General features: G+C 34.5%; 1 long non-coding RNA gene across 1 annotated transcript; it reads left to right on the top strand.

Annotated features, from left to right (window-relative positions):
* The first annotated feature begins 19,575 nt into the window (after positions 1-19,575).
* LOC149792185 (uncharacterized) lies at positions 19,576-24,751 on the top strand. The gene is made up of 4 exons (XR_016423277.1): positions 19,576-19,883; positions 20,413-20,548; positions 20,960-20,989; positions 24,150-24,751. It is a non-coding gene; the product is annotated as an uncharacterized LOC149792185 (long non-coding RNA).
* Positions 24,752-72,089: the final 47,338 nt, after the last annotated feature.

Genomic DNA, 72,089 nt, shown 5'->3' with positions numbered 1-72,089 from the left:
AAAATAATGACCGGACGAATAATCAAGAACATTCACATACGATATTTGACAATCTTGGAGTTAATGAAGTTTTCTTACGGATAAATGGACATCAAGAACCAGCCGAGGATATATTGTTAAATTTTGATCAAAATCATGTAGCGCGCATATCATCGTTTAATGTCATTCATGGGACGTGATCAAAATATAGATACTGGTTTGCAAATATCACAATTAGATTTTACAGGTCTATATCCGATTTATTATTTTTCATTGGAACATCTTGATTTATCCAAACAATCTGTCGTTGATATACACTTTCGAGCTCGTGTTACTAACCCACCAGCACCTGGTGCCTTCTACAGAGCAATCGCGGTCGTACTTAGCGATAAAGCCATGTTACTTGAAGGTGGTAGTGGTCGAATGAAGGTCGTTGATGCACCGGTGGAAAATCTTTAATCGTGTTATGTAGAAAAATATATTTTATATAAAAATGTCGTATGGTCATGTTAATGTTACTCTGACTCCTGGTCAGGTAAAAAAGCTTCAATCAAAAACCGCCAACAAATGCGGAACTAAAATATCACTAAAACGAGATCAAATTGGTGGTGGTCCAAACAAATTATCGTTGACAAACAATCAGATTAAACATTTCAATAAAGCCCTAGAATCAAAAACTGGAGTTCAATTTCATCTTTCCCCGAGCGCCATCAAAGACATGGTTAAAACGGGTGGTATATTTCCACTTCTTGCGGCTATTCCAGCATTAATAGCTGCTGCTGCTCCAGCAGTAGCAAAAGCAGTTGCGTTAGGTGCTGCTGGAGAGGCGGGTAAAAAAGTTTTTGATAAAATTATTGGTGGACGATAAAACAAAAAAAAAGGACGCAGTCTGAGATTACCCGGATCTCGTTTGGGAAGAGGTCTGAGGCTTCCACGTCAGATACTCCAGCATCAAATTTTGATTTACTTGATGCCGCTAAAAAATTAAAAATAAAAGCCTTTAGGGGTGTTTTATGCGAGATCAATTACCAAAACAACCGAATAAACTCGAAACAGGTATTATTAATCTCGATGAACGTTCTGGACCCGGTACTCATTAGGTATCATACGCGGTTGATCCACGTGGAATTGTTTATTTTGATTCGTACGGGTTAGCTCCACCCGTTGAATTTATCAAGTATGTCGCACCACTCCACTCGAAAGTTTGGTATTCAACGCTACCCACACAAACAATGACAGATCCGCCAATATGCGGCCGTGAAGTAATTAATGTACTCGACGCTATATCAAAATCATCCAAACCACCACATAAAGTCGTGCATGATTATACAAGTAACAGATTCGTTTCGCGTAAGGCGTTTTAAACAACATATCTTATTATAATGGTTGATATTTACGGAAGAAGATTCTCGCGTGTTAGGAGAACATCCGGCGATGTTGATCTGTCGAAGTATGCGACTAAAGATGACCTCGCTGATATTATGAACCTGGCTGGAGTTGACCCAGATGAAGTTGTTATTTTTCAAGATCGATATGGTAAACTAAAAACGAGCAATATTAAATGGAATGATATAGTTCGACGAGTACTCGGTGCAGTTACAGATAATATTCCTGTGTTTACTGACGGCGGCAGAATCAGAGATTCGAGTGTATCATTTACAACCATCAGAAATGAAATTGGAAGAAGCGTTGCTAATCGCGTGAAAAACACCGGCGACACAATGACGGGTGAACTCAGCATGAACGGAAACAAAATAGTAGTTTTAAGAGATCCAACATCCGACGAAGACGCAGCAACGAAAAAGTATGTTGACATTAGCTATGGTACCGCAGATAATAAATTATCCACGTTACGGGCTGAGTATGGTGTTCACGTGGGCGCTTTTGCATTATTTCGCAGAAACCATCAAAGAACCACCGAAGAATTCTTCGGAACTCCGTTTGTCGTTGACATAAAACTCGTTGATATCAAAACCAACATTGACACGATCAAACAAACACAGCAAGATATCAAGACCAACATTGACACGATCAAACAAACACAGCAAAACATCGTAGCGGGTATTTCTGAGATCGTTAACAAAACCGGTCTGATTAAAATTCCAACCGGAATAACTCCCGGACATATCACAAACATCGTATACACGGTATCATCGGGATTTGCAACATGGTCGCAGCAAAATAATACAATCAAATATACCGCAACAGTCACTGGCGTGTACAGGTTGTTCGTGTTCAGTGCTGCGCGATTTGAGATCTTTACAACGTTTCCATGGCGTCATTCCACCGACAGGTTTTCCGGGTTGTATCTGTTATATTAAATAACGGAACTGAAGAAATATTTATTCTGGAAGCAGCTGATAAGAAATTAACCGCAACATCTTACTGGTGGTGTTTGGAATTTGTAGCTGAAACACCTCAATTGTTTACTGCATAAAAATATATGGACGGTGCACAATACAGGTACAATCAAGCGCGTGAATGGCAGGCGGCGCTAAAAGATCAAGTCGAACAATATACAGTAAAAGTACAAAAATATCGACGACGATTAGTTATCGTCGACGTGATTGTTTATTCAGTATCCGCTGTTGTTGCTGGAACGGGTGTTATATTATCAGCGGTGACAATGATGGCACCAGTAGCCGTGACTATTTGTATTTCAGCGGCAACAACGATTGCAGGTGTACTTAATATCATCGCAAAAAAAATATGCACTTGTACGAACGAAAAATTATCCGATTGCATGATACAATTACACACAACGACGGTAGCATACTCGAAATTATCCTCGTTGTTATCAGCGAGTCTCAGTGATGGAATTATATCCGATTTCGAGTTTTCAATGATGACTAAAATATACGACGAAGGTATCCGTATTAAAGATACAAATATAATAATGACAGAATTACTCCAGCAGATCGTGACTAACACAACTCCGCCAAAGATAACGATGATCTCGGTAAGTTCATCTAATCCTGAATTTAGTATTAATTTTCCTACTGCAATTCCGGTAAAAGAAATAGCGTTAGCTCAGTTACGGGTATATTACAGCTGGCCAAATATCAGATCAAAATCATTTCATGGTACATCAGCAAATAATTCGCTCGTATTTGGTAACAAGAACAAGCCAGATGGTACTCCTGACTGGATAGATGTTGGAATACCCACTGGTAGTTATGAGATTGAAGATATCAATGAGGAATTTCAGCGTAGAATAAAATCAATAACCGGAAAAGAGGCAAAAATATCAATTAATGTTCACGAACCGACGCTATCTTCGACGGTTGAGATACATTCTCCCGCTTACGTCGTTGATATTTATCAATCCACGATAAGATCCATACTAGGTTGGCCTGAAATTCCCCCGGTGTATGAAGGACCACCAGAACCAAAAAAATCTGATTATGTCACAGATGGACAATCATATCACGAAATTGATATAGTGTATAAAAAAACGTTAATTGATGTAAAAATATAAGGGCTGGTGATGATGCGGTTTTTTATTTGCCTGATAGAGATATATTTTCTTGGACATTTTACTCTGAAAAATCACAATCCAGAATAGTTGCCTCAATATGTCTATCTTGCAGATTTTTACTTTTATACGCAACATCATGAGCGTGACAAGCTCGATCAATAGCGTTTATTGGTTCCTCGCCTGGTTTTGGTTGATCTTGATTATCGAGCCTGATATCAAGTCTGGTACCAGGACCGCAATAATTATATCCTGGTAGATGTTTTTCTCCGCTGTATTTAGCCCATGGAGCACCTGGAAACTTTGACATCAAATTAGCAACATCACCACCGCGCTTATTAGGTAAAAACGAAAATTTCTTCCTACCGCACACAGAACATTTTCCACCATACGCTATTTTTTTATTTTTTGTTGTAACCGTAGCTAAATCAACAGTTGGAGTTTTAAATCTACAGCGTAAACAATATACATTCATGATATAATATATATGGATATAATTGATTTCTCAGCAACAAGAAAACGAGAACCTGTTAAGCATCATCCTGCGCTACCGAACTCCATCAGAATGATTATCATAGGGCCATCTGGATCGGGTAAGACGCGGTTATCACTTAATTTGATAATGAGATGGTTGAAATGGGATAAATTATATTTAGTAGCACCATCCGCTGATGATCAACGATGTTATGATGTACTTAAAGATTTCAGTGACAACGCGCGATTACTGGATGAAAGTAATGATGTTATAGAGTTTATAACCGATATTGATGAAGCACCGTCCGTAGATGTTTTAGACGGATTTATTAATAATTTAGTTGTATACGACGATGTGATGCTAGATAAACAATCAAATCCAGCCAGAATATTTTCCCGAGGTAGACATAAAAATACAGATGTGATCTATGTTACTCAACGATATACACAAATTCCGAAGGTGATTAGAGACAATTTCAACATTTTAGTTGTGTTTAATGGTGTAGACACACACACGCTGCGAAATATTCATCAAACTTGGTGTGGTGGTGACATGGATATAATTAAATTCAGAAATTTCTTCTCACGAGCGCAAGCTACTCCGCATGGATTTATAACAATAAATTTACATGATCCAAGAACAAGATATCGTGTGGGTCTTGATAAAATCTTTTAATTAATAGCAGCAGAGAGGGCGCCTACCAATGTTGGTCGTCCAGTAATTAAACAAAAAAATAAATAAACACGTAGAGTACTTTATTTTTCAGCTACCTTTTCGAACTAAGTTTTATTGATGGGGTTGGTTTCAACAAAAATAAAATCATCTCAAGGAAACGTTTATTTGTGAAAATCTGGACCTTTCTACGTGTTTATTTTTTTTTTTGTTCGTTTTATTTGTTTTATCGGAATTCTATGGTCTGTTCTCCCTCTCTGCTGCTTGGATTAATAGGGTAATGTTACTACATGGGTTTGGGGGATAGCAGGAGAGCTATCGAGTATTGTTACTACATCAGTTGTAGTATTGTTACTACATCATTTGTAGTATTGGTACTACATCAGGCTTTGAAGATCACAACTCAGTACCTGGAGATAGTGTAAGTTTACTATATGTGTTGGAATAAACCATGCAGCATTCTAAGTAGTAAAATTCCCTTAACAAGTACAAGCAAGCAATTCTATTTTCTTCTCGACACAATAATAGCAATAAATCTTTTGGTGAAGGTCCCGTGTTGATATAGCCAACCATTTCGGAATAGTAGAGATTACAACGTTTACAAGATAACCATCATTTCTGCCATAGTAAAGGTCAATTTCTATCATTGTCATTTAGGACCAACTAGACGCCAAAATAACTCTTCTGATAAAATCCTCATGTCAACTGACTTTCACTTTAATATAATATACATCACGATTTTCGGGTGGCCAACACTGGTGGCAATATTAGATGACAGATCAACGCCATTTTTGAATAAAGGACCAATAAGACAGTATCAGAAATCATCCAGTAAAAGGAGAGGTAGTGATAGACATAAAATAATCGTACAGTGAAAAGACCATGCTAACACTATCATTCAATCAGGAGATTGAAATTAGTAATAAGAATTTAAAGACTGGCCATTGTGATGGCCGTAATGGACGTCCAAATGACACCAGTTTCATTCAGGATCAGCTAGACAGTAAAGGAAGTATATTAGTAAACATCCTGTGTTAATATGAACATCCTGTCATGAATGAAAATTTGCAAGTGGATATGCGAGCAGTACCATTTTTGTTAGGACAAAGATAAGTCTCCTGGAGATAAACAAATAAATAAATATTACTTCTGTCCACAAGGTGTAGTGATAACAATATTGTTAAGATGGACGTTGTAGCTGCAATGCTGGATATCAGATCAGCATATATTAAGAAGTCGTTCAGCAAAAACCCATGCATATATCACATTCGTAGTCTGGGACAGAGACCAATGAGAGGGAGATTAACTACAAAAAAAAAATACTTATTTTGGACAACAATGTCTTATAAATGATTTTGCAGTTTTTGAAACAGAACATTATTAGAAACAATTGCAATAAACTGATTTAACAAAGTAAATTATGAAATGCAGAAGGATAGGGACACTTCCTAAAATTTAGGACAGACTAATACTGATAACACTGTGTGCCTTGGATCATTAAGGTACAAGCATGATGTACCTAGTTTACGCATAAAGAAACATGATTTTGCATACTGTGCCAAGTTTACCCATCAAGCCACATGATTATGCATGCTGTACCGAATTTATCTATCAAACTAAATGACTATGCATACTGTACCAAGTCTACCCGTCAGGTCACATGAAATTATGCATGCTGTATCAAGTTTGCGCATCAAGTTACACGAGTATGCTTTATGTACCTAGTTAACCCATTAAGTTGCATGACTATGCATGATGTACCTTGTCTACTCAGACTATACGAGCTGTGCCTAGTTTACCCATTATGCTACATGGCTATGCATGTTGAACATTGTCTACACATTAAGTTACATGACTATGCTTGATGTTCCTAGCTTACTGCATATTTCCTCGTTTTGAAGCCCCATTCTACTGAGAGTTAGATCAGGACACCTTTAAATGAGTCAGACATGACAAAATATGTATGTAATTTAAATTCTGAAGAAAAGGAAATATACTTGAAAGATGGAAGCAAGGAGCGATGCAGGAAATGGAAGATAAGGAATAAGACATACAACTGCAGGAAATGAACTACATTTTCAATGAATTTATTACAACCATGAGCTATTTTGATCTGGTATATTTTCACTTATTCATGTATTATGAATTTTTAGTATAAAATACAATTTACTACATAGAACTTGTTTAAACAATCTAGTCGAGTATAATTTTTTTGTTTCATTAAAGTAAAGACTATTATATGCAAAGGGCTGGTTTTCATATATATATATATATATATATATATATATATATATATATATATATATATATATATATATATATATATATGTGTGTGTGTGTGTGTGTGTGTGTGTGTGTGTGTGTGCGTGTGTGTGTATGTGTGTGTGTGTGATATAAACACTTCTATAAGGCCAGATATATGATTGACGACTCTATCTCTGTAACCCTATCCTTAACCCTAACCGCATAACGAAATTTTAATTCCTTGTAGCATTTTACATGTTTTAGGTTAGACAATAATTGCAATCAGGTAAACATTGAATTAAATAAGATGTTTTAAATCAGTGATTTTTGTGTACAATTTCACCGTTAATAATTCTGGTCCTAATTTTGAGGTGACATTTTCGATATTCTAGTAAAAACTTCATTGTAAAGGGCAGGGGTAAATTCCAATATGTCAAGGAAGAAAAATACATGGCTGGCTATGTGCCAAGAGGTTCAATTCAGGATTAACTGTATGGCTTCACTCAAAACTCGGACATACTAAGAATGAACTGCACCCTCTTATCTAACGTTTGTGATGTCAACAAAGCATTTGCACAAGGAGGAAAAGTGCTTCAATCATTTGAGCTTATTATAGACACAGGGTGAACACAGAGAATATTGTAATCATCTTTGATTCATGTGTATCAACTTATAACATTTGAAAAATGTAGAAATACAAGTGACTGTTGATGTATATTTTATCTTCCTTTAGGTCTTTCTCTCCTACTGTCTCGAACTTCTGATGCAGTCATGTGCAGGGGCGTGCCATCATGCCCTATCCTATTTTGAGCCTCACATACATTTTCTAAGAGTGTTATATTGACAGATTAAATGACACAACTAGGAAGTTTTAGTTAGCAACCGAACTTAAGTGTCATATTGGCAGTTCTCTACAGAGATCGGTGAGATGGGAGCTGAATAGCAATAAAATCAAATTCCCATCAGATCAGGACACCTTTAAATCAGTCAGACATAACAAAATATGTCTGTAATTTAAATTCTGAAGAATAAGAATTATATTTGAAAGATGGAAACAAGGAGCGATGTAGGAAATGGAAGATAAGGAACAAGAGATACCAGTGCAGGAAATGAACTACATTTTCAATGAATTTGTTACAACCATGTGCCATTTTGATCTGCTATATTTTCATTTATTCATGTATTATGAATTTTTAGTATAAAATTCAATTTACTTCATAGCAGTTGTTTAAACAATCTAGTCGAGTATAATTGTATTGTTTCATTAAAGTAAAGACTGTAGCATATGCAAAGGGTTGGTTTATATATATATATATATATATATATATATATATATATATATATATATATATATATATATATATATATATATATATATGTGTGTGTGTGTGTGTCTGTGTGTGTGTGTGCGTGTGTGTGTGTGTGTGTGTGTGCTTGTGATATAAACCTTCTATAAAGCCGGATATATGATTGACAACTCTATCTCTGTAACCCTATCCTTAACCCTAACCGCATAACAAAATTTTAATTCCTTGTTGCATTTTACATGTTTTAAGTTAGACAATAATTGCAATAAGATAAACATTAAATTAAGTAAGATGCTTTAAATCAGTGATTTTTGTTTAGAATTTCACCGTTAATAATTCTGGTCCTAATTTTGAGGTGACAGATTTTCGATATTCTAGTAAAAACTTCATTGTAAAGGGCAGATGTAAATTCCAATATGTCAAGGTAGAAAAATACATGGCTGGCTCTGTGCCAAGAGGTTCAATTCAGGATTAACTGTATGGCTTCACTCAAAACTCGGACATACTAAGAATGAACTGCACCCTATTATCTAAAGTTTGTGATGTCAACAAAGCATTTGCACAAGAATGAAAAGTGCTTCAATCATTTGAGCTTATTATAGACACAGGGTGAACACAGAGAATATTGTAATCAGCTTGTATTCATGTGTATCAGCTTATAACATTTGTAAAATGTAGAAATACAAGTGACTGTTGATGTATATTTTATCTTCCTTTACGTCTTTCTCTCCTATTGTTTCGAACTTCTGATGCAGTCATGTGCAGGGGCGTGCCATCATGCCCTATCCTATTTTGAGCCTCACATACATTTTCTAAGAGTGTTATATTGACAGATTAAATGACACAACTAGGAAGTTTTAGTTAGCAACCGAACTTAAGTGTCATATTGGCAGTGCTCTACAGAGATCGGAGAGATGGGAGCTGAATAGCAATAAAATCAAATTCCCAACAGATCAGGACACCTTTAAATCAGTCAGACATGACAAAATATGTCTGTAATTTAAATTCTGAAGAATAAGAATTATATTTGAAAGATGGAAACAAGGAGCGATGTAGGAAATGGAAGATAAGGAACAAGAGATACCAGTGCAGGAAATGAACTACATTTTCAATGAATTTGTTACAACCATGTGCCATTTTGATCTGCTATATTTTCATTTATTCATGTATTATGAATTTTTAGTATAAAATTCAATTTAATTCATAGCAGTTGTTTAAACAATCTAGTCGAGTATAATTGTATTGTTTCATTAAAGTAAAGACTGTAGCATATGCAAAGGGCTGGTTTATATATATATATATATATATATATATATATATATATATATGAAAAATGATTGCAAATGAAGTGTAAATGAAAGGCATGTGTGTGTGTGTGTGTGTGTGTGTGTGTGTGCTGTGTGATATAAACCTTCTATAAAGCCGGATATATGACTGACGACTCTATCTCTGTAACCCTATCCTTAACCATAACCGCATAACAAAATTTTAATTCCTTGTTGCATTTTACATGTTTTAAGTTAGACAATAATTGCAATAAGGTAAACATTAAATTAAGTAAGATGCGTTAAATCAGTGATTTTTGTTTACAATTTCACCGTTAATAATTCTGTCCCAATTTTGAGGTGACAGATTTTCGATATTTTAGTTAAAACTTCATTGTGAAGGGCAGAGGTAAATTCCAATTTGTCAAGGAAGAAAAATACATGGCTGGCTATGTGCCAAGAGGTTCAATTCAGGATTAACTGTATGGCTTCACTCAAAACTCGGACATACTAAGAATGAACTGCACCCTCTTATCTAACGTTTGTGATGTCAACAAAGCATTTGCACAAGGAGGAAAAGTGCTTCAATCATTTGAGCTTATTATAGACACAGGGTGAACACAGAGAATATTGTAATAAGCTTGTATTCATGTGTATCAGCTTATAACATTTGTAAAATGTAGAAATACAAGTGACTGTTGATGTATATTTTATCTTCCTTTAGGTCTTTCTCTCCTACTGTCTCGAACTTCTGATGCAGTCATGTGCAGGGGCGTGCCATCATGCCCTATCCTATTTTGAGCCTCACATACATTTTCTAAGAGTGTTGTATTGACAGATTAAATGACACATCTAGGCTGTTTTAGTTAGCAACCGAACTTAAGTTTCATATTGGCAGTTCTCTACAGAGATCGGTGAGATGGGGGCTGAATAGCAATACAATCTAATTGCCAAATCTACATATTGTCATTGATTTTGAATTTTGATAGTTTCATATATTACGCAATTGTTTTGATTGAAATATATAATGCATTAAAATCTGAAATACAGAACAAAAGTGTTATTTATTAATGTGTATGCTATGTTGATTTTGACAACACCCTTAATCCCTGGGGAATGACACGTTATATGAGGTTGTATGGTGAACATGATTCACTGCTGGTATCTTCCTAGTTCTTGTGACCCATACTATTTACAGTAAAGTTAAGGCAATTAAAATGTGACAGACATACTTGAATGCCATTTTCATATATGACTTTATTAAAAACAACATGGATTTGTAGTTAGTTGGAAATATTTCTACAAGGCCAGACATATGACGATATGTTATATTGGCAACACACATGAGTGAAGACAAATTTTAATACCGATTCATTTTTCAGATACATACAAATAGAAACGACCTGAACTTAGTTAAAGATATTTAGTTTGTTAGTGCCAATTTAACATTTCCTTTACAGGACTGCTGTGCTAGACGTTGCAGTCGAGATATGTTGGTATGGGATAGAAATATTAAGGCCAGACATCTGATACACAAAGCAATCTATTATTCTAGCTATCTAATCAAACCTCATGCTATAGCATACTTGTAATTTTTTCCACATTGTAGTATTTCATGCTAGGTTTCAATTTGCAATTTGACAGAATTCAGAGTAAGATAGACATTGTAAATATCTGATTTGGGGTTTTACGATTTCTTTATAGATTATTCTGGTCCTAATCATGCACCGACACATGTTCTATATTTGGATCAAACTTCCTTGTAAAGAACAGAGTGAAAATCCAATATTAGCTCATGCAACTTGACATGTATTTTGTTACGACAAAGAAGAACTAATATTCGGGTAGATACGTGACCAAAGGCTGAATCAAGATGGATTACTTGTAATGTATACTGAATTGAGCTTCGATAAAAAGAATTATTCAAAGGTATCCTTTTAAAGTGGAAAGGTTTGAATGTAGACTAATATACGACACCTGAGAATGTCAAATTCTTGAGTTTGACAAGTACCCCTAAATCGGCCAAACTCGCATTATACAGCCAACGAGTCCCAGCTGTTCTACGTTTGCACTATCTGGTTCAAACCAACAATAACTGGGTGGCTTAAACTGAAACACAGACAACCTTGGATTGAGTTGCCCACCCTTATCTAAATATCTAACCTTTGTGCAGTTAATAAAGCATTATCACAGGGGTATCAAGTGCTCCAGTGATAATACAAGACTCTTGTAGGTTAGATAATTCCATCTGAACACATGTATCAGTTTTAAACTATGATCATCATTTATTCAGCTGTATACAAAATCATAACACTTGTAAAATGGAGAAATACAAGTGACTGAAGTTTTTGATTAAATCTTCATTCATTTCAGTCTTTCCTAATCTGTATATCTTCCAAAATAGACGCATGCAGGTGTGCACTATGATGATTGAGCCTACTTGGAGCCCCTAATAAATTGTCTCAGTATTTTGTTTACAGAAGAAATGACAAAACTATGACGATTTAGTCATCAACCGAACTGAAGCATTATGTTGGTAGTGGTTTACAGTGATCGGTGAGATAGAGACTGACTACCAATAAAACCTCATTTCCAAAATTCCTGACTTGATTGATTTTTTGGAGTTTTTAAAAGTGAAATACATTATAAATGGAATTGATTGAAATATACAATCAATTCAAATGTGAAATACAAAATTAAAGTGTTGGTCATTAATGTATAATATATATATATATATATATATATATATATATATAAACGCTGATAACACCCCTTAATCCCTGGGGAATGATGAGTTTCACGACAAAGCGTGTTCTACCTGATTTACTTCAGTTGTCTTCCTTGTTCTTATTTCATGTCGCAGGCCTGAGAAGCATGATACAATGTGTCTACAATTTTAGCTTGAAGAATAAAGAAAAGTTGTGAAAATAGAATCAGGGGTGAGGGATATTGATGGTAAAATGGTAAAACAGATGAATAACAGAAAATGTACTGGCAATTCAAATTAATTTATTAGACACATTATCTCATGAAATGCTCCCGTTTTGTTTATTTAAGGCCATTTTGAAACATTCGAAAACCAAAGTTTATAACACTTCAAAATGTATAATACTGATAGCACAGAAGTGCAGAAAAATGTGAAGATGATTTTCGGCTGTCACATTTATCATAATGAAGAAAAAACATTCTTCTTCAGATGAATACAAGTCATTTGTTACAACATGGAATAAAAATGCACAAGTGACAAAAGGGCAACCAGGAGATCATCATTTACCATGAATCTCAGGCTTTCACAAAAATTAATTATTCTATAATATCATCTTAGAGGTAATAAGTTTGAAGATAGACCATGTATCGCTATTCCATATATAAAGATTAGCTACCTTTATATTTAAGAGTAAAATGAAGATTTAAAAAAAAGAAATATGAGAATGACAAATACTTGATTTCGACTAGTACACTATTAGCAAGCTAACTGATGCTATCAAGACAACAAATATGAGTTGTTCAAAGTACAAACTCGAGGACTGATTGCCGCTCTTATTTAACGCTTGTGCCATAAACAAAGTGTTTTTACAGGGAAATATAGTGTGATTTTGTGTGACCTGATAAACTGGTGGGTCATTCAAACTAGGAGACAGAGGTCATAAGTGGTGTGTACAGAGAATACAGTCATGTTACTGGCTTGATAAAACTGGCAATGATGAAAACCACAAGACAGAGGACATGACTCACAGTCATGTAAATACTGCTAATTCCGATGAATGCAAAAGGCCATTTATACATTCATTTATACATTCATTCATTTATAAATAAAATACTACTTATCATTTCAATGATTACATATAAAATTAAGCAACATTAAATTAAAATATATTGTAAAATGAATCCAATCAACACGCATGGTATAAATGCACTTGAATGTGAAGGTAATATCTGAGTATATCGTCAGGATGATTCAGGTTCTGGAGATTTACGAACGAGAAAGTAATTGAATACTGAGTTTTTTTTAGGAAAAGTTCAGGGTAAAAAAAGGAGAAAATAGTTATGACAATAACCATGATGACGTTTAATCTACCTCCAACTGCCCCTTCTAAAGTAACAAGCCTTTTCAATGATGGGTTTCAACACTTATTTTTGAATCCCTTCTCGAAGAACCATTCAGCCGAATTAACTGAAATATTACTTACTTGCAAAACTTAAAATAAGCTGTGAGACTACCCATGCATTGCCACACCTGTGATTTGAATTTAGATTGATCAGTATTTCTCAATTTCAACATTATCTTTGTATTTCAGAACTATGCTGAAATACAGGGGGTATATATATATATATATATATATATATATATATATATATATATATATATATATATATATATATATATATAGATATATATATATATATATATACCTACATATACATATACATATTATATCTTTATAATATAAATATTTTGTATGTGTACAAAAATTATGCCCACGGTGATCATAACTCAAAGTGTATATTTGGATGGAGTAAACGAAGTGCACTTTGGCAAGATGACTTTACAAGAGCACATTGTAATTAATTTGAACTAATGTGATTAACAAGATTATAGTCTTGTAATTCAGAAAGATGCTTAATCAACTACCTCTTAAATTATTTCACTTCTTGAAAGTTATGTTTCAAATGCCAGTCAAGAAATTACCAAATTACTTTGTGAAAAAACCTGCATCATGTAAACTGAGCAAAAGCTCACGTAATTTCATACCATACTGATCATCCTAAATGCATTGTTGCAGATTAAAGATTAATCAGACTGTTCAATGACAATACAGAAGATCATTAATTCCAATATATGACAGAACTAAACCTTTCTTCCAACTGAATCGACACAACCAAAAACATGTATTGCTCCATGCATAACATGTAAGTGGAACTACATTTAGATTGAGGGATTTTCTTAATATAACCGCTAACATTCTAGCTTGGTTACATCAATCCATCGATAGGACTGCAAATGTATGGTTTTATAATTTGCCAATGTCCTGCATTGGTTAAATATTATTTTCTTCACTGCTATTTTCATATCTTCAAAAAATGGGTGCCAGAAAACAACCCTGACATTAAAATACCACGCCTGTGGCCTAGGTGGTTTGAGTGTCTACCTAAGATGCGATATGTTGCAGGTCTAAACCCCGGCCGAGTCATACTAAAGACATTAAAATGTTACTAGTAGCTGCATCGCTAGGCACTCGTCACTAAAATGTTATTAGTGTTAGGACTGGTCGGCATAGTGTCAGGATACTGTGACTAGCTGGGACATAATGCTACATGTCTGCGGTATGATGCCCCAGTGCTAGACACTATACTATAAACTGCCACACTGCAGACATCGCAGCGGTACGTCTGAAAAATTGTTAAAGCTACTCATTGTACGTCTAAAGACAAATCACAGGGTGAAGTCGTTTGCACTTTCCTAACTGAAAAAGGTGAAGTTTACATTTTTAGGTGAATTAATCGCTCACATCGCCTGATAGAATAAGCTATGAAACATTCATGTAAAAATACAAAACACATATGCAAAATGTAAAATGATTTGACATTTTAACCCACTTTTGATATGAGACTGTTAACATTTGATGGTTTACATTTGACTTACATGTCACAATTACTTCCCTATATAGTGTTTTCGTTTGTTTGTTAATAGTCTAAATCCTCATAAACAATGTCTTAATCTAAATTCTCTTCAAAGAAGAACTCTGTTCTTGTCATAGATTAACAAACATTTTCTTGAGAGACTAAACTATAAACACAATAATGTACCATGGGTCACAGATTTCACTTCTGAGCATGCATCTATGTCAGATTACTCAAATTGCTGGTAAAATGCCCACAGCTAATAATACTAAAGTGTGCATGCTCTAAAGGATAAGCAATTTCCTTTAAATCAATTGCAGGACTAAATAAATTTAAGCCAAGGATCAAGACGAAAAAAGGGAGGAAACAATAATCTAAAACTAAATTGTTACTAGAGTCATGGGTACTGACTATGAAGCATTAATTGTGACCTAAGTCCTACCAGGCCAACTTATATATGGCTGATTATATTCATACTTATACCTGGATGCCACACTTATTTCAACTATAATCATTAAATCTTATTGATGTTCATAGCAGGTAAAATGTGTGACAACTCTAAGAAAGTGAGTGGTGTTGTTCAAGAAGGTGCGAATTTTGGACCAAATGCTTGGTGACAAAACTAAATTTGCTTTTATCTTCCCTAATTATAGGGCATTTCAATGCAACACAGCCTAATTATGATAAAATATAATTTGTATCAGAAAATATGTTTGAAAGAAACATTGCTAAAATTAATTGTTTTGTAATTTTTAATAAAAAAGTAATTTTCAAGAAAAAAATAAACACAATGTTCTCATAAATTTAAAACAAGCAACTGTCAAATTTTAGACATCAAAGTTGACTTTGATCGATATTTAGGACAAGTGGTAGTTTGGGTCAATGCAAGTTCAGCAGTGAAGCGTGATAGGTAATGATGGTTTCTGAGGTAAATTGCAATGTTCCTATTTAAATTTATATAACCTTCATCAGTAACACTGTTCAGAATACTATAGTGAAATATCAAGCACTCACCGTTCCTGATCACTGCCATATCACCTCTGTCTGTGTGGGTTTGAGTCTCAGGCTCGGCTAACGTGCTAACTTGAGATAGCTTGCCAGCAGCTTCTCGTGTTTTGATGGTTCTTCCTAAGGTTTCCCAGGGTACTTCATCCACCAGTTACACTGGCCGCCATGTATAGCCTGTCTTGTGCTGAAAAATGGCATTAAATCCTTCAAAAACAACAATTGTTATGTATGAAAGTACTATGATCTTAAATCTGATGATAAAAGCAAATTTATTTAAAACGACAATTTCCATCAATCCGTTACGATGATCTTGAAATTTAACTCAATCTGACCTATATACTTTAGTTCCTTTGAAGATAATCATGATAATGGTAAGAATGATAATAAATTGAAATCAAAATCTACTCCTGTAACTTTGTCTTCTGTTTATGATTATCTGCACTTCTCGAGGAATGAGTTATGATGGATGCATATGCACTTTGCCCATTTATATTTTTTAAAAACGGGTTACTGGCTAAGTCTGATTGGCTATTTGTTACTAACAAGTGAGCAATTTTATTATAATACCATCATGATTTTCCCCAAATTTTATTATTTTTTCTTTCGAGACAAAATCTCTCCCCAATCAAAATATAAAAAATATATAAGAAAACCTTTAGGAATGTTAGAGTTTTTAGTGTCATTTTTCGGTAAATTTGAGTTTATTATGTATTAATGTTGTTACTTTAAAACACTTCTACTGGAGCATATATTACAACAGTGACACGGGTGTCGAAGACTTGTGTGTAGGTGCGAAGTTTGACAAATCTTTAAAAGCCATATATTTATGGATGACGTCACCAAGATTTGTATGTGGGAACTGTATATGTATAGTCAAATATCACGAAGCTCTGTGTATGGATGATACGTGTATATGCTTATGACACAGGACAGTGACGTCTTCTGATGTCCAATCTAGGCCAACTATTAATCATGTGCTAATAATAGCTGGGAGATAGCACATGTAATAGTATATAACTCCGTATCACTGCAACAGAACATCAGTGAAACAAACATTACAAAAGACTTATTTGCCCAAGAAAGATTTTGTCAACACTGTACGTTGATTTTGGCAATGGTGATGCTGCTGACTACTGCATATATGTATGGGAAAGTCCTAAGTCGAATAAAGTTCGTAAGGGTTTGTGTTGAAGTGTAGAAGTATAAATAGCAATAGGCAGAGTTTTCCAAATTTGAGAATTTATTTTCTGCAGGAATATACGTGTTAATGTGAAAGTGCCATAACATATCACATGCTGCCATGGCCATCCTAGTCAATGACAACTGCAAGTCCCACTAAATCCAGCTTAAGCTATAGTCTAAATATACTTCCCCATTTGTTTGTAACACCCTCCAATTTAAAAAGCAAAAGGCACGAATGAGACCAGAGATGTTCAGAACTTAATCAGTTCATTTATTGATTTATTAATTTTAAACCTGATTATGCCAAGGATGGCCCTAACACAGTTATCATCTGAGCATTACACTTCAAACGAAGTTTTCAGTTTAAAAGACTACCATGCTTGTCAATCATTTCTGGTTCAAGTCCAATTTCAGTGAAGTGGTATACACAGGACTAAACATGCATGTACATAGAAGGAAAATGCTATGTTGTCTGCTTCCGATATTTACAATGTCAAATCAAGCACACACAAAATAATGACAAATGCAAATTTGCCTTTCATATGGATTTATCAAGCGGTGTAATTTTCATATTCATGAGTGGAAAGAGATATAAAACTAAACTCTCAACATTATGGTAATTTACGGAATTATCCGGCAGTTACCGAATAGGATGAACTACATCTCTATTATGTCTGAGGACATCTGTATGCAATATGCTGCCATGATATTATGAAAAGACCGTTAAGCTCGAAAGGTGCGGAGGATGCTGTTGTTATGGTCACTCGGGTTACAGTCAGGTTAGAAATTAAATGAATTAAATGACACAATCACACCTTGGCATGGCTATTAAGCAACGGATGGTGTGTGGTCAAATATTAAAGACGGAAGTGTTAGGACAGTCAGAACAGCAATGATAGGACGGGCAGATATAAGTAAAATAATATCAGTGTATGTTTCGTCCCTTACTATTCAGATCAATCCGGCTACAGAATCAGCGATGAGGTAAGGACCTCCAACCGGCATAGTCCTGTGAATCACTAGGTCTTACTTGTAGCTGACTAGTCCATTAGAACGTCATTTTGGAACACTCTTGCTTGTGAGATACCAAGTCAGAATTCAAACTATAGTAACCAAGTATGTTTGTCAACGATTTTGTCATGTGCAGAGCCTTATTTTCTGTTGGGGGATATATTGTTTCATCAAGAGAGAGAACTGTACTAGTTTGAAAGGGATTAACTTTTCAAAGGTATCAGGTACTGACACAGGGGTATTCCATTTTTCTTTCCTTGAAAATCTGACTTTTTTTTAAAACAAATATTTTTTCATTTCGGACTTTTTGGGAATAAAGAAACAAGAACAACCACAATATTCTTCTTGTACTATAAAGTTCATATTCTCTCTCGACAATCAAGTTAAAAAAGAAATGGAAAGAGAGAGTGAGATAACCGGTTCTTCGTTTACCAGGTGTAATGACATCAATGTGAACTGTTTTGACATGAAAATATGATAAACAGGACCATGTATGACAGGTCAATGTTAAACAAAGATACGAGTCCCTGTGGGTGGAACGGGATACAACAAAGTTGTCACAGATGATAACTAATGAAGGAACGAACAGCTCTTTTGGACGAATATAATAAACAATTTTATACAGAATCTATTTGTTTCTTACCAGTTTGATCCAATACGTCTTGCCATCATCCAAGTGTTAGGTCCATTTCAGTCTCGAAGAAGTAAAATCCATGTACACACCAAATCACGCGCCACAAATACTGCACTATATCAGCCGCACCGGGCTTAAAATAAGGCACTTTCTGCTGGCATCACCTGTTTTCCATTTTACAAAAGTATTTCTTTTTAAAAATCACTGATAATACTAGAAATTATTTTATGAGTCGTTTTTATAGGTATACGAAACTTACCGTTACACTGCACAGTAGCGATGTTCTCATTGGATGACAACCAATGAAAAGTCACGCGCCTTCTGATTGACTAAGCGTTTGCACACCAGTATACAACCCAAGGAGTGTCGCAAATTGTGTGAACAATACACACTGAGTGTAAATGTCTGTCAGACATTATCGACTTTGTGAGGACTTTCACAATAACGCGTAATTCATCTTGTATCTTCATTCTCAACCGTTTGCCGACGAAACATTTCGAGGACTGTTGTGTAAGTCCTCACAATATAGTCTAATCCTCTAGATGTTGGTGTGCATTCAAACTCAGGTCCTCACAGGTATACCAAAACAGACCCCCCCACACACAGACAAATTAAACCAAATTGATAACTTAGTTCATTAGACAAAATGCAAACCTTATCTATTCTTTTAAAAATGAACATTAAAGCTGCTCTACCTGAAACACACACAGGCATGCAAACGCATATTGCTTCAACATGTTACGACAGTGATTTTCGAATTTCCCACTTCTGTCAATCTGAAAATGTTATCTACATTTTGTGAGACAATAATTTAGTATGATAGTAATATTCTTCTCGTCTATTGTTTATTTGTTTATTCGCTCAGATTGAACCTACCAAGAGTTTCATTTCTTGGTGATTTCGCCACTAGTTAGTCTCATCACCGACCAGTGTCAAAATTTAGGCGAACGTGGGATTGAGTGTGCCTGTATCTCAAACTAGCTGAAAAGAGGTGAAATATCACTGACAGGTATTATTGTTTGAACAACATAAAACAAGTTGATAATTCGATGCAATCCAGCAACATGCGTCAAAACTTTCGTCTGAATTATAAGTCGCCAAAATTTTCAGATGATCTGGATTCATAAAAGTTGACATTACATTGCCCATATCAGACTGAAATAATAACTAATTTGTTTCTTAATATGTTCATGATTACTTCGTACTCTATACGTTTTGTTAAAAGATTACTCATCTTGTAGAGATTGTCTTCCTAAGAGTAAAATGCTAACATTTTTGTGCTTGTTTTTCTTAAGCTTTCTCCCCCACGTTCTTAGATTTCATTGTGGAGACCACGCACGCACACACACACACACACACACATAATTTAGTTTAGGTTATGCTCACGATTCACCATAGATCAACAGTGCTAATGGTATACAGAGGAAATAAATCCAACTGACTATATTTTAATAATGTTGGAAACTTGGTAAAACAGGATGTACATCGACTTGCTATATTTCGTTGCGAAATATTATTTGTTAAAATATATGTTGCAGGTGAAGGTTTGGAAAAGACCTAGCTCATACTTGCATCACCTGAAACAATAATGTCCAGATCATTATGGTCAGATGAGCCACATCGAGATCAGTTATGTCTGATTGCTTATGACGAAACTCACTGCGTTTCAGAATGGTATGTAGTGTTTTGAATCTGTTGAAATTTAAAGCTCGAAATTTTAACCAACCAATCATCATGCATAATCTATTATAGAAATGTGTTACCTTTTTCATTTAAAATTAATCATGTTGTATACGTCACCTAATAATATTGTACGGTCTCGTACTGGTTGATACTGGTAATGAATGAGCACATGAACGCAATGGGTTGTAATGTATTGACACCGTTAAAAGTCAACATTCCCAAAGAAAATTTTTCAAAGAATTGAACATAAATCATGCATCATCAATTTTACGAAAAATAATAAATGAACGTTTGATCCAGAATAGTTCTTCTCTTGTAGCCAGGTTTTTGTATTGTTGATGTTCATGTTGTGTGCTGTTGCTATTGTTGTTGTTTCTTTTTCTTTTTTTTTTTTTTTGCTAGTGTTCTCCATTCGACCGATCTTCGATTATTGTAAGAATTCGTTATATCACCAATTGTATCTGTACTCGCTCTCTGACTCTCTCTGTCTCTCTCTCTCACACACACACACACACATACACATAGTATATAAATTCATATCTTACCATTTCGCGGCTAAAAACACTTGTCATCATTGAAGGGGTGAAAAGTTCAGACCAGAATTTCGAGAAATTTCAGTCCTGAGAAATTTCACTGGCTGTACTTGGGTTGCGCTCACAGCTACAGGTACCTCAAAAGTGAAAGAAGATATATTTAAGTATCTTTTGTTTGACCCAAGTAGAACAATCACAATCGCAGTCTTACCAGATAGGCATTTACCCCACCTCTCTTTCTCTCTCTTATCTTTGGTCGTCCCTTGGACTTCTAGCTATGTTAAGCTAAGAGGCCGTTGAGGCAACCCCCTTTGTTATAAAATTGTATATAGGATGTTATATCTGTAACTTTCCCCCATCGCCTGTTGTGGGTATTGCATAAAAATTCAAAAAGAATTTGGAATAAAATATATTTGCTTTGTTTTTGATAGGGTTGGTCTTTCCTTTTTTGATAATTGCATACATAAAGTTATTTCATTTTGGCTAGTACTCCCCTCCTTAGGCATTACACCTTTTGGCTGGTTTTCTTGACATGTTTGAAAGTAATATTTCTAGTGATCCTTACCATGGATCTATGGTCCATTGTTTGCTATATGTGTGTGATGGTATACTGTTCTGTATTTGCTATAAGCCTTTTGTGTTTTTGTTTGGACTGGCTGCAGGTTTCTAATCGTTATAGCTATATTCTACCCTTCCCCAATCTCGATTTATATTGATGTGTAATTTTCTTAGTTAATAATTTATATATTATATATACAAGCCCGTACTGTATGTTTGCTATAGTAGCCACTTTATTTAAAATATCTTTCCCGCATCTTATCATTGCATCACTAGTATAGTTTATAATTTCATCATAGATTTTCCTATCATTAACATTATTAATATATAAAATATGTCTCCATTTCGTCCACACTGTCGCCCATTGCATCATTGGGTTTGTGATTTCTACCCTAACTTGAGTTTTCTTATGAAACTCCTGTTTTATGATTGTGTATATGATCTCATCTTTCGTTTCCGTCCATATTTTGTCATTATTTATATATCTCAAAATGATATATTTTATATGGTTTAAATATCTTGGAGGTTCTATGAGTTTGGTCAGTCTGTTGTTTTTGAAGATTTATGGTAGAATATTTAATATATATTCGTAAAAATAAAAGTATGACGCTGTCCATGCGTATTTTTCTCCCTTTATTCATATTTCTTATCCTATTTAAGACAATAGTAGTTTTCCTATATGTGAGTAGAGGGATGCCAAACCTCCCACCAGTTTTGATTTTTTTTTTCTCTCTCTCTATCTATCTCTCTCTCTCTCTCTCTCTCTCTCTCTCTCTCTGCGTTGACTTCTCAGACCCCGACTGCTCTTTAATACCTCTTCTTTTGATTACCTTGGGAATACAATGAATGACAATGATACAGGAACATAATCTTGAGTATACACTTGTTATTCCATAGAGAACGAAGGAAAGCGTCTGTTGTTATTATCCAATTATCCAAATTATTCATAAAAGGATGGAGTGTATATTATAAGGTGCATGCAAATTGCTCTCCAGCTATTAAACAGATTAACCCTACATTTTGTGCATTGCGATGACAGGAGATCAAAGGTAATGTTTCCACCCTTGCATACCTATTTTTTGGAACGGGAAAAGAAATACAATTACATATATATGTCCTCGTCAATACTTGGCCACTCGTACATAACCGAATGGCTGCGCACGAGTATAATCGAAATTAAGTAAGTCGTACTGGATTGTTTTGGGCATCATTGACTGACCCCGCCTTCACCCTCCACTCCACTCCCACCTTAACGTCACTAAAGATAAGTGAAAAGAAAATACAAAATTAAAATAACTAGATAAGAATATCCTTGCTGCCTCTGACATCGATTATAATCTCATTTATGTGATCTTAGTGGAGCAAAATAAAACATACGATGTTTGATAAATTTGTTACAATAATATTTAAATTTTAAACCTGAGCAACATATAATAGTCATACGCAGGAGAAACTTTTCAGGCATTTTGTAGTCATTCTTTATTACGACAAAATAGTAATATAAATAGTTTGTAGTACTCCTAGTACTAATAACAATACTAATTGTGCAGGTCTAACATATTCCTAGACATTGCTGAAGCATCAGCAGACTGTGAAGAAGACCTCAAGTGGTTTCTTCATCACATCAAAATAGACGAGGCTGTCATCCAAAAAGACAATTATTTATTGCAGGTACATATATGATACCCCACCACAAATGCGACAGGAAATATTCATGTATTATTATTATTATTGTTATTATTATTCTTATTATTATTATTATTATTATTAGTAGTAGTAGTAGTAGTAGTAGTAGTAGTATTGCTGTTGTTTGTGATGTTGTTGTTGCTGTCGTAGTAATAATTGTAGTAGCAAATTTCTTGCTTTTCATAATTAATCATTGTCTTTTTTGTAGACATAATAGTCGCAGTAGTATGCTTTAGGAGAACGTATTAGCCCACGTTTGTCAGTAACTCAGTCTGATATATTCAGCAAGTTTTGATAAGTTGTTCCTAGAAACTGTCTGCTTTCTTTGTGTCATTTCAGGGCTCTCTTTGTCACCATTGTGAATTTGTGTGTGTGTGTGTTTTTCTCTGTGTGTGTGTGTGTGTGTGTGTGTGTGTGTGTGCTCTTTAAAAAACATCAATAAATATTTCATGCTGTGGGAGCGAAATGTCTTTCACAATGACACATTAGGGCAGTCGACCCGTGCTGGTCTGCTATAATGAATTAGCTGCTCTTGAATTTCGAGTCTGACCCTCTAACAATTGAAATGCGACGGCACTGGTCAAACACACAACAATGACAATTTGTGTGCTTGTGTGTGTGTGTGTGTGCGTGTTCGATTTGTTTCGCGAGGGATTAAAATATGAACGAGAAAGTTTATATTTGCAGTCAAAACAGGAGATGGGGAAGTGAGTCGGATGTACATGCTCTGATACCAGCAGTGCGGGGAATATTTCATATGAAAATAATCGTTATTATTATTATTATTATTATTATTATTATTATTATTATTTCAGAACATACAGTGCTGTTTTTAATGTTTGGTCCTGGTTGGTTGAAGAAATTGGAGACCAAGTATACACAGGCGAAAAAACAGCAAAGACACTTTTGATTGACATGTATCATTCCTCCACGGAAAAGGAGACACAGCACAGATTATCAAGGAATTTCGAAGACCCGAAAGCATAATTCGCTGTCTCGTTGCTACGGTAGCACTCGAAATGGGGATCCAAATCAGCGATATAGATATCGTTATTCACTGCGGATGCTCAAAGAGCATTCTGATCTATTGACAAGAGATTGGTAGATGTGCCAGAGATGGGAGAAAAGGTTATGCTTGTCTCCTTCCTTACAGGACAAGCATGATGAAGTCGAAAACATGATAGAAATTGCCAAAAGTCGGCATGTCTGTTTAAGAAGAAAATTTCTTTAGGCATTGTGGATCCTCGAAATGGGTACACTTCCCGCTGACTTGAAAGAATGTTCCTTGGGAAGTTGCAATATATGCTCTTGCGACAAATGTAATTTTTGTGTAAATTGTTGTAACACTTCTCAATGCGGTAGACACAAGGGAAGAAGAAAATATTGTCTTTGATTAAAATATAACATTATCAACATGTTATAAGTTATGATGTAAAATTATGACAGACGTATGTATGTATTCCTTTATGTATGTCTTTATGTATGTATGTATGTATGTATGTATGTATGTATCTATGTATGTATGTATGTATGTATATATGTATGCATGTATGTATTCATAAATGCCATTTTAAATGTTATTAATAAAGTTCATCATACTAATCATGTTATAAGTAATGTTAAGTATTAACATGTATGTATGCATGTATGTAGGTACTTATGTATGCATGTATGTATGTATGTACGTATGTATGTATGTATTCATAAATACCATTGCAGATGTTTTTTGCTAATGTTCATCATAATAATCATGTTCTTCTTATAAGTAATGTAAAGTATTAACATGTAGATATGTATATATGTCAACTTTCCATTTATGCCATTGTAAATGTTATTTAATATGATTGAAAATAGTCCCACTAGTAATAATAATAAATTAATATTAATAATAATATTATTATTATTACTGTGTATCATATTTTCACATCTGAATACAGTTTGTGGTCTTTTTACAATTTATGTATCATTCACTGTATCTCACATTTCTGACATGACGTCTCTCTCTCTCTCTCTCCTAAATTTATGCCGTAACGGCAGTTCCCACAAAAGCATTAGTCAGTTCGCAGTGATATATACAGCGCTAGACGGTTCCCACGCCTTGCTCTTACCTTGTGGTGATGCTGCTTTACACGCATGCGTAGTTAATTCAAATATGAGGTCAACAGCAGATGAATACACAGGTGTTCTGTTCTGATAGGGACTTATACTAAAAAGTGAGTGTTCTAAACGATTCAACTCAGTGGATCATTAGAAGAGGGATTATACTTACCGTCTGGATACAAAGGTTAGTCAAAATCAATTTATTAATTAATAGCTTGCGGTCCGATCATCTGATTTATACACAGGCGGACGCTTCAGCACAATTAGTGCATTCCGCCGTTGGTCTCCGCCGCCAGTCAAAACAAAAATAAAAGGTGGAGAAGAACTTGTTGGTCTAATCTAAGATATGATTAGGCTCAATAAAGGGGCTGTGTTCCGTGATTGTCAAATGACTTAAATTGGTAGAAATGTGCAAATGCCTAAATTGCCTTAGAAATACTTGTGAACTATTTTGTTGGGCATAGTTGTTCAGTGTGTAAATATGATTTAGCTGACTCAATTAAAAAAATAAAGTTTTATATCTCATATTTAATTTTATATGATGTGAATTCGCGATGTCGTAAAAGTACTGATACGGTAATATAAATTCTGTCAAAACAACAAGTTCATTGTAATCTATATGAAGAAATTGAATTGACTCAGTAGCATGTGGGACGTATGTTTTCAAAGAGGGGAGGAGTGTGATGAAATTAGATACCTGCGGAGTGTGTTGCTACAATGATAGGGGCAATTATGTTTTCCCAGTAGGACTGTTTGAAACAATTAGAGCTATTAATTACTGTCTGCCTGAGGGCAGTGATCCTTGCTTTCGTGTGTCACATATCCGGTTTTAATTAGAATGAAATATGATCTGGGAGAGTGGTGTTAATAAGATTCACATACTTGAGAGAAGAGAGGTTTTGTAGCTCTCAGTGTGAAAGGATTAATTAGATTTCCCCTCTCTCTGTTCTAACGGATTGTTACATTGTAATTCTACAGGAAAGTATTGGTTTTCTTGTGTAATGCAGCACAAGGCTAAAGTAGTGTACATAGTGCATATTGTGAATAAACATGTAAATAGCAGAATTTTTTTAATGGATTTATTTCTGAACCCATCACGTTACAGTATAAACATATTCTATCAACACAGCTGGGTTTAAGCAACATTTAGTTTTCTTTCATTCTTATCTTCACACGAGGCCAGAATATCCGTCCCAACTAGCCAAGGGTCATTGATCCACTTCTTTCATCGCTGATGTGGAACTATGTGCATCTGCGACACTTTGCTCACTAAGACGATTCTGGAACCGGAATATCTACTCCATATAATGTAACCAACATGTATTGGTCCACTTATTTTATCGCTGATGCAGAACTATGCGTTTGAACTAACCTTTGCTCGCTAAGATGACTCTGGAGCGAGAACATCTAGTCCCATCTTCTCTAGCCATGGTCCGTTGATCGAATTCATTCGTCGTTGATGTGTAACTAATTATTTCAACAACTATACGCCAGCTAGAATGACCAAGTCTGCATAGAATTACAATATGCATTCACGAGGGTTACAGCCATTGTTTATTGAGCAAAAATTACTTACATGCTTAGCATTCATTGTTCTTGCTTTCTTACACATATTAATCTTTCGAAACAAAATTCATGACTACTTTAGCGGGATCCACTGCTCCTTGCAGCATATTACCATGATATTGCAGAACAACCGATTAATGCAAATTATCAAAGCAAAAATACAATAATTTGTGAACGTAAAGGTACTCATGAAGTCTGCTAGTGTGTGTGTTTTGTGTGGCTACAGGGGTGAATATTGGAGAGCAGGAAGAACTTTGTGATTGCTGTTTGAAATTAACACTTACTTGCTTATAATTAAAGACTAACTGCAAAAAACAAAGATCCTGGTCAGCTGTAGCATAGTGCACCTTCAGATCAGAGGTTATGTTGTTTGTTCTGCTGATAACTCCTAACGAACTGCGCATACCCATTTCTGCCATTATATAATTTGATGGTTATAGTAAGTACCAACATATTGCTTCCATGTATCGTATGTTGGTATATTTGATGTCGCCATAATTCCTGTTTTAAAGACTGCATCAAATGCACCCAAAACACGTTGCTCTAGAAACCACTTGTTCAAACTAATTAAAAAACATAATTGTGCCAATTAGTGGGTGGAGCATTTTCAGTACATGAAGGAGGTGTGTTGGTATTATTTAGTGTACCTCCCACCATCTCTCCAGAGACAGGGATATATAAGAATATCCTATGCTAATACAAACATACATTCAGGAAGAAAAGCGAATAATAATATTTTTAATAATGACTTACCATCCTTCTGTTCATCCATCCATCCTTATGTCACAATCTTCTGGATGCACCTAGTCTCACACATTTAGATGGATTACCATGAAACTATGGTTATATTATAATCATCATATGTCGATTCCTGTATTAAAAAAAATCAATTTGCTTATATTATGTTTACACCAAATATTTCTCTTTTGACTTGCAGCGAAATGCAGCATATGAAAATTTTAGTAATGAAACTTACAGTATTCACTGGATTGCCCCAAAAAATTACAAATGTTATCCTGGCATGATGGGGTTTTTACATTTGTACAAATGATGGTAATACGCCATCAAATATGGCCACGTCCACCATCAATAACAACAAATTACGAAGCTTATCTAAAAAGATCACTAACTGAATTAGATCAACTTTAACAGAACAAATCCTGGCATAAAGCTAGGCATTTCAGTATTGGGCAAATCATGTGCTTTTGATAAAGACTGGAATAAAACCTTTAAGCAACTGTTTTCACAATGTATGCTATCTACTGGAATAAATTTGTGCAGAAAGCACCATAGTGATCCAGAGTTCTTGACGAACTGTTCTTGTATTTGATGGTTGGACAAATATCAATGAGGTGAGACATTTGTTTAAATAATGTTCTCTAACTTCTTCATTTTATTGCTAAATTAATAGTGAGTACTTGTGTACAAACTTCCCATATAAGCAGGTATAATTTCAATATTTTACAAGTTATACTTTCATTATGTTACAATACACTTAATATAACCTGTGTAAATAGATTATTAGCTAAACATTTATGAGAAATATCATTGATTGAAATAATGCTTAATACTGAGAAGTCATAGAGCATACAGCTGCATTATAAAATTTTCTGTTAGAATTGAACCGATTTGTAGCCCATGTCTTCTTTGGAAGTTCGTCCCTGCATTCGATCACGGTTTCTTGAGTTATGCCTTACTGGCTTGGACATCATAGTTAATCCGGTCATTCAGGTAGCAGGTCCTAAATGAATATGGTGCAGATCTGACATCAGATATAGCCCATATGGTAGCCTTCTTTTAAATCTTGTCATAACTCTACTTAATAGGAAAGTCGTATTGATATTAGGCTTCACCAGAAGCCTTCTTATGATGTCCAGTTAGTCTTAAATGAAAATAGTGAGGATCTGACGTCCAATATGACTGCCACAGTAACATTCTTGAAAATCTTATTATTGATACGCCTCTTGAATGGAAAGTCATATCTTGAAAATATAGTTATCTCTACTCCTCTCCAAATGGATGACAATATCAACATGAGGTCTTACCAATAGATTTTATATGACACCTAGTTGGTCCTAGAAGAAAATGGTGCCGGTTATATATCCATTATGGCTGCCATGACAACTGCCTTCATAATTGTGTTGTCACTGCTTCCTCTAAATGGGTGATCATCATGACATGCGGTGTTCTCCAATAGTCTTTAAATACTATCAATTTTGTCATAAATAAAAATGGTGCCAAACGACACCAATATGTTTATCGACAACTTTGGTGGCCAAAGCGGTTAGAGCGTCAACCTCAAATGAGGGAGGTCCGGGGTTCAAACCCCTGCAGATTCAAACTTATAAAAATGGTGCTAGCAGCTGCCTCTCTTGGTACATTAAGAAGTCAGTGTTAGAACTGGTCAGCCTGGTGTCAGCATAATGTGACTGGTTGGAATATGATACTATATGTTTGCGACATGATGCCCTAGTAATAGACATCAGTATAAGTGTCATACTGCAGAAATTAGCGATATGATTGAAAAATTGTTAAAGCTACGTTAAAAATCCAAATCATTCAAACACACTCAATATGTGCATGACAACCATAAATATCCTTATTATTGAGGAGTATAATAGATAGTTTTAACACTTAGCAGTTGAAAAGACGAAATGGTCCGAAATTCTATTTTACCAATATATCATCATTCCCTTTGAGGGACTCTTGCTATTATTAGCAAGATTTATGGATATTAAGGAGTTGATTTTGTATATAATTGTCAATGTACCGCTCTTGCAGTTTTAGTTTTGTTGGGATTTTCATGAAACTTGGTAATTAGGCTAAGATCATTAAGATATCAGTTGAATATGATTCAGACTAATATCTACATATATTAATGATGTGATCTTGCATATGATTTTTTAGAGATATCCACAACTCTAGTAGCTATATTTCTAATTAGGTTTTGATCAGACTTCTTCATTAGTCTTAAATAATCAAGATGTTGGATGAGTATGGTCAAAGAGTAAAATCAGTGCATATTTATATGCAAATATTGTATCCAGTTGGCTGATCTTATAACTCTGGAGAAAAACATTCGATCAGATTTAGCTCTGACTTGGTAAATAACTCTATACTGTATCATCATATTCTTATATAAGATCTGTTATAAGTGAGATTTGCATGTTGTGAAAGGGCAACATTCTGGCGATTCATGAAGAACACATTAGTTGAGACCAGAGAACAACTCATTAGACTTGTGGGGACAGGCGCGTATCAAGTCGCCACACTGTAATGATCTGCAATGTCTTTTCGAGAGGAGAATTTCATTCTTAGTTAGGCATTTGTTTATACAGCAGACAGATAGACTATTATTGACACGGTAAACTTGGATTTCATGTTAAAACTGTCACAAATTGAGAATTTCCAGTGACCAGTAGTCAAAACGTAGAAGGTCAAATTGACCCCAGATTTGGCGCCTCTGTAAAAAGGCGGCAAACATATTTATTCCTGATTAGTTACACTACATAAAGGGCGTGTTTCCCACACTAAATGTCCTAGTTTTAATATCGCCACATCGAAAATTTGAATCAGTCTAAGCTTTGCTGCAAGAGGAAACAAGTTAATAAGACACCCGGAGAATTTGGAAGAAATTCTCTCGTAAAACTGTTGTCAAGAAAAACCGACGAACAAATTTGGCGGTAGAAGCGAGGAACGCTGAAAGCTCAAAGACATTTGTGACAATTCCATGTAATTTGTTGATGCCATATATAATGCTTTGCTGAATTTATTTACTTATATTTGCATGAATTTAATTTCAACATTCGTATATCAATTTGCTTTTTGAAGTATAGCTGTGTTGAGTTTATGCAAAGGAAGTCGTACAATAATATTCTGAAGATAAGTTTGACCAATTGTTTGCATAGTAATTAGGTCCTAAGAATTTCATGCATTACATTAGTTAATATGAGTTACTAGAACCCGTGTGAATTCACCGAATTTAGAAGATTTTTTGTATGATTAAGGATGAATGTGTATTTGCCGTACAAGACGTGGAAGCCATCTAATGTATTCCATTCATTCACTTGTGTACATTGAGACTGCCTTGGAACCGTTATGCCTCGTGTGGTGTTAAGGTGTGATGTTAATGTCTGATGAATTAGCCATTAAACTAACTAGGGCCATTATAGGACATGTGGAGCCGACTGATAGCCTTAGCATCTGTTTAGCACCGATAGTAAGATCTGAGAACGATGGGGAATAATGCAAAAGCCCCTGTTATCATAAACAACAGAAAATTTAGGTTGTCTCTATTTATATTTTTTAAAAGGGAGAGAATAACTCATGCGACGTATGGTACGACGTCATAATTCTTAGACGAATTCTGAGATGTATTCTGAGTCTTATCCTGTAACGTATCTGTGAATCTATGTGCTACGTACAGAGTGAGGACCGAAAGAGGCAAGACCGACAAAAGTCGAAGGAACACCTACAGTGGAAGTAGAGTGAACCGGAGAAACAGGTTATGCAATCGTACAAGGCATTGACTTCGATTGTTCACTCGATCCTATGATGAACTAAGACTATCAGTAGAACATATCGGTTACTTTATTTAAATATATTTGTCTTTTGTTTTTTTGTAATTCGGTGAAAGTTTTATATCTAACAGCCGAGTTTATTCCTGATGTAATGAATTCGCACAGTTGTTTTATGTAATTTATTAAACTATTTGTTTATATGTACGGTGGCTCGTGTTGGTTTGTTCTATATATCTGCTCAGATCTCTATATATTCCACCTATAAGTTTCACCACATATTTATATTTACTCGAACTGGGCAAGAATATCGAGGGCGGTCAACTTCTAGATAACGAAAACCAAATTAAGCGGACACCTTGAAAGAAGGTACAGTCCGCCAACCCACACCTCTTGCAACAAGAGGGGACTTTGTGTAAGGTTTCTACCAAGTAGACCGTGGGTAGCGTAACACTAACGCTTACACATGTATTCTTACAATGCTCTTGCATCAGCTTGGCTGTGCTTGTTACCTCTCTTGATGTTGTCTAATCTAATTCAGATAAAACTTGGTCAAGAGCATGGGCGCCAAAAACAAATACAATTATTAAGGTCAAACAACTCATTATCTGTTATTATGCATACTAATTAAAATGCATATTTTCAAAATGATTGGCATCATGGTCATGGCCGAACAATTTGCAGGCCTCAGTTTTCACACGCCTGGTTTAAATCATCGAGCTGTTGGATAAGGAAAAATATGAAAATGAGACTCTGCACATAAAGTATGGACATAGGTTTGGAAAGAATGTATTTTCTTCAGAATGTTGTTAAATAAGTAAAATTGACATGATACGCCAGTGAAGTTTAGGTATAGTTTACCTTGGGTAATATTCTTAAAACAAAACATATGAAAATATTGTGACATGGTCAGAGGTTAGATTACCTATTGCCAGGTGAGTGATATCAGGTCCACTTGTGCCTTGTGTTTATATAACAGTTAAAGTAGAAAATACTTTGTAAAAGTGTATACATTATATACCAGGGCATACCACCTTTCTGGCTAGTGACTAAAACAGATAAAATGCATGAGTTCGCCTGCAATAGTAACTTATCACTAATTAAGCACGTTCATTAATACGCATATTTTCAAAAGGACTGTCTACATGGCTGCGGGCTGTACATTGTTTAAGAATGACTTCTGTATACATTTTGACTAAGAGGGAACATGTATCATTCAACCTCGATTTGTTTTTCCCTTCAACTTTAGATACTAATGTGTTTATATTAGGTAATAATATGTAACTGAAAAAGGCAATTTAATTAATGGTATGGTTCTTCGTCTGTATGTTGTCCTGTGTTGCATTATCTGTCTATTACAGTGCTAAATGTAATTATTTAAGATGATGATATATCTATATATGTCTTAGACGAGAATACACATTTTTATACGATTATCTAAATTCTCGTGGTAAATTTAATAATCATATGTCTACAATAGAGGGATACGTCTTTTTACTGTTAATTTTAGTAGCAGTGATTCCTGATAATTAACGTGTTATCTCTAGCCACTCTGTCGATGCGGGTTAGGCTAAAATTCAGGCTGACATGCATTTGAAACAAGAAACCATTTTATTGGCAGCATTGTGTGCTTGTCGGTGCCCCATATAGCCAAATATTTAGTTTGGTGACCATTTGTTGTGAAATTTGTAGCTCTTACTAGGGGTAAAATGCTTAAAATAGAGTTATGTAGTTACAATTTAATTGGGAATTAATGAGCTTATACGGATATATTTTTCAAATAACTTACCACTTAATATAGCATTTTTAGAAGTTCTAATACACGTTAAATGTTGAAATAGAGTGTGTGGAGAGTGGATATATGGCTATTATATGGTTCTGTAAAGTAGGTTTTGTTCATTTTCGTATGTATAACAGGGTTAGTTAAAGGTCAACTCAATCAGACCATAAATTAGCTCAGCATCAAATCTAGAAAGGTTTGCAGGGAATGCTTTATTAATAAGCAAGCGTCAACCCTAGTACAGGGCGTCAGCGTGTAGAACTAAAAGGTACACAAGTCCAATTCAATGTGAACAAGAAAACCCTGTGTTGCAAGATATCAACATTTGCATTAAATTCAAATACTTCAGGTCTGTAAGGCAGATTTCACTAGATTGGGAATGCTTATTATAATATATCTTAATCTGGTGACCCATCTAGCAATCATTTTGGTTCTATAACCATCTTCTGAACAAACAGTAATAAATAAAGATGTATTCATATCTTCCGATAGAAAGAGTCAAAGAAATAAATAAGTTCTGTTAAATGAGTCTATTATTTTGTTTATATGCTTGCCATGCCGTTTAGCATAGTATAATGTACATCCTTCTGTCTCTGTATCTGGACATCTCTTACAATCATTGTTTCTGTAGAATAACTCGGTCTTCACCATCTGAAGCTTAGTAATAGCTTGCATTTGGGTTATTAGGAAAGTATATTGATTCTGGGGTCAAAATTATGCAAAAGGTCCAATATCAAGTTCATTGTGGCAGACAGAAGAAAACTGGTTTTAGCACATATAAAGTACTTATACATCACATACATGGACCACATTGTGTGGATGGCAAGCGATTGGGGTAAGGAAGTAGCCTGTCAATTTTAGGGTAAAAAGAAAGAGAAGGGTCAAAATCAATGATCGAACAACGATTGATAGTTTTTGAATAATATCTTTAATTGTACATAGCAAACCCATATTATTTTAGCGTCAAAAAGATCAAAGGAGAAGGTCACCATGACGGAAAGAATGTGTGTGATTAGGAGTTTTAACGCAGCTTTAAAACATATTCAGTCGTATCGCTATAATGTCTGCGGTGTAACAGTTTATAATGATGTCTAGCACTGGGGTATCGTGACGCAGACATATAGCATCGTGTCACACCCAGTCACATTATCCTAACACCAAATTGACTAGCCCTAACGCTAACCTCTTAATGCTAAGTGACAAGCAAGGAAGCTGCTAGTACCATTTTTATGTCTTTGATATGACTCGGCTGGGGCTCGAACCTGCGACCTCCCGCATCCGAGGCGGACACACCAACCACTTAGGCTACCGGTACAGTCCAACCATGACTGAAACAAGGGTTACTACCTTAAAAGTTTATTTTTGACCATATACTTTGATCAAAGTTTATGGTCATGCAATTTTGCAGATGTATGGTGTAATGAATTTCTGGGATTGAAATTTTGCTCATGTATGGTGTAACGCATTTCTTGGCATGCAATATTACAGATGTATGGAGTAATGCAGTTCTGGGCATGCAATTTTGCAAATGTATGGTATAATGCAGTTGTGGGCATGCAATGTTGCAGATGAATGGTGTAATGCAGTTATATTCTTGCAGTTGTGTAGATGGATGGTGTAATGCAATTCTGAGCATAACTTTTGCAAATGTAAGGTGTAATACAATTCTGGGCATGCAACTTTGCAGATGTAAGGTGTAATACAATCCTGGGCATGCAATATTTGGCAGATGGATTTGTATTGCAGTTATGTTCATGCAATTTTTGCAGCTGGGTGGGCATTATCAAATTGTGTTAAGTAGAATGAATTCATATTTCTTCGTTACTAAACACATGTTTTAAAACTTGACAATTGGATAAAAGTAACCTATATGCAAACTGATTAGTTGGATAAATGTACAGTGTGTCAAATCACGTTATGTTGACATTAACCAGCACCGAATTTATTGATTAGCAAAAGGAACAAATGAATATCAGGCAAAAAGTGAAATCCACTGATGTGACATTTGGATGTGTGCAACATTTGTATGGGTAAATATGGTTGAAATGATGGCTGATATTTCTGACCAAAAGACATTATGATCTGCAAAAAGAGACATTTTGAAGAATATTAAAAATAGTATAATGTTTTAAACAAATTAATAGGGAGATTTCAAAAATATTTTTAAAAACCAAAGTCTACAAAAATTCAGTTTCATTAAAAAAGGAGCTATTTATAGTACTACAATTGATGTCAGCATCTGCACTCATAAAGGCATATAAATATGTACAAACTCACTGCATTTCAACCATTCTTTCTTCCAATATTATATTCAGTAGTTTGGAGTGGGTTTCGTATCACATTATTGGTGAAGTCTTTGCATTCCGATGAGGATTCTTTTGCACCCAATGAATATATTGTTATGCCAAGAATTATGAATCTTGGTCAGGTGTTGCGCCTTGATCAGTGCTATACTCTTATCATAAAATTATTAAACTGTGACCCACATATCATGCTTCACTGACTTTCGTTATATTGTTTTAAATTTATTTCCAAATGTTCTGTGCATGGTAGAATCATCGAACTGGATTACTTCATTTATCTCAGTTCAACACCGTTACAACAAAAGATGGTCACTATGACTCACATTTAACATTTTACTGGCATAGTTTTTTATTTAGCTCATGACCGCATAGGTTTTTATTAGCACACTGTGTTCTAGTCAATTAAATCAACCTTTAATACCTGTGTTGATATTGATGGATGATTTGTGGTCAAGATGTCATCAGTTCATAAAATCAAAGATATTTTGCAAATTTTTTTATATCACATAGGTGTATATTTTAGAAACTGAAGATAACTCTCGTGTCCCTGATTGTCTAACCCACCCACTTTCACAAGATCTTCTGTTATCATGATTGGGTTTCATTTAGATTAGGAAGGTATGCAGTTTGATACTGATGAGACTTGGTCTGCGTTTGATTGACAGTTCTCTCTATTATTATTTGGCGAAGTGGTAGCCACTGACTGTCTGACCCACCCACATTTGTTTCTCAACAGTAACTCTTTTCCTTATCATCTTTGGATCACAATCCAACTTGGTATACAGCTTGATACCAACCAGACTTGTAAAGAAATATATTGTCACTATGTTAACTCGTCATTCATTATTTTATAGAAGTTATTGCCACCTATTTTTGTTTTGACCCAATAGTAGCTTTATGTCAGTTGTGATATTGAGCATTGTATGAATAAGGTTTAAACGACCAGCTTACAGTGCATGTTATTCATAATTTAGCTTTACATAATCTAATTTGAAACAAGCAATCCTTGATAGAACTCTTTCCGTGATGGCCTTTGAAAAAGTGTATGTGTTTTGAGAGTGGGGGCGGGCATCAGTTACTCGAATTTTATTGTTTCCGAAGTTGGATAAGTGGATGAGTACCTGCTAAATGTTGCCCTATGGTAATGTTGGAGATTATCCAAGCACCATTAGCCGAGTAATTTACCCACCTAAATCTGTCAGAGCAACCAGTTACCCTGTACCCCTGTTGGGGGACGACCAAATCCCTCATGTTACTTTAAAATCTGTATCTGCTACTTCCAGTTTTATAGAATGCCTTGTATATGTTGATGTATACCCTACCATATACAGTTCACACCATATAAGAACTTTGATAAAGGTATGTGCTAAATTTTTATGAAAGAATGTGATCAAATGACATGGGCATTGGTTCCTAATTGGTGAACCTGGACCAGAGTGCAATCCCTTCCTATCTACTGACATTGTAATAAATTTTCGTCAAGTGCATCAACTTCCAAACTGCAAGGCAAATGCTTCTTATGTGAACTAAGATGAAGAATCTTTAGGGTGATGTACCGCCAGAGAAAATCATAGATAGGGGGCATGAAGTTTATATAAGAAATTTTGTTCCTGTAATGTAATGATTTGTTTAACCTTTACAAAGCTGTAACACTACATTTTATCTTTTATCTTGTTGACATGTTTTTGGAGAGGTTTTTTTGTTGCAATTCTTTGTTATTTCTTTATTATTTACTTTTAAATTGGCACAATGTATCCAATATTGTGCTGACGGGCCCTAAACCATATACATACATACATCCATAAATACATGCATGACTACATTACTTTCTGAACAATATGCCATTTTTGTATATCCCCCAATTATCCAATATATATTATTCCCTTTATATCTGAATGCTCCCGTAGCCTAGTGGTTAGTGCGTCCGCCTCGGATGAGGGAGGTTGTGGGTTCGAACCCCGGCCGAGTCATTCCAAAGACTTATAAAAATGGTACTAATAGCTGCCTCGGTAGGCGCTCAGCATTACGGTTAGTGTTAGGACTGGTCGAACTGGTGTCAAGATAATGTATCTGGGTGTGACATGATGCTACATGCCTGTGTAATCATGTGTAATCATGCCTCAGTGCTAGAGATCGCCATAAACTGCCACACTGCAGACATCGTAGCTATGTGACTGAAATTTTTTTAAAGCTACGTTAAAATCCAAATCACACACACACACACACACACCTCCTAAAGATGTTGATGGAAGCCATGGAATATCACCTTGTAGTTAGACAACCTTAAATGAAATACATTGTGCATACAAAAATGTGATGTGATGTAATGTGATTTTTATTTTTAACGTAGCTTTAAAAAATTTTCAGTCATATCGCTACGATGTCTGCATTGTGGCAGTTTATAGTGATGTCTAGCACTGGGGCATCATGCCGCAGACATGTAGCATGATGTCCCACCCAGTCACATTATCCTGACACCAGGCCGACCAGTCCTAACACTAACCTCTTAATGCTGAACGCCAAGCGAGGCAGCTGTTAGTACCATTTTTTAAGTCTCTGATATGACTCGGCCGGGGATCGAACCCACGACCTCCCGCATCCGAGGCGGACGCTCTAACCACTAGGCCACCGGAGCGGTCATACAAAAATGAGATATGTGACTATACTCACAGTATAGAAATAAATTTGTAATAATAAATGGCCCAGTAGTGAGGGGGTGTTGTACTTACTGAATTACTGTGTCCCCAAATAATTCAGTATAGACTGTAAATTGTTAATTTGTCATTTGTCCTCTATTTAGTTAGTGTCTAATACACCAACGTGGTTCACACAACCTTGAAACATCATTGAATCTGAGGAGTTACATTGAAAACTCATTGAAATTTGAAGCTCCATGAATTTGTGTGAGGGAATACAAAACGTTAATATCGTCTGAAATATATCAGAGTTTTCTTTATATGTTTTCCTAAAGTAATGAAATGGGATAAAATTGTGAGGATCAAATTAAACAACAGTTGCTAGATGGAATAAAGTCCCTTTGCAGTAGTTCCTTCCTAATTACATTAATAAAAAGGATAACTAATTTTTAAGAATGTGGCCCAATTAGGAATGAGCTGTATGCAGTTCAGATTGGGCGCATGATCCATTTTCTGTAAGATAAAATACTCCTAATAACTTTTGGATGTCCTGACATTTTTTAAAGTCCTCGCAAAGTCCTTAGAAAAAAGATCACCTGGCTTCTTTCACAGTTCAATTTTCATGATTGCTTACTTGAAAATTTCAAGAAGATAAGAAGCAAACATTTTCCAAGGTATTTTCCTGGTGGACCGGTGTAAATTTAAATGTCATTTCAGCTAGATAACTCTTCTTTGTGGAATGAATGCTTGGTAAGATGTATAAAAACAAAAGGAAAAAGAAAATTAAACAACACTTATTTGAATTTCTTATTTCTTGTGATTAATTTTTTTTTAAGGTGGCAAGACGATATACTTTACAAAAGGTTTTCGGGCACGTCATACACTTTTCAAAAGGAAATTTGTAGATGGACATCTACTTTTAGATTTGAAAATTGAAGCTTGCTTGAACAAGATTTAAATAAGATTTGTTGTTATCGAATTCTGAATAACTGTACTGTGTATTTTGCTTGCAGCAAAGAAAAGCTTTCTCTATACTCTACGGCAGAAACACCAATAGATATCAACATTATTTTAGACATTTATTTAAAACTCTTTGCTCTTTCCTGCATTAATAACCTGTTTTCATGTATTGATGTGTAGATAGAACTGATGAACCAGTGAAGACATTTAAATGAAACTTTAGCCTATTATATAAAATTTGTATTGACATTGTCTTGTGTATTAAGTCATACCACTCTTCCTTTTAGGTCAAGGTCACAATAAAGAATAATGTAAGCCAGTTGCTAGTTTTCCGGCTGTCACTTGTAACCCCTATATATATTCTGATGAAACTAGGTTCACACCCTACAATACCAGAGTCAAATCCCTCGCTCAAGGTTCAAAGTTGGGAAAAAAAACTCAAAAGGTGTGCATGTCATTTGTCACTTGTGGTATTCGTGTTGTAATTTTATGTTATGTTGTACGTTGTAAATTTTGATAACTGTAATATCAATCACTCAGATGCTTTGGTCTTAGTGTATCTGTATGACCTTTTAATCATGGAAAACTTGAAATAAATGATTTTTTTACTGATAAATCTACCCTTAAACTACATAGAGTTTTTAAAGTTATAATCATGTGATACCATCATAACAATACGTCTTGGAACACGAAAAAATGATGCCTCATAAGACTTGAAAAGGAATAAAAATATAACGCGGTGCAGAAACGCCTTGCTGTGATGCTATATGCCATGTAAATTGTCCGTTAATGTTAGTTTGCATACTATCCGTGGTTGATGTCAACCATGATAGCAATGATTTACCACCTGAATCCATAAAATAGTAGTCGCTGTTCTTCAGCGATCGTTGGAGTCATTACCGGCATCCACAACGAAAGTTTTGTCAGTATCACTTTACCAGCATCACCAATAGGTCTCCAGATAGCGTCTTTGTCGGTAGCCTTTCTCACAAGAATATCTGTGTGTTTAGCTCCAAAGATAACTTTTCTAACACCTCTACACAATCCAAAGATATTTGACAGTGGAATTATATATGACAAACCTCTACAACCTCGTCTCAACATTGATCTACTCGTTGTAAATTCTAGGTTGAATTCTGGATTAGCTCCATGACCCACCGGTCACACTCAGCGTCAGCGTTATCGGCATTGTTTCTTGTTCGTCTTATAGTATACTGTATGTCGCTAGGATGGTCGGAAGTGTCCTTCGCAAACCTAATTGTGCGGCCGACTGATCTTGTAGAATCATCAGAGTATCTTGCTAAACCTATTATTGTTGTGGTTAATTTGACATCTTTCTGACTTGTTTCAATATGTTTTCCATCAATTGAGCATGTAGTGCTCTTTAACAACGCCATGATGCCGTTATTAACAAAACCAATTCTAGCATCATCTGCATGTACAGTATAATCTGAATTTATATTTGAACCTTCTACATCAACAAAAGCCGCAGCGGATAGAAAGTATCTACTTGTATTATGGACTTGTAAATCAATCTTTCCACGTTGATCTGGTAGTCATAACAATACAATTTATAATCACGTATCGATTCATCCTTTGGAACTGGTGCGCCCATGTCCAATGCTGTGTGGGATATGTTTGAACATTTTATTATAACTGCGTTGATATCAGTCATGGTCATCTAACATAAGGATTACTTCGGGAAACTCCGCTCTAGCGGTATTGTACGACCTTCGCCGGTAAATTGGGTTGGTGCTTTTGGTTTTGGTTTTGGAGTAACAAGATCCCTTACATCGCCGACCTCATTATATACTTTGTCAACATTATCAAGTACTTGTTGTATTTCTTTTTGTAGTTGTGGTTAAGCAGCAACTATATCAGCTGAAATTTATTTAAATTGTTTTTGTTTTTTTTTAGTTTTTTCTGCGACTTTTTCGGTTTGTTGGGCAGTTTGTAATATTGGCGGAAGAAGACCTTTAGTAGCCGTTGAAACTCTTTCAGTAACTTTTGTAACGGGTCTAAACAATTGTTCTGCGCTTTCCGCAAATTCAACTTGAGATTCTTGTCGCGATTGTAGCTTTTCTTTGACAGAAACACGGACTGGAATATATTTTTAATTGCTTCTAGTCGCTCTCGACATAATGTAGCTGCGTGAGACTCCAACGCTGGAGCCATTATTGATATAACAATGATGTAATTATAGTAGCAGAGGGGGTGCGACGTCACTGATGCGTCATGGCAGTAAACGCCTTGCAATCTCGCTAAAAAACGACGATGACAAACAAACAAAAAAACTAACAAAAGAGCTAACCCGGTAGAGATTGACTCTCGGAAAGTTAGAAGCTTCGGTTTCGCGTTATCGGCGTAACTTTTTCGTTTTCGTAGGAGGCCTTAGTTTTCATAAATGAAACTTCTAACATGTGGTCTGTTCGCCTTCTCTGCTGCTCTCCACCGGGGTTCGAACATTACATTTGTTTTGAAGACGTTGTCACTATATATCCAAAATTTCTTATATGCCCTTAAATGTATTGTCAAATGAAAATTCCCATGCCCCGAAAGCAAACTCCATTTTCGTTAACGTTTTGACACCTTTTCTATACACAGCAAAGCTGTCATCTGGTTATATTTGCTCCGAAGTATCATACTACCCGATGAAATGTTCAGACCTAGTGTTTCAATGAATAGATTATATGAGAAGATGAGTTTATTTTATTTGATTCAGTAGTCGTTAAAGAGAAATAAAATTAAAAAAATTATTGCGCATAAATCTTGAATAGGCGTCCAAAGTAGTATAGTTACAATTTGGTATAGTCTATATATTTTCTAAGGAATTATGGAAAGCGTTAAAATATATAAAATCACAAAACTTACATGACATCTTCAAATAAGACCTGGTATAGTAAGTTAAGGCTAAATATGCGTATGCAGAAGAATATTCTAAAGGAACCTAAGCCATTTACTTTAATAGGTCATCATTCCATAATCTTATTGTTATCTAGAATTGTAGAATTGGCTAAATGTTAAATTGCGCTTGTCAATATAAAAGTTAAAACAAAGCTGTTAAAAAAATCAGGTTGTCCATACTTTAAATTTAGCCTATTCTTTAGTTCTTTCTGCTGGGCCCCAAGTGCTCGAGTGGTCTAAAGCGTTTACCGTTACAAATCACTGCTATCTCACCTCTGTCAGCGTGAGTTCGAGTCTCGGATTCGCCCAATGAGGTTATGTGAGAAAGATTTCAAGTAACATTTCGTGGGTCGGTGGCCGCCATCTTGTGCTAAAAAAATGGCGCTAAACCCTAAAACAACAACAGTAGCAAAGTTGTGTCTGATCCTTAGGACCAATTCAACATCTGCTGTTTAAAACTGAAATATATATATATACATATATATATATATATATATATATATATATATATATATATATATATATATATATATATATATATATATATATATATATATATATATATATATATATATGATGTTTAAAACTGAACTCTCTCTCTCTTATATATATATATATATATATATATATATATATATATATATATATATATATATATATATATATATATATATGGCTGTGGGTGTGTATGTAAATATTGACTTTGAACATTTACGAGTGCTTATTTATGTGTTGTAAATATTGACTTAAACGATTTAGTCGGTTACACTTATTACTGATCTGTTCATCCAAATTTATATCATGTCACTGGATGATTATTGTTATTAACTGATCCATAATTGCAATATAAAAAGCTGAGCCTTTCTAGTAAAAATTATAATTTATATCACCACACCTGTAATCCATCCAAAGACTGTTTAAAAAATTACGTTCTACATTCCTGATAGACATCACAACATTTGAGTTACCACTCCGGTGGCCCTGTGGTTTCACCGTTTGCTTCGATGCGTTAGGTCGCGGATTCAAACCCCAGCCAAGTCATGCCAATGACTTTAAGAAATGGTACTAACAACTGCCTCGCTTGGCGCTCACCATTAAGAGGTTAGTGTTACGACCGGTCGGCTTGGTGTCAGTATGATGTGACTGGGTGGGACATCAGGCTTCATGTCTGCGGCATGATGCCCCTGTGCTAGACATAACTCTAAACTGTCACACTGCAGACATAGTAGTGATATTATTGAAAATTTATTAAAGCTACGTTAAGAATCTAAATCACACACGCACGCTCACATTTGAGTTAAAAGTGCGGATATTTATATCACCTTTTTAAATCACAAGACCTTGTTAGCTTCGTGTCTTTCTTTTAGATTCTTATAATTGTATGTTAAGGGTTTGCTAATTTTCTTCATGGCCGACTCGACATAATCTGATGTTATTTGCAACCAATACCTTATTCATCAGTCACGAATTATTGTTAAGGAAAATTCTAATAAACAAGTGTTTGTATGATCCCTAACTGTTGTCGTAGTTATTACGATTGCAATGAGCAGAGCTAGGGAAGTCCAGAAACCTTGCTGTGTGCTTGTTCAATAGCATGCTAAATATAATACGTGTAGTCTGGCACTGTTACGACAGTATTGCAACTGTGATAATGTTTACAATTATATATTCATACATTTGTGGACTTTTTGAGTTGTCTAATAGTACAGACTGATATAGTTACACCTTGGAGGTGATATTTGGAGGTATATCAGTCATTTATTGCAACCTATAACTTTGCATACCGAATACGAGCTGCACATGTAAACAAAAAATCTTTTGTTGTTGTATCATCATAACTGGACATATGTGTTTATTGTATATGTAAGTGTTTATTGTTGTATGTACAACAGAAAATATACATGCATACATACATACATGCATACATACATACATATCCACACACACATACATACATACATTCGTATATACCTAACTACCTACCAACCTATATACCTATCTACATACCTACCTACCTACCTACCTGCATGCATACATACATACATACATACATACATACATACATACATATATACATACCAAACTGCCTACCTACCAATCTACCTACCTACCTACCTGCATGCATGCATACATACATACATACATACATACATACATACATACATACATACACACACATACATACATACATACATACATGCATAAATACATACATATATATATACCTAACTACCTACCTACCTATATACCTATCTACCTACCTACCTACCTGCATGCATGCATACATACATACATACATGCATACATACGTACCTAACTGCCTACCTACCTATATACCTACCTGTCTACCTATGTACCTACCTATCTACCTGCATGCATGCATACATACATGCATACATATATACCAAACTACCTACCAACCTATATACCTATCTACATACCTACCTACCTACCTGCATGCATACATACATACATACATACATATATACCAAACTACCTACCAACCTATATACCTATCTACATACCTACCTACCTACCTGCATGCATACATACATACATACATGCATATATACATACCAAACTGCCTACCTACATATATACCTACCTATCTACATATCTACCTACCCACCTACCTGCATGCATGCATACATACATACATATATACATACATACATACACACAAACACATATACATACATACATACATACATACATACATACATGCATACATACATGCATACATGCATACATGCATATATACCTAACTACCTATCTACCTATTAACCTATCTACCTACCTACCTACCTACCTGCATGCATACATACATACATACATACATACATACATACATACATATGTACTTAACTGCCTTCCTACATATATACCTACCTATCTACCTATCTACCTACCTACCTGCATGCATGCATACATACATACATACATACATACATACATACATACATACAACTGCCGCTGTAGCCACTATATTTGACTAAATGTTTTTACCATTATTACTCGTTCAATAACTAATATACCTTGTCTGGTATTTTGCATTTCTTACTATTAAAACCTTCCAATAATATCTTCTCCTGACAAATCATGTTACTGGTATTTTTGACAGTATTTGAACAACAACAATTACATCTCTCTCTTTTTGTCTCATTATCTCTTAGTGTCACTGTCTCTCTCTGTCTCTCTGTCTCTCTCTCTCTCTCTCTCTCTCTCACTTACACACACACACACAATAAGCCTTCGTAGAGAGATATGGGAAAATATACACGAACTGACGAACTTAGAGAAGTTTTTTGCTTTTGTCCTACGACGATGACTCTAGCGCTAAGGATGATGATAAATGCTAACTTAAACCGACTAATACAAGAATGAGAGAGAGAGAGAGAGAGATAGAGAGAGGATAAAAAATGAAACACATAAGCTGACATAAATAGCAATTACTCTATATATATCACTGAGTTTTCATTTTACTTCATAGTACCGAGCTTACAATTATTTTGAAACCAACAATTCAACAGAACGACAGTTAAACACAGAAGTTGGTACTTTTGATGCAGAGCGTAGTTATTTAAGGTAGACTGATCAGTCAACTATATACTGAACGTTTTGTATGAGTTATCTGTATTATATAAAAAGTTGCGTTGTAGCAGCACGATTATGAAACTAGTAATTTTACAATATAAGGAATATACAATGTTACAAAAAGGGAAATTATGTGTGTAATGGACATTCCATTTATTCCTTTACTCCGCTTGTGAGTGCTGGCATTGGAGGCGTAGAGGGATGGACAGGTGAAGGAAGGTAATACACTTGTCAACTCATTGTCACTTTCTTCCATTGCTTTTCTCCTTGTTTGCAACACACCCTATCAACTATTCTGGCTGATGAATCGAAAATTGATTCCTATTTTTGATTCAGACCCAGGTGACATTCTGGCTACTGCTCAAATTCGTTTCCTTTTTAGCATCGCCTGTTCTTGGAATTCCCACTTCAAACGCTTCTCACCACTGGTTATACGTCCTCTGTTATCTACAGAGCTCCTGTTTCCACTTTAGATTCAGCATTATCATTTGTTGACACTTGTGACTATCATAAACTATACAATTTTGTAGAATTTCAGAAAATACTCTTCATGGAGTGTTTTAAGGTGCTTTGTTAATTTAAACAACCGTTTCAGCTGTATCAACATACTGAAATTAATACCAACTGCTTGTTGTATTTGAAATGAATTGATTTCATGGATTTAAAAACATTTTAACACATGATTGGCTAACTCATGGTGGTCAGCTTATTTCATACAATAGCCACCGAGAAAGCAACAAGCAAGGTATATCATAAATCGACATTCACAGTTGCAGTTACACGAATCCAATAATATCATTCTTACTTGTGCAACGTTTGCTGCCTGAAATACTTTACTAGAATTCAAATTGATGTCAATCACCTATAGTCTATTCAAATCGTATTTCTTTATTTTCAAGTTTTTTATTGAATCTGTCTATTTTGGGTTGCTTTGCTATTGTTTTTGTTTCTTATCATACCACTGCTGTTTCATAATTTATTGTCACGATATGCACATTTTACTAAAGTAAAATAAACTTTTTATAAGCTACATAAGTTACTAATTTAGTCATTGGACCATTTGTGTACATAGACTAAGAATTCCTTATATAATTCAATCCATCAAAAATTATAACCGCCGGAGAAAATATAAAACGCTGCACAGATTAAGAACATGGAAAAAGACTTTTAAATAACCACGCTAACGTTTACATAATTAAACTGAAAGCAATGACTATGTTTTCTCACCAGTTTAATGAAACACATCATGTCACTCTAATTCAATAATCATGCTGTGCGTGTTCTCTAGATAACGAATCAGTCAATTATTCTTACCAAAATAGTTTTTTACAATATATATGCCGGTATGCAATGACACTATTATTCTATAAATACAATTTTGAGTGTATTGGTAATCGTTATTCCACACTCACACGCAAGCATAATATCAAACAACAACATAAATAATTATGATATGTTTATTCATTGTTTTATTTAACACCATTAACAAATATATTTATGTGATTTTGTACTACAACAAAACACAATGATTGTATATATGTTATTCATATCTCAATAATCTGTTTAAAGATGTGCACATTGATGCAATAAAATGTAAATAATTATGGAAATGATCATAGCATGCATGGTAATAATGTTACATACAAAATACAAAACAGCCACACACAAAAAAGTAGTATAATTTAGCATTCATCGACAGATGCACTGAATAGAGAACTGCAATTCTACCTTATTTTACAGAAAATTTCTAAGAGCACTAATTGTAGAAATTACTAGAATTAACCTTGCATGGGCAATGGAACGAATAAACATTTGTTTAAAAATGTACACATTGCTCCAATAAATTTTAGTATAAATGGAAATAATCATAGTATGCAAAGTCGCAAGTTTACATACAAAATGCCAAACAGCCAAAAACAAATACAGGAGTATCATTTACAATTCATTGACACGTGCATTGAACAGAGAACTGAATGTCTACCACATTGGACATAATGTCTCTGGCAGCCACAATTACAGACAGGACTAGAATTATCCTTGCATGGTCAATTGAACGAACAAAGAACTGCATGTACAACCTTTACGTGCACTGGATTAATCATAGCATGCATGGTCACAGCATTGCTTACAAAATACCTTACAGGCATACTATATACAGAAGTACAATTTACCTTCCACTGACATATACAGGGTAAGGAGAAGTGCATGTCTGCCACATTACATGGAAAATGCTACAGAGCCATAAATAAGAACACGAGTCTAGTTCACCTTACATCGACGCTGCACTGTATAAGGGACTACCTATCCATGCGGCAACATTTGCATCCAAGATGTTTGAGAGCGCAAACTGCAGTTAGCGGGACCGTTTACCTTGCACTGGCAATGCAATGTACAATGAATTGCATATCTAACACACACACACACACACACACACACACACACATATATATATATATATATATATATATATATATATATATAAAACGCCTGACTCCTGAAATTGCAGACAGGTGGATCATATGGTTTATATTGATACTGATGGTTCTAGTGCCTATCCAATCAATTATATACATGATGTTTTATATATACAATTGCCACTTAATTCAGCTTTTACTGATAATACAGTTTATACAGGTTTTTTTCTGAAACACTATACACAAAGTAATCAACAGACAGGAAGGAGTACAATTTTGCTTCCACTACATCATATTGAAAACGGTCATATTACATACAAAATGGCTTACATCATTAATATCATACAGTATTGCATCTTCCGTCCATCTGAAACTGCATTGTATATAAAGAATGGATGTCTATCATGTTACTTACACAATGCTAGATAACCAAAACCCAGTCACATTATTCTGACACCAGGCCGACCAGACCTATGACTAACCTCTTAACGCTGAGCGCCGACCAAGGCAGCTGTTAATACCATTTTTGTAAGACCTTGGTGTGACTCGGCCGGGGATTGAACCCACGACCTCCCGCATCCGAGGAGGACGCTCTAACCACTAGTCCACAGGAACCATCTGTATATAAATGATGGATGTCTTTCATATTACATACAGAAAGCTTGACAGCCAAAACTTTGGACTGGAGTACACTTTTTCTCCATTGACATCGCAGTTTATATAAATAATGGACGTATATCATAGTACATACAGGATGCTCGACAGCCCAAACTGTGGACTGGAGTACACTTTACCTTCTACCGACATCGCATTGTATAGAAAGAATTGATGTCTATCATATTACATTCATAATGCGCTGTAGCCAAAACTGTGGAATGAAGTACACTTTATCTTCCACTTACATCGCAGTGTAGAGAAATGTTTGTGTGTGCATGTGATTTGAATTTTTAACGTAGCATTAACAATTTTTCAGCCATATCCCTACGATGTCTGCAGTTAGGCGGTTTGTAGTGAAGCCTAGCTCTGGAGCATCATGCCACAGACATGTAGCATGATGTCCGACCCACTCACGTTATCCTGAAACAAGGCCGACCAGCTCTATCATTAACCTCTTAATGCTGCGCGCCAAGCAAGGCATATGTTAGTACCATTTTCGTAAGTCTTTGGTATGACTCGACCGGGTATCGAACCCACGACCTTCCGCATTAGAACCACTAGTCCACCACATCGACCTGTATATAAATGATGAATGTCTATCATATTGCATACAGAATGCTTGACAGCCCAACTTGTGGAATGGAATACACTTTAACTTCCACTGACATCGCATTGTACAGAAGTGATGAATATCTATCATACTGCATACAAAATGCCTGACAGCCCATACTATTGTTTGGAGTACACTTTATCTTCCACTGACATCGCAGTGTACAGAAAACTGTTAATTATATTGCATACAAAATGCTATACAGCTCTAACTGGACACTGGTATACAATTCACACTCCACTGACACTTCAGTGGATTGAATCGTTGATGTTCATGATAAGGCTAAATGTTTTGTACAATTTCAGCATAACATGGACATCGACCTATCATAATCATCCGCTTAGTCCGAACCTTGACAAATTTAAAGATGAAAATATTCATTATCAATCAATGAAATGAGAGTTATCTCTCTCTCTCTCTCTCTCTCTCTCTCTCTATCTCTCTCTCTTTCTCTCTCTCTCTCTCTCTCTCTCTCTCTCTCTCTCTCTCTCTCTCTCTCTCTATATATATATATATATATATATATATATATATATATATATATTATCATAATGTTTTTATTTATAACCTCACTGTCATTTAAAGATCAGATTATATATATATATATATATATATATATATATATATATATATATATATATATATATATATATATATATATATGATCTTTAAGTGAGTGTGAGGTAAAGAAAACAAAACATTATGATAATAAAGGCCTTAAGAAGAACACATGTAACATTTGATAAAAAGTCAGCAAAATAGTCTTAAAGGTGTGTGAATATCAAAATATATCAGGGTAGTTTACTCATTAGAAAGTATTACTGCATCTGATTTTATTGATAATAGACTAGTCACAAAAGTAATCTTGTTTACAAGGTTTATTTAGATGGGAGACTAGACAGACAAATATGACTAAATCAACATGCCCCTGCTGCAAGCTGTGGAACATAAAAGTAATAATGTGAGCTACCGGGAACCATTTTCCTGTTAATACATTACATCATGTTAAAAATTTGTAAATCTTCATCAGAAAAAGAAACTGCAAATATACCATAAAAAGCTAATTCTGGAATGTTTAAATGTATTTCCTGCTTGATTGTCCAACATAATTATGGCATAAATGAAAAAAATAGTTTAATCAAAACACATTACATCGGTGGGGGGGGGGGGAGAGGAAATAACAGAGTGGATTTATTAATATTTAATGGTGTTATGTCAACCATGTGGCAGCTTCTGGTGAATATCTACATAAATGTCACGTAAAATGTGTTATAAAAGAGCTGATTTTGCAAATGCTTTCTAATAAACATGAAAGTTTCATGCATATTAAGCAATTAACATTTATCAACTCAACTACCTGTTGCATAGTTTGGTTGGAAGAAGGTTCTTTGCTAACACAAATAAAATTATAGAACAATAAGATGTATATATGATTCCAAAACTGAATAATGGTTTTGTACAACAAATTCCGTATGCCAAGTATAACTGACCGGACTCAAATTTCATATTAAAAAATTAACATTTGCAATGTAAATTTCACTACGAGTTGAATATATAATTATACTTTTTACTACAAACTCATACTGAACGAAAATATTTTTATTGTTTGAGTGGAATAAAAGATAATGAATTTCGCATAAAAACTGAAACATATCCTTTCTAAATCTTCAATAAAATGTATCTTTGCAATATTAAATTCAGGCATTAGGAAATTCCTTAAATGTTATGTATAAACTAGGTACACAATATTCCACACTCAACTGAAATTTACAAATGTAGAATCTGCCAATAGTAATAATTAATCATTAGAGACACAGGGAAGGCATGGACCTTTTTTGCACCTTAATAAGTATGTGCATTTGCAAGGATTTATACTGCACAAAGCTTTGCATGGCTCTATTTTACATCTTCATAAATTCCCAGCATTCGCATGGTTCAATATTATACCATAAAGTATATGGTATCACTGTACCAATTGTTTCTCCATATACCTCAATGCTAATGTTCAATGAAATAAATATACTTTCTGTCCTACCTGGGCATGCATGTCACACACTGCCATATAGAACAATGCTAGATTGTCAATTTGACAATGACATAACCAGGTACTCCAATGCATTTAAGAGAGATAATTCAACTGGAACTAGACAGGGGTAAGAGTTATCTAGTCACAACAAGCACATTTTCAGCCATGTGTACCATATCTTAAAAAAATCATAAAAAATACAAAATATGATCTAGATAAAAATTAACACAAACTCACATGTTGCCAAGAGGCTCAACATTTTTTGTAAGCCAAACAGAAAGTACAACTCTTACATAATGCACCAATCACAGCTAGAGTTGTTCTTTAATTTTGAATACAATGTTCCATACACCTTAAGCTCCGCCCACCAGGACTTGCGCAATTGGTACCGTTATACCTATACCAAACCTTAATTTTTCCAAAAAACAGGAGGAATGTGTTTATCTAAACGGGAGAGGTAGCTTATGATAAAGGAATTAAAGGAAGCAAAATCAGCAATGCGAGAAATGAGAAGTGAAAGTTTGATGACCTTACCTTGGACAAATATATGGGGCAGGGCCCAACAGGTCCAAGGACAGCCCAAAGGCAACTGTGCTATAACATCCCTTACAGGTACCCAAATTTCAAGTGAAGTTGTGTTCATTTCCATCTAATATAAAAAGGTGAATAATTTAGATAATATAGATACATATAAAGTATATTTCTTCTACATAAGAATTTAATAATAATTGGCATAAGATAGAGATAAACTTATCTCAGATCCAAGTAGAACATACCTTATCAGTTTTTAAACTTGTAAACTTTACTGTGAGAAATTATTAAATTGCTTCTACTTACATTTGCATCAAGATTGAGGGCTAATATAATACTTCACATATCTTCTCTTTATTTTCATAACCAGTCACTGAAAATGTGAGATTTTATTTCCTTGAAATGTTATGACTGGTGTAAGGGAGATAACTGAATGATATACATAAGGTGTGGTAACCTCTAATACAGTATCCATGTAATATAGATGAGTTCATCAACAACCTGTATTAACTTCATTGCAATTAAATTATCTCAAAATACATTACTGATAAAGTGAGAACCTAACATTTAGACTCCTATATTTAGTGGAGACCTCAAGAGTCATGTAATTTTAATTTCTAAGATGACGCAGCTCTTTCATATCACATAGTTCATATTTTCTACAATGCCGGCATGTAGAGTGCAGCCTTCCATAACCATGCAGATATCATCTCATGCCAATTTGGATTCTTGCGATGGGATGCAAAGTTTCAAGAACAGTGTGGATTTTAATGGAATGAATACGCACTGTGTGACTAAAATGGTTATCATTCTGTAATGTTGGACCAAACATGGAAATTCCACAAGAGCAGCTTGACAGAAAGAAATAGGATTAATTGAAAGTCAATAGTAGATTATAATTGGGCTTATACAAGTGCCAATGGGAAATGATGACTTAAGGAAACTGTTCTTGTTTGTTGGTATTCACTGCTACTTCAACAAAAGGGAATGCAAGAGAACTGAACTAACTACATGAACAATTTCAAAGCAGGAAAGTGTAAAAAAAAAAAAAGGACAATTAGAGCAGGACGATTCAAACCAAAGTGTGAAGGAATACCATATCCTTAATAAATTACCTAAAAATTACTCATGCCAGAACATCCCACATGGTACAAGTGATCTCTCTACAAGTGTACTTAGAGTGTTCTCTATCCTGGTTTATGGCATGCCTTACAAGAACAAGATAGCTGTTTTTGTACACATGATTTTTCATCTTTTGCAGGTAAAATAGCCAATATTTGGCCAAAATCAACTATATTATGTTTCCATAACTTATTTTGTTGCATGCATTCCAATCTAGGAGGTAACAGCACATACATAAAGGCATCAGGTAACACAAGTCTATATCTATAATAGCTGTAGTTATCAAAAGTCCCCATTCAAAGCCAACTTGTGCTATTTTCTGAAGATTTCATACATTTTATTCTTAAAGAACTTTCAATATTTGACCAAAACTGTTCAGCACACATTGGTTTCCTACATCAAACTAGTATAGTTCATAAATGCCGCCCACATGTATGCGTTTCTATGGATACACTGTGAGGCTATTCTTTCCTTTATAGCAAACCTTAATTTTTCCAATAATCTGTGAAATAGTTCTGGACTGTATAAGTAACAAATATACTTAGTCTCACTTGTGAAAAACAATTTGATGAGGTACTAGCCTATGTCTTATATGAATTTGTATAGAAATGTCATTGAGCTGTTTGAACTATTGTTTTCATACTTTTGCTTCACCATCAAAATCATCTTTTGAAATAAAATGAATTCTTTCAACTATGAGTTGTATCTTATTCATATCAGCACTTATTGAACTTCACATAGGTGATATGGGATAAATCACATTATGTCATATTATGTAATAACTAGGTCAAAGGTCAATGTACCAAATAGTATGTACCTGTCCTACTTCAAAATGTACAATTCACCTAAAAGAAAGGAATTTATATTTGTTTGGTAGGTGCAGAACTTAACATCAGAGACCGGTGGACATGACCCAATCTTATTATAAAGTATAAGCTTTGACCACTTTACTCTATCTGCAGATACAAGAGGTCACTAACCACCAGTCCTCACACAAAGGTCCACCTACCATCCTCATTGTAACACAAATAGTAAGCTTTCCTCCTTTGTAATGTGAATAAAATTGTTTCAATAAGCCAATCAGTCACCAGATATAGTAAATCACAGCTTATAAGTGGTTATGTTGGATTGGGGGGTGAAATTAGGGGAATAAAATATAGAAAAATGCCAGATATAAACACTAAGTATAGCACATCAAATGGAGTTAAAAACAGGAGGAATGTGTTTATCTAAAAGGGAGAGGTAGCTTATGATAAAGGAATTAAAGGAAGCAAAATCAGCAATGCGAGAAATGAGAAGTGAAAGTTTGATGACCTAACCTTGGACAAATATATGGGGCAGGGCCCAACAGGTCCAAGGACAGCCCAAAGGCAACTGTGCTATAACAACTCTTACAGGTACCCAAATTTCAAGTGAAGTTGTGTTCATTTCCATCTAATATAAAATGGTGAATAATTTAGATAATATAGATACATATAAAGTATATTTCTTCTACATAAGAATTTAATAATAATTGGCATAAGATAGAGATAAACTTATCTCAGATCCAAGCAGAACATACCTTATCAGTTTTTAAACTTGTAAACTTTACTGTGAGAAATTATTAAATTGCTTCTACTTACATTTGCATCAAGATTGAGGGCTAATATAATACTTCACATATCTTCTCTTTATTTTCATAACCAGTCACTGAAAATGTGAGATTTTATTTCCTTGAAATGTTATGACTGGTGTAAGGGAGATAACTGAATGATATACATAAGGTGTGGTAACCTCTAATACAGTATCCATGTAATATAGATGAGTTCATCAACAACCTGTATTAACTTCATTGCAATTAAATTATCTCAAAATACATTACTGATAAAGTGAGAACCTAACATTTAGACTCCTATATTTAGTGGGGACCTCAAGAGTCATGTAATTTTAATTTCTAAGATGACGCAGCTCTTTCATATCACATAGTTCATATTTTCTACAATGCCGGCATGTAGAGTGCAGCCTTCCATAACCATGCAGATATCATCTCATGCCAATTTGGATTCTTGCGATGGGATGCAAAGTTTCAAGAACAGTGTGGATTTGAATGGAATGAATACGCACTGTGTGACTAAATTGGTTATCATTCTGTAATGTTGGACCAAACATGGAAAGTCCACAAGAGCAGCTTGACAGAAAGAAATAGGATTAATTGAAAGTCAATAGTAGATTATAATTGGGCTTATACAAGTGCCAATGGGAAATGATGACTTAAGGAAACTGTTCTTGTTTGTTGGTATTCACTGCTACTTCAACAAAAGGGAATGCAAGAGAACAGAACTAACTACATGAACAATTTCAAAGCAGGAAAGTGTAAAAAAAAAGGACAATTAGAGCAGGACGATTCAAATCAAAGTGTGAAGGAATACCATATCCTTAATAAATTACCTAAAAATTACTCATGCCAGAACATCCCACATGGTACAAGTGATCTCTCTACAAGTGTACTTAGAGTGTTCTCTATCCTGGTTTATGGCATGCCTTACAAGAACAAGATAGATGTTTTTGTACACATGATTTTTCATCTTTTGCAGGTAAAATAGCCAATATTTGGCCAAAATCAACTATATTATGTTTCCATAACTTATTTTGTTGCATGCAATCCAATCTAGGAGGTAACAGCACATACATAAAGGCATCAGGTAACACAAGTCTATATCTATCATAGCTATAGTTATCAAAAGTCCCCATTCAAAGCCAACTTGTGCTATTTTCTGAAGATTTCATACATTTTATTCTTAAAGAACTTTCAATATTTGACCAAAACTGTTCAGCACACATTTGTTTTCCTACATCAAACTAGTATAGTTCATAAATGCCACCCACGTGTATGCGTTTCTATGGATACACTGTGAGGCTATTCTTTCCTTTATAGCAAACCTTAATTTTTCCAATAATCTGTGAAATAGTTCTGGACTGTATAAGTAACAAATATACTTAGTCTCACTTGTGAAAAACAATTTGATGAGGTACTAGCCTATGTCTTATATGAATGTGTATAGAAATGTCATTGAGCTGTTTGAACTATTGTTTTCATACTTTTGCTTCACCATCAAAATCATCTTTTGAAATAAAATGAATTCTTTCAACTTTGAGTTGTATCTTATTCATATCAGCACTTATTGAACTTCACATAGGTGATATGGGATAAATCACATTATGTCATATTATGTAATAACTAGTTCAAAGGTCAATGTACCAAATAGTATGTACCTGTCCTACTTCAAAATGTACAATTCACCTAAAAGAAAGGAATTTATATTTGTTTGGAAGGTGCAGAACTTAACATCAGAGACCGGTGGACATGACCCAATCTTATTATAAAGTATAAGCTTTGACCACTTTACTCTATCTGCAGATACAAGAGGTCACTAACCACCAGTCCTCACACAAAGGTCCACCTACCATCCTCATTGTAACACAAATAGTAAGCTTTCCTCCTTTGTAATGTGAATAAAATTGTTTCAATAAGCCAATCAGTCACCAGATATAGTAAATCACAGCTTATAAGTGGTTATGTTGGATTGGGGGGTGAAATTAGGGGAATAAAATATAGAAAAATGCCAGATATAAACACTAAGTATAGCACATCAAATGGAGTTAAAAACAGGAGGAATGTGTTTATCTAAAAGGGAGAGGTAGCTTATGATAAAGGAATTAAAGGAAGCAAAATCAGCAATGCGAGAAATGAGAAGTGAAAGTTTGATGACCTAACCTTGGACAAATATATGGGGCAGGGCCCAACAGGTCCAAGGACAGCCCAAAGGCAACTGTGCTATAACAACTCTTACAGGTACCCAAATTTCAAGTGAAGTTGTGTTCATTTCCATCTAATATAAAATGGTGAATAATTTAGATAATATAGATACATATAAAGTATATTTCTTCTACATAAGAATTTAATAATAATTGGCATAAGATAGAGATAAACTTATCTCAGATCCAAGCAGAACATACCTTATCAGTTTTTAAACTTGTAAACTTTACTGTGAGAAATTATTAAATTGCTTCTACTTACATTTGCATCAAGATTGAGGGCTAATATAATACTTCACATATCTTCTCTTTATTTTCATAACCAGTCACTGAAAATGTGAGATTTTATTTCCTTGAAATGTTATGACTGGTGTAAGGGAGATAACTGAATGATATACATAAGGTGTGGTAACCTCTAATACAGTATCCATGTAATATAGATGAGTTCATCAACAACCTGTATTAACTTCATTGCAATTAAATTATCTCAAAATACATTACTGATAAAGTGAGAACCTAACATTTAGACTCCTATATTTAGTGGGGACCTCAAGAGTCATGTAATTTTAATTTCTAAGATGACGCAGCTCTTTCATATCACATAGTTCATATTTTCTACAATGCCGGCATGTAGAGTGCAGCCTTCCATAACCATGCAGATATCATCTCATGCCAATTTGGATTCTTGCGATGGGATGCAAAGTTTCAAGAACAGTGTGGATTTGAATGGAATGAATACGCACTGTGTGACTAAATTGGTTATCATTCTGTAATGTTGGACCAAACATGGAAAGTCCACAAGAGCAGCTTGACAGAAAGAAATAGGATTAATTGAAAGTCAATAGTAGATTATAATTGGGCTTATACAAGTGCCAATGGGAAATGATGACTTAAGGAAACTGTTCTTGTTTGTTGGTATTCACTGCTACTTCAACAAAAGGGAATGCAAGAGAACAGAACTAACTACATGAACAATTTCAAAGCAGGAAAGTGTAAAAAAAAAAGGACAATTAGAGCAGGACGATTCAAATCAAAGTGTGAAGGAATACCATATCCTTAATAAATTACCTAAAAATTACTCATGCCAGAACATCCCACATGGTACAAGTGATCTCTCTACAAGTGTACTTAGAGTGTTCTCTATCCTGGTTTATGGCATGCCTTACAAGAACAAGATAGCTGTTTTTGTACACATGATTTTTCATCTTTTGCAGGTAAAATAGCCAATATTTGGCCAAAATCAACTATATTATGTTTCCATAACTTATTTTGTTGCATGCAATCCAATCTAGGAGGTAACAGCACATACATAAAGGCATCAGGTAACACAAGTCTATATCTATCATAGCTATAGTTATCAAAAGTCCCCATTCAAAGCCAACTTGTGCTATTTTCTGAAGATTTCATACATTTTATTCTTAAAGAACTTTCAATATTTGACCAAAACTGTTCAGCACACATTTGTTTTCCTACATCAAACTAGTATAGTTCATAAATGCCACCCACGTGTATGCGTTTCTATGGATACACTGTGAGGCTATTCTTTCCTTTATAGCAAACCTTAATTTTTCCAATAATCTGTGAAATAGTTCTGGACTGTATAAGTAACAAATATACTTAGTCTCACTTGTGAAAAACAATTTGATGAGGTACTAGCCTATGTCTTATATGAATGTGTATAGAAATGTCATTGAGCTGTTTGAACTATTGTTTTCATACTTTTGCTTCACCATCAAAATCATCTTTTGAAATAAAATGAATTCTTTCAACTTTGAGTTGTATCTTATTCATATCAGCACTTATTGAACTTCACATAGGTGATATGGGATAAATCACATTATGTCATATTATGTAATAACTAGGTCAAAGGTCAATGTACCAAATAGTATGTACCTGTCCTACTTCAAAATGTACAATTCACCTAAAAGAAAGGAATTTATATTTGTTTGGTAGGTGCAGAACTTAACATCAGAGACCGGTGGACATGACCCAATCTTATTATAAAGTATAAGCTTTGACCACTTTACTCTATCTGCAGATACAAGAGGTCACTAACCACCAGTCCTCACACAAAGGTCCACCTACCATCCTCATTGTAACACAAATAGTAAGCTTTCCTCCTTTGTAATGTGAATAAAATTGTTTCAATAAGCCAATCAGTCACCAGATATAGTAAATCACAGCTTATAAGTGGTTATGTTGGATTGGGGGGTGAAATTAGGGGAATAAAATATAGAAAAATGCCAGATATAAACACTAAGTATAGCACATCAAATGGAGTTAAAAACAGGAGGAATGTGTTTATCTAAAAGGGAGAGGTAGCTTATGATAAAGGAATTAAAGGAAGCAAAATCAGCAATGCGAGAAATGAGAAGTGAAAGTTTGATGACCTAACCTTGGACAAATATATGGGGCAGGGCCCAACAGGTCCAAGGACAGCCCAAAGGCAACTGTGCTATAACAACTCTTATAGGTACCCAAATTTCAAGTGAAGTTGTGTTCATTTCCATCTAATATAAAATGGTGAATAATTTAGATAATATAGATACATATAAAGTATATTTCTTCTACATAAGAATTTAATAATAATTGGCATAAGATAGAGATAAACTTATCTCAGATCCAAGCAGAACATACCTTATCAGTTTTTAAACTTGTAAACTTTACTGTGAGAAATTATTAAATTGCTTCTACTTACATTTGCATCAAGATTGAGGGCTAATATAATACTTCACATATCTTCTCTTTATTTTCATAACCAGTCTCTGAAAATGTGAGATTTTATTTCCTTGAAATGTTATGACTGGTGTAAGGGAGATAACTGAATGATATACATAAGGTGTGGTAACCTCTAATACAGTATCCATGTAATATAGATGAGTTCATCAACAACCTGTATTAACTTCATTGCAATTAAATTATCTCAAAATACATTACTGATAAAGTGAGAACCTAACATTTAGACTCCTATATTTAGTGGAGACCTCAAGAGTCATGTAATTTTAATTTCTAAGATGACGCAGCTCTTTCATATCACATAGTTCATATTTTCTACAATGCCGGCATGTAGAGTGCAGCCTTCCATAACCATGCAGATATCATCTCATGCCAATTTGGATTCTTGCGATGGGATGCAAAGTTTCAAGAACAGTGTGGATTTGAATGGAATGAATACGCACTGTGTGACTAAAATGGTTATCATTCTGTAATGTTGGACCAAACATGGAAATTCCACAAGAGCAGCTTGACAGAAAGAAACAGGATTAATTGAAAGTCAATAGTAGATTATAATTGGGCTTATACAAGTGCCAATGGGAAATGATGACTTAAGGAAACTGTTCTTGTTTGTTGGTATTCACTGCTACTTCAACAAAAGGGAATGCAAGAGAACTGAACTAACTACATGAACAATTTCAAAGCAGGAAAGTGTAAAAAAAAAGGGACAATTAGAGCCGGACGATTCAAATCAAAGTGTTAAGGAATACCATATCCTTAATATATTACCTAAAAATTACTCATGCCAGAACATCCCACATGGTACAAGTGATCTCTCTACAAGTGTACTTAGAGTGTTCTCTATCCTGGTTTATGGCATGCCTTACAAGAACAAGATAGCTGTTTTTGTACACATGATTTTTCATCTTTTGCAGGTAAAATAGCCAATATTTGGTCAAAATCAACTATATTATCTTTCCATAACTTATTTTGTTGCATGCATTCCAATCTAGGAGGTAACAGCACATACATAAAGGCATCAGGTAACACAAGTCTATATCTATCATAGCTATAGTTATCAAAAGTCCCCATTCAAAGCCAACTTGTGCTATTTTCTGAAGATTTCATACATTTTATTCTCAAAGAACTTTCAATATTTGACCAAAACTGTTCAGCACACATTTGTTTTCCTACATCAAACTAGTATAGTTCATAAATGCCGCCCACATGTATACGTTTCTATGGATACACTGTGAGGCTATTCTTTCCTTTATAGCAAACCTTAATTTTTCCAATAATCTGTGAAATAGTTCTGGACTGTATAAGTAACAAATATACTTAGTCTCACTTGTGAAAAACAATTTGATGAGGTACTAGCCTATGTCTTATATGAATGTGTATAGAAATGTCATTGAGCTGTTTGAACTATTGTTTTCATACTTTTGCTTCACCATCAAAATCATCTTTTGAAATAAAATGAATTCTTTCAACTATGAGTTGTATCTTATTCATATCAGCACTTATTGAACTTCACATAGGTGATATGGGATAAATCACATTATGTCATATTATGTAATAACTAGGTCAAAGGTCAATGTACCAAATAGTATGTACCTGTCCTACTTCAAAATGTACAATTCACCTAAAAGAAAGGAATTTATATTTGTTTGGTAGGTGCAGAACTTAACATCAGAGACCGGTGGACATGACCCAATCTTATTATAAAGTATAAGCTTTGACCACTTTACTCTATCTGCAGATACAAGAGGTCACTAACCACCAGTCCTCACACAAAGGTCCACCTACCATCCTCATTGTAACACAAATAGTAAGCTTTCCTCCTTTGTAATGTGAATAAAATTGTTTCAATAAGCCAATCAGTCACCAGATATAGTAAATCACAGCTTATAAGTGGTTATGTTGGATTGGGGGGTGAAATTAGGGGAATAAAATATAGAAAAATGCCAGATATAAACACTAAGTATAGCACATCAAATGGAGTTAAAAACAGGAGGAATGTGTTTATCTAAAAGGGAGAGGTAGCTTATGATAAAGGAATTAAAGGAAGCAAAATCAGCAATGCGAGAAATGAGAAGTGAAAGTTTGATGACCTAACCTTGGACAAATATATGGGGCAGGGCCCAACAGGTCCAAGGACAGCCCAAAGGCAACTGTGCTATAACAACTCTTACAGGTACCCAAATTTCAAGTGAAGTTGTGTTCATTTCCATCTAATATAAAATGGTGAATAATTTAGATAATATAGATACATATAAAGTATATTTCTTCTACATAAGAATTTAATAATAATTGGCATAAGATAGAGATAAACTTATCTCAGATCCAAGCAGAACATACCTTATCAGTTTTTAAACTTGTAAACTTTACTGTGAGAAATTATTAAATTGCTTCTACTTACATTTGCATCAAGATTGAGGGCTAATATAATACTTCACATATCTTCTCTTTATTTTCATAACCAGTCTCTGAAAATGTGAGATTTTATTTCCTTGAAATGTTATGACTGGTGTAAGGGAGATAACTGAATGATATACATAAGGTGTGGTAACCTCTAATACAGTATCCATGTAATATAGATGAGTTCATCAACAACCTGTATTAACTTCATTGCAATTAAATTATCTCAAAATACATTACTGATAAAGTGAGAACCTAACATTTAGACTCCTATATTTAGTGGAGACCTCAAGAGTCATGTAATTTTAATTTCTAAGATGACGCAGCTCTTTCATATCACATAGTTCATATTTTCTACAATGCCGGCATGTAGAGTGCAGCCTTCCATAACCATGCAGATATCATCTCATGCCAATTTGGATTCTTGCGATGGGATGCAAAGTTTCAAGAACAGTGTGGATTTGAATGGAATGAATACGCACTGTGTGACTAAAATGGTTATCATTCTGTAATGTTGGACCAAACATGGAAATTCCACAAGAGCAGCTTGACAGAAAGAAACAGGATTAATTGAAAGTCAATAGTAGATTATAATTGGGCTTATACAAGTGCCAATGGGAAATGATGACTTAAGGAAACTGTTCTTGTTTGTTGGTATTCACTGCTACTTCAACAAAAGGGAATGCAAGAGAACTGAACTAACTACATGAACAATTTCAAAGCAGGAAAGTGTAAAAAAAAAGGGACAATTAGAGCCGGACGATTCAAATCAAAGTGTTAAGGAATACCATATCCTTAATATATTACCTAAAAATTACTCATGCCAGAACATCCCACATGGTACAAGTGATCTCTCTACAAGTGTACTTAGAGTGTTCTCTATCCTGGTTTATGGCATGCCTTACAAGAACAAGATAGCTGTTTTTGTACACATGATTTTTCATCTTTTGCAGGTAAAATAGCCAATATTTGGTCAAAATCAACTATATTATCTTTCCATAACTTATTTTGTTGCATGCATTCCAATCTAGGAGGTAACAGCACATACATAAAGGCATCAGGTAACACAAGTCTATATCTATCATAGCTATAGTTATCAAAAGTCCCCATTCAAAGCCAACTTGTGCTATTTTCTGAAGATTTCATACATTTTATTCTCAAAGAACTTTCAATATTTGACCAAAACTGTTCAGCACACATTTGTTTTCCTACATCAAACTAGTATAGTTCATAAATGCCGCCCACATGTATACGTTTCTATGGATACACTGTGAGGCTATTCTTTCCTTTATAGCAAACCTTAATTTTTCCAATAATCTGTGAAATAGTTCTGGACTGTATAAGTAACAAATATACTTAGTCTCACTTGTGAAAAACAATTTGATGAGGTACTAGCCTATGTCTTATATGAATGTGTATAGAAATGTCATTGAGCTGTTTGAACTATTGTTTTCATACTTTTGCTTCACCATCAAAATCATCTTTTGAAATAAAATGAATTCTTTCAACTATGAGTTGTATCTTATTCATATCAGCACTTATTGAACTTCACATAGGTGATATGGGATAAATCACATTATGTCATATTATGTAATAACTAGGTCAAAGGTCAATGTACCAAATAGTATGTACCTGTCCTACTTCAAAATGTACAATTCACCTAAAAGAAAGGAATTTATATTTGTTTGGTAGGTGCAGAACTTAACATCAGAGACCGGTGGACATGACCCAATCTTATTATAAAGTATAAGCTTTGACCACTTTACTCTATCTGCAGATACAAGAGGTCACTAACCACCAGTCCTCACACAAAGGTCCACCTACCATCCTCATTGTAACACAAATAGTAAGCTTTCCTCCTTTGTAATGTGAATAAAATTGTTTCAATAAGCCAATCAGTCACCAGATATAGTAAATCACAGCTTATAAGTGGTTATGTTGGATTGGGGGGTGAAATTAGGGGAATAAAATATAGAAAAATGCCAGATATAAACACTAAGTATAGCACATCAAATGGAGTTAAAAACAGGAGGAATGTGTTTATCTAAAAGGGAGAGGTAGCTTATGATAAAGGAATTAAAGGAAGCAAAATCAGCAATGCGAGAAATGAGAAGTGAAAGTTTGATGACCTAACCTTGGACAAATATATGGGGCAGGGCCCAACAGGTCCAAGGACAGCCCAAAGGCAACTGTGCTATAACAACTCTTACAGGTACCCAAATTTCAAGTGAAGTTGTGTTCATTTCCATCTAATATAAAATGGTGAATAATTTAGATAATATAGATACATATAAAGTATATTTCTTCTACATAAGAATTTAATAATAATTGGCATAAGATAGAGATAAACTTATCTCAGATCCAAGCAGAACATACCTTATCAGTTTTTAAACTTGTAAACTTTACTGTGAGAAATTATTAAATTGCTTCTACTTACATTTGCATCAAGATTGAGGGCTAATATAATACTTCACATATCTTCTCTTTATTTTCATAACCAGTCACTGAAAATGTGAGATTTTATTTCCTTGAAATGTTATGACTGGTGTAAGGGAGATAACTGAATGATATACATAAGGTGTGGTAACCTCTAATACAGTATCCATGTAATATAGATGAGTTCATCAACAACCTGTATTAACTTCATTGCAATTAAATTATCTCAAAATACATTACTGATAAAGTGAGAACCTAACATTTAGACTCCTATATTTAGTGGGGACCTCAAGAGTCATGTAATTTTAATTTCTAAGATGACGCAGCTCTTTCATATCACATAGTTCATATTTTCTACAATGCCGGCATGTAGAGTGCAGCCTTCCATAACCATGCAGATATCATCTCATGCCAATTTGGATTCTTGCGATGGGATGCAAAGTTTCAAGAACAGTGTGGATTTGAATGGAATGAATACGCACTGTGTGACTAAATTGGTTATCATTCTGTAATGTTGGACCAAACATGGAAAGTCCACAAGAGCAGCTTGACAGAAAGAAATAGGATTAATTGAAAGTCAATAGTAGATTATAATTGGGCTTATACAAGTGCCAATGGGAAATGATGACTTAAGGAAACTGTTCTTGTTTGTTGGTATTCACTGCTACTTCAACAAAAGGGAATGCAAGAGAACAGAACTAACTACATGAACAATTTCAAAGCAGGAAAGTGTAAAAAAAAGGACAATTAGAGCAGGACGATTCAAATCAAAGTGTGAAGGAATACCATATCCTTAATAAATTACCTAAAAATTACTCATGCCAGAACATCCCACATGGTACAAGTGATCTCTCTACAAGTGTACTTAGAGTGTTCTCTATCCTGGTTTATGTCATGCCTTACAAGAACAAGATAGCTGTTTTTGTACACATGATTTTTCATCTTTTGCAGGTAAAATAGCCAATATTTGGCCAAAATCAACTATATTATGTTTCCATAACTTATTTTGTTGCATGCAATCCAATCTAGGAGGTAACAGCACATACATAAAGGCATCAGGTAACACAAGTCTATATCTATCATAGCTATAGTTATCAAAAGTCCCCATTCAAAGCCAACTTGTGCTATTTTCTGAAGATTTCATACATTTTATTCTTAAAGAACTTTCAATATTTGACCAAAACTGTTCAGCACACATTTGTTTTCCTACATCAAACTAGTATAGTTCATAAATGCCACCCACGTGTATGCGTTTCTATGGATACACTGTGAGGCTATTCTTTCCTTTATAGCAAACCTTAATTTTTCCAATAATCTGTGAAATAGTTCTGGACTGTATAAGTAACAAATATACTTAGTCTCACTTGTGAAAAACAATTTGATGAGGTACTAGCCTATGTCTTATATGAATGTGTATAGAAATGTCATTGAGCTGTTTGAACTATTGTTTTCATACTTTTGCTTCACCATCAAAATCATCTTTTGAAATAAAATGAATTCTTTCAACTTTGAGTTGTATCTTATTCATATCAGCACTTATTGAACTTCACATAGGTGATATGGGATAAATCACATTATGTCATATTATGTAATAACTAGGTCAAAGGTCAATGTACCAAATAGTATGTACCTGTCCTACTTCAAAATGTACAATTCACCTAAAAGAAAGGAATTTATATTTGTTTGGTAGGTGCAGAACTTAACATCAGAGACCGGTGGACATGACTCAATCTTATTATAAAGTATAAGCTTTGACCACTTTACTCTATCTGCAGATACAAGAGGTCACTAACCACCAGTCCTCACACAAAGGTCCACCTACCATCCTCATTGTAACACAAATAGTAAGCTTTCCTCCTTTGTAATGTGAATAAAATTGTTTCAATAAGCCAATCAGTCACCAGATATAGTAAATCACAGCTTATAAGTGGTTATGTTGGATTGGGGGGTGAAATTAGGGGAATAAAATATAGAAAAATGCCAGATATAAACACTAAGTATAGCACATCAAATGGAGTTAAAAACAGGAGGAATGTGTTTATCTAAAAGGGAGAGGTAGCTTATGATAAAGGAATTAAAGGAAGCAAAATCAGCAATGCGAGAAATGAGAAGTGAAAGTTTGATGACCTAACCTTGGACAAATATATGGGGCAGGGCCCAACAGGTCCAAGGACAGCCCAAAGGCAACTGTGCTATAACAACTCTTATAGGTACCCAAATTTCAAGTGAAGTTGTGTTCATTTCCATCTAATATAAAATGGTGAATAATTTAGATAATATAGATACATATAAAGTATATTTCTTCTACATAAGAATTTAATAATAATTGGCATAAGATAGAGATAAACTTATCTCAGATCCAGCAGAACATACCTTATCAGTTTTTAAACTTGTAAACTTTACTGTGAGAAATTATTAAATTGCTCCTACTTACATTTGCATCAAGATTGAGGGCTAATATAATACTTCACATATCTTCTCTTTATTTTCATAACCAGTCACTGAAAATGTGAGATTTTATTTCCGTGAAATGTTATGACTGGTGTAAGGGAGATAACTGAATGATATACATAAGGTGTGGTAACCTCTAATACAGTATCCATGTAATATAGATGAGTTCATCAACAACCTGTATTAACTTCATTGCAATTAAATTATCTCAAAATACATTACTGATAAAGTGAGAACCTAACATTTAGACTCCTATATTTAGTGGAGACCTCAAGAGTCATGTAATTTTAATTTCTAAGATGACGCAGCTCTTTCATATCACATAGTTCATATTTTCTACAATGCCGGCATGTAGAGTGCAGCCTTCCATAACCATGCAGATATCATCTCATGCCAATTTGGATTCTTGCGATGGGATGCAAAGTTTCAAGAACAGTGTGGATTTGAATGGAATGAATACGCACTGTGTGACTAAAATGGTTATCATTCTGTAATGTTGGACCAAACATGGAAATTCCACAAGAGCAGCTTGACAGAAAGAAATAGGATTAATTGAAAGTCAATAGTAGATTATAATTGGGCTTATACAAGTGCCAATGGGAAATGATGACTTAAGGAAACTGTTCTTGTTTGTTGGTATTCACTGCTACTTCAACTAAAGGGAATGCAAGAGAACTGAACTAACTACATGAACAATTTCAAAGCAGGAAAGTGTAAAAAAAAAAAGGGACAATTAGAGCCGGACGATTCAAATCAAAGTGTTAAGGAATACCATATCCTTAATATATTACCTAAAAATTACTCATGCCAGAACATCCCACATGGTACAAGTGATCTCTCTACAAGTGTACTTAGAGTGTTCTCTATCCTGGTTTATGGCATGCCTTACAAGAACAAGATAGCTGTTTTTGTACACATGATTTTTCATCTTTTGCAGGTAAAATAGCCAATATTTGGTCAAAATCAACTATATTATCTTTCCATAACTTATTTTGTTGCATGCAATCCAATCTAGGAGGTAACAGCACATACATAAAGGCATCAGGTAACACAAGTCTATATCTATCATAGCTATAGTTATCAAAAGTCCCCATTCAAAGCCAACTTGTGCTATTTTCTGAAGATTTCATACATTTTATTCTTAAAGAACTTTCAATATTTGACCAAAACTGTTCAGCACACATTTGTTTTCCTACATCAAACTAGTATAGTTCATAAATGCCACCCACGTGTATGCGTTTCTATGGATACACTGTGAGGCTATTCTTTCCTTTATAGCAAACCTTAATTTTTCCAATAATCTGTGAAATAGTTCTGGACTGTATAAGTAACAAATATACTTAGTCTCACTTGTGAAAAACAATTTGATGAGGTACTAGCCTATGTCTTATATGAATGTGTATAGAAATGTCATTGAGCTGTTTGAACTATTGTTTTCATACTTTTGCTTCACCATCAAAATCATCTTTTGAAATAAAATGAATTCTTTCAACTTTGAGTTGTATCTTATTCATATCAGCACTTATTGAACTTCACATAGGTGATATGGGATAAATCACATTATGTCATATTATGTAATAACTAGGTCAAAGGTCAATGTACCAAATAGTATGTACCTGTCCTACTTCAAAATGTACAATTCACCTAAAAGAAAGGAATTTATATTTGTTTGGTAGGTGCAGAACTTAACATCAGAGACCGGTGGACATGACCCAATCTTATTATAAAGTATAAGCTTTGACCACTTTACTCTATCTGCAGATACAAGAGGTCACTAACCACCAGTCCTCACACAAAGGTCCACCTACCATCCTCATTGTAACACAAATAGTAAGCTTTCCTCCTTTGTAATGTGAATAAAATTGTTTCAATAAGCCAATCAGTCACCAGATATAGTAAATCACAGCTTATAAGTGGTTATGTTGGATTGGGGGGTGAAATTAGGGGAATAAAATATAGAAAAATGCCAGATATAAACACTAAGTATAGCACATCAAATGGAGTTAAAAACAGGAGGAATGTGTTTATCTAAAAGGGAGAGGTAGCTTATGATAAAGGAATTAAAGGAAGCAAAATCAGCAATGCGAGAAATGAGAAGTGAAAGTTTGATGACCTAACCTTGGACAAATATATGGGGCAGGGCCCAACAGGTCCAAGGACAGCCCAAAGGCAACTGTGCTATAACAACTCTTATAGGTACCCAAATTTCAAGTGAAGTTGTGTTCATTTCCATCTAATATAAAATGGTGAATAATTTAGATAATATAGATACATATAAAGTATATTTCTTCTACATAAGAATTTAATAATAATTGGCATAAGATAGAGATAAACTTATCTCAGATCCAGCAGAACATATCTTATCAGTTTTTAAACTTGTAAACTTTACTGTGAGAAATTATTAAATTGCTTCTACTTACATTTGCATCAAGATTGAGGGCTAATATAATACTTCACATATCTTCTCTTTATTTTCATAACCAGTCACTGAAAATGTGAGATTTTATTTCCGTGAAATGTTATGACTGGTGTAAGGGAGATAACTGAATGATATACATAAGGTGTGGTAACCTCTAATACAGTATCCATGTAATATAGATGAGTTCATCAACAACCTGTATTAACTTCATTGCAATTAAATTATCTCAAAATACATTACTGATAAAGTGAGAACCTAACATTTAGACTCCTATATTTAGTGGAGACCTCAAGAGTCATGTAATTTTAATTTCTAAGATGACGCAGCTCTTTCATATCACATAGTTCATATTTTCTACAATGCCGGCATGTAGAGTGCAGCCTTCCATAACCATGCAGATATCATCTCATGCCAATTTGGATTCTTGCGATGGGATGCAAAGTTTCAAGAACAGTGTGGATTTGAATGGAATGAATACGCACTGTGTGACTAAAATGGTTATCATTCTGTAATGTTGGACCAAACATGGAAATTCCACAAGAGCAGCTTGACAGAAAGAAATAGGATTAATTGAAAGTCAATAGTAGATTATAATTGGGCTTATACAAGTGCCAATGGGAAATGATGACTTAAGGAAACTGTTCTTGTTTGTTGGTATTCACTGCTACTTCAACTAAAGGGAATGCAAGAGAACTGAACTAACTACATGAACAATTTCAAAGCAGGAAAGTGTAAAAAAAAAAAGGGACAATTAGAGCCGGACGATTCAAATCAAAGTGTTAAGGAATACCATATCCTTAATATATTACCTAAAAATTACTCATGCCAGAACATCCCACATGGTACAAGTGATCTCTCTACAAGTGTACTTAGAGTGTTCTCTATCCTGGTTTATGGCATGCCTTACAAGAACAAGATAGCTGTTTTTGTACACATGATTTTTCATCTTTTGCAGGTAAAATAGCCAATATTTGGTCAAAATCAACTATATTATCTTTCCATAACTTATTTTGTTGCATGCATTCCAATCTAGAAGGTAACAGCACATACATAAAGGCATCAGGTAACACAAGTCTATATCTATCATAGCTATAGTTATCAAAAGTCCCCATTCAAAGCCAACTTGTGCAATTTTCTGAAGATTTCATACATTTTATTCTCAAAGAACTTTCAATATTTGACCAAAACTGTTCAGCACACATTTGTTTTCCTACATCAAACTAGTATAGTTCATAAATGCCGCCCACATGTATACGTTTCTATGGATACACTGTGAGGCTATTCTTTCCTTTATAGCAAACCTTAATTTTTCCAATAATCTGTGAAATAGTTCTGGACTGTATAAGTAACAAATAGACTTAGTCTCACTTGTGAAAAACAATTTGATGAGGTACTAGCCTATGTCTTATATGAATGTGTATAGAAATGTCATTGAGCTGTTTGAACTATTGTTTTCATACTTTTGCTTCACCATCAAAATCATCTTTTGAAATAAAATGAATTCTTTCAACTATGAGTTGTATCTTATTCATATCAGCACTTATTGAACTTCACATAGGTGATATGGGATAAATCACATTATGTCATATTATGTAATAACTAGGTCAAAGGTCAATGTACCAAATAGTATGTACCTGTCCTACTTCAAAATGTACAATTCACCTAAAAGAAAGGAATTTATATTTGTTTGGTAGGTGCAGAACTTAACATCAGAGACCGGTGGACATGACCCAATCTTATTATAAAGTATAAGCTTTGACCACTTTACTCTATCTGCAGATACAAGAGGTCACTAACCACCAGTCCTCACACAAAGGTCCACCTACCATCCTCATTGTAACACAAATAGTAAGCTTTCCTCCTTTGTAATGTGAATAAAATTGTTTCAATAAGCCAATCAGTCACCAGATATAGTAAATCACAGCTTATAAGTGGTTATGTTGGATTGGGGGGTGAAATTAGGGGAATAAAATATAGAAAAATGCCAGATATAAACACTAAGTATAGCACATCAAATGGAGTTAAAAACAGGAGGAATGTGTTTATCTAAAAGGGAGAGGTAGCTTATGATAAAGGAATTAAAGGAAGCAAAATCAGCAATGCGAGAAATGAGAAGTGAAAGTTTGATGACCTAACCTTGGACAAATATATGGGGCAGGGCCCAACAGGTCCAAGGACAGCCCAAAGGCAACTGTGCTATAACAACTCTTACAGGTACCCAAATTTCAAGTGAAGTTGTGTTCATTTCCATCTAATATAAAATGGTGAATAATTTAGATAATATAGATACATATAAAGTATATTTCTTCTACATAAGAATTTAATAATAATTGGCATAAGATAGAGATAAACTTATCTCAGATCCAAGCAGAACATACCTTATCAGTTTTTAAACTTGTAAACTTTACTGTGAGAAATTATTAAATTGCTTCTACTTACATTTGCATCAAGATTGAGGGCTAATATAATACTTCACATATCTTCTCTTTATTTTCATAACCAGTCACTGAAAATGTGAGATTTTATTTCCTTGAAATGTTATGACTGGTGTAAGGGAGATAACTGAATGATATACATAAGGTGTGGTAACCTCTAATACAGTATCCATGTAATATAGATGAGTTCATCAACAACCTGTATTAACTTCATTGCAATTAAATTATCTCAAAATACATTACTGATAAAGTGAGAACCTAACATTTAGACTCCTATATTTAGTGGGGACCTCAAGAGTCATGTAATTTTAATTTCTAAGATGACGCAGCTCTTTCATATCACATAGTTCATATTTTCTACAATGC

The sequence above is a fragment of the Sinohyriopsis cumingii genome, chromosome 9 (assembly GCF_028554795.1).
Source record: "Sinohyriopsis cumingii isolate HCF-2022 chromosome 9, ASM2855479v2, whole genome shotgun sequence".
NCBI lineage: Eukaryota > Metazoa > Mollusca > Bivalvia > Unionida > Unionidae > Sinohyriopsis > Sinohyriopsis cumingii.
Note: the sequence above shows the minus strand (reverse complement) of the source record. Positions and strands in the feature narration are given on the sequence as shown.